The 72,089-nt window shown below is 35.8% G+C and overlaps 1 long non-coding RNA gene across 1 annotated transcript; it reads right to left on the reverse strand.

Moving 5' to 3' along the window:
* Positions 1 to 28,873: 28,873 nt before the first annotated feature.
* On the reverse strand, positions 28,874 to 58,010 carry LOC103163154. The gene is made up of 3 exons (XR_003488378.2): positions 57,961 to 58,010; positions 48,388 to 48,564; positions 28,874 to 29,166 (listed from the first exon to the last, which is right to left on the reverse strand). It is a non-coding gene; the product is annotated as an uncharacterized LOC103163154 (long non-coding RNA).
* Positions 58,011 to 72,089: the final 14,079 nt, after the last annotated feature.

Below are 72,089 nucleotides of genomic sequence, written 5' to 3' on the forward strand. Positions count from 1 at the left end.
TTTAGGTCACTTAAGAATCAAGTTTATAGCCTGCAGCATATTCTGCCTATATGTTTTACCTGCCTTTAAGAGAATATTATAAGAAGCCTTCACACTTGCCTTAGATTTCCCAAGCAATCAGCTTTAAAATCTAAACAGATGCATAACTTGATCTTAAGTTATGTACCCTTTCATTTCTCTGACCCAAGAACCAAAGCATGTGTGTGTTTGTATGCTATGATAATAAATGGTGAAAGCAGCAAATAATTTGAAAGTGCTCTTATAAAACAATTATCAATTATATATGTTAAATACAGGTTGATTTGCCACTTTGAAGTACTATTCCTTATTTCTGTCAGTTCAGTCAGTTGGAGTCAGTATACTTTCATTACTTTAAAAACCTTTTCAAAGATTTCTGTATCATATCACTCGTTCCTTCACAGTTCCATGCTTTTTGACCTGCTCAATATAAACAGAATACAGGCTGTTGTATTTTGAATGTAATTGGCTCCCATAAAGCTCACCACAGAGTGTGGCACTATTAGTAGATGAGGCTTTCTTGGAGTTGGTAAAGCCTTGTTGGAGGAAGCATGTCACTGTGGGAGTGGGCTTTGAGGTCTCATGTATGCTCAAGCCACACCCTGTCTCAGTTCACTTTCTGTTGCCTTTGGATCAATATGTAGCCAGAATCATATCTGCTTGCATGCCACCAAGTCACACCTTGGTGATAATTGACTAAACCTCTGAAACTGTAAGCCACATTTGAATATTTTCCTTTATAAGAGTTTCTGTGTGCCACCAGAACCTGGAAGCAACCTAAATGCCCCTCAATGGAAGAATAGATGGAAAAATGAGGTTCATTGAGTAATACTCAGTGGAAAAAAATGAAATCTTGAATTCACAGAAGTGGAGGAAATCATTCTGAGTTAGGTAACCCAATCACAGAAAGACAATGGTATGTACTCACTCATATCTGGATATTAGATATAGAGCAAATGACTACCATCCAACAATCCATACCAACAGAGAAACTAGGAAAGAAGGAGGACCCCAAGGAAAAACACATGGTCCCCCCAAGAAGGGGAAAGGTACAAGAACCCCTGAGCAAATAGGGAGCATGGTGGGAGACAGAAGGGGAGAAGAGGAGGGGGAGGAGAACAAGAGGGATCAGGAAGGCTGAGACAGAGGAGGAAAAGAGGAGAGTAAGAAAGGAGATACCTTGATAGAGCCAGTATATGTTTAGAGCGAGGGCTGACAATACGGAAATGTTCAGGGATCCATAGGGATGACCCCAACTACAAATCTAGGCAGTAGTGGAGAGGCTGCCTTTGATGCCCTTCCCCTATAATGAGATTGGCTGCCATTCTAGAGCCTTCATGTAGTAGCTGATCAAAGAAGAAGTAGGTACCCACAGCTAAACACTGGGCCATACTACTGGAATTCAGTTGTAGAGAGGGAGGAAGGATGTGCTAACTAGACAAGATCATGCTAGAGAAAACCACAGAAACAGTTGACCTGACCTAGTGAGGGCACAGAGACCCTAGCTGTAAAACTGGGTAACCAGCATTGGACCTAACTAAGCCCTCTGAATGCGGATGCCTGCTAGGAGACCTGATAAGTCTATGGCATCTCTAACAGTGGAGCCAGTGTTTATCCCTAGTGCACAAATAGACTTTGGGGCCCCATTCCCTATGGAGGGATAATATTGCAGCCCAGATACATGAAAAAGCCTACACATTCCACCAAACCACCTTGAAGGCCTCACTATATTAGGGTAGTGGGTGGAGGGTGGGTTGAGGGGATCGGTGAGGGGAATGGGGGAGGGAACTGGAATTGATATGAATAATAAGATTGTTCCTAAAATTTTAAAAAATGGAAAAAAATGAGTTGCTGTGGTCATGGCATTTATTTACAGCAAGTGAAACCCTAACTCCTAAGACACAGGCCTTTTGTTAGGGACACACACACACACACACACACACACACACACACACACACACACACACACACACACACAGCCAGGCATATGCACAAGGCAGTATTCATGTAGAGGACAGTTCAGACAATACAATGGATAGACAAATGATAGAATATACAAGAAGAAATTAGTAGAGTATAAATAAAAATCTGTTCTTGCCCTTGGTAAAATTATTCCAAGAGGAAGTATTTTAATTTCTTTAATGTGATACACCCATTTTTAGTACACTGAGGTTATTACTAATGGGTTCAAACAAATGTATTTGCTCACCATGTTGAAATAAACAATTAAAATGAAGGACTAATTTTTTGTGACTTCACAGGTGTCATCCCATAGTTTCTGGGCTCGATACTTTTGGTTAAGGCATAATGACAGTGAGTATGTTTAGTGTGGAGTTTCTTCACTTCAAGGCTAAAAACAGAGAGTGGGGGATAAACAAAAAGAGATGGGAGCAAGGGAAGAAAAGCAGATCAAAAGAAAATTGCCTGTCAAGGAACCACGTTCTGTGGCCTACTGTATGCAATTAGCTCCTACCTCCTAAAGTGTCCAGAATAGCTCAAATAAATACTATCACTTTAAGACCTGAATCATTAACACATGAACCTTGCTTTTGGGGAAATACTCCAAAAGCATCCCATAGGATTATGTTCCCAAACAATTGCTCAGTAGCAACTCACAATTAACATCTGTTTTGTCAGTATCCAAGAGTCTCCAATGCCTTTGCACTTCCATCAATGTAAATTAAGTACAAGTTTCAAGTATTCTTTGAAGTTCAAGGCAACCCAGAATGGATAAAATGGAAAGAAATTCCTTACAAAAATATGAGAAAAATGACGCCTAGTCCAATTCCCTGGTGGAATCCTTGTGGGAAGTGGTGCCACATGCCTTTAATCTCAGCACTCAGGAGGCAGAGGCAGGTATATCTATGTGAGTTCAAGGCCAGCCTTGTCTACAAAGTGAGTGCCAGTAGAGGCTGCAAAGCTACACAGAGAAACCCTGTCTTGAAACCCCCAAAAAAGGACCTCATGCTCAGGATTATTAACAGGTAATATCTCATTTGTCTGGTAGCAGATGTATTCATTAATTAGCTTTATTGTCACTGTGACTAAAATATATGACACAACTCTGGAAGAAATGGACTATATTCCGTCCACGGTTTTAGAAAATTGAAAACATATTCACTTGGCTTCATTTTCCTGAACCCCTAATGAGGCAAAACATCAATGAAGTAGGATGGGTGTAGAAAGCTGACTATGTCATGGTAGACAGAATACTGAGCAGAATTCTATTCTGGGAGAATTATGAGAGATGCCTCTGTATTTTAAATGTCTACCATTTAGTGATCTAAGATGATACTTGGTAAAATTTTTTCTGTTATAAATTTGACAATCAGAATGCATTGGGGAATAGTTACTTTGCTTTGTAGAATGCTGATTTTCAATTACTTTTCAGCATATCCCTTATTTCACTGCACCTAAAATAGGTAAAACAGAAATACATAAAACTACCTATTAGGACCAACATTTTAGGAGATCTAAGACTTTTCACTGCAAATATTGTTTTAAATAAATGAAAACTTAGTAAACTGAAAATATTTCAATTTTGCCAATTAACCTAACAGATATATTTAAAATATTTCAAGAAATCAGAACATATATACTAATTTAAGTATGTAATGTTTGTTTATGAAAACTAACCACAGACTGAAACATAAATTAACAATAAGTATCAAAATTTCACCATCATATATCCCTACATTCTCTTGGAACAATGCAATTAAGTGAGAAATAAAGAAAAGTGCATGCCAATAAGAAATACATTTCTCAGGAGTTTATTGAATAAGAATAACATACCATAAATGACAAAATATTTACAACTGAAAGAAAATAGAAATATGAACTAGAAATGGGCATGATACAATTTATATTGTACTTAATACTACTTTAACTTCAGTTTAACTTCAAATATAAATATTTACCCCAATATCAATGTGCTAAAAGGAGCATAATCAGAACTCTTTAGAAAGCAATAAGGAAATGAACCTAGAAACTGATGACATAGCTGAAAATTATTGAATAGAAATATATTCAAAATGCCGGAAATATCAAATATCAATTGAGAAACTTTCCCATTATGGATGCAGAATAGAAAAAAAGAGGTAAGACAAATTATTTGGAATGAGAATGAAGAAATAAAAGAGGTACTTCAGAAATTGAAAAGAATATATGAGGAATATATTGCTAGCACATCAAAATGTATTTGGAATGCACTCCAGAGGAAATCTCTTTTTTAAAAGGACAAAATGTGGGGCTGGAGAGATGGATTAATGGTGAGGTTCACTAGCTGAGAGGAATCCGCTTTAATTTCCAGAATCTACAGTGCTGCTCACAACCACCTGTAACTTCAATTTCAAAGTATCTGACACCCTCTTCTGGCCTTCGAAGATAATGGATGCATGTGGTGCACAGACATGTAAGCAGAACAGCCATACTCAATTTTTTTAAAATAAAAATGACATTAAAAATAGACACTAGGAGGTTAGGCTCCTGCCTCGTGGCAAGGAACCAATCAGAAGTTAGCTGGTGGTGCTATGCTTTACGGCTCTGGGTGTACTTTACAGACAAGTGCACAGCAATGACACGCAGATCATAGCAACCACCCTGGGAGGGTCTATGGGCCATAACAACCAGTTGACCAATCATAACAGGGCTAAACCTCCAAGGCTGGAGCCACACCAATCCTGAGCCTGTGCATTGCCCTAGACACTCCCCTTACACTGCCCTATAAGATCTCTATGCAGATGCTTCCTCCTGTCTTTCTATCCATGCATCATGGCAGGTGGATGAAAGGCCCGAGCTAACATGGGGTTATCTCATTAAACCACTATAATAAAGCCTTGTGCAGTTTGCATAAAAAAATAGACAAAGCCTCAGACATACATTATTTAACATTTCATATAATAAATTACTGGGCATAGAAGCTTCAAACAGCAATTTTAAATGTTAAAGAACAACACTCTTGAAAATTTAGGGTGATGTAAGAGGCTAGTGTATCTTTATTATGGGAATAAAATAAATGAAGTAGAAAGTGGGTTTAGTAAGACAAAAAATTAAATCATTGATAAGACTAAATTAGGTAACACTAAAGTATGGTGACATGTACTAAAACTTTCAAAAACCACAAAAGCTGACTATGTAAACAGTCATGATAATATAATTAATCAATTAATATAAAATAAATGTATCATATTATAAAGATGTTCAAAATAAATGCAAAAGTATTTAACTGTGAAAAATATAAAACAAACTGCAGCAAAGACACTATTTTGCTAACCGAATATCAGTAGGAATTAATAATATAACAACTAGTAATAATATTAATACCATTTCTCTTACACTAGTTGGTGTATCCCCCTTTCCTACATAATCTATGGTTAAGCCTTGAAATAACACATGAACATCTCCACCCTCCAAATTAAATTTCATACTTCTTTAATTCACTAAATGCAATTTACCCTCCACCCGAATAACCACATAGTTAATTATCAACGTCCCAAAATTAGCAGTGTTTCCTTTGTTACACAGTCTAACTGTATCTCAGTGTTGTCAGGATGCTTTCTCCTTTACATGACTAACATTTTGTGAAAAAAAGAATACCCTTAGATGAATAAAATTTCTAAGATTAAATGCCATATCCCCAAGGATTCATTCCATGTGCTTAAGGCAACAGCCTTCTGTGATAGATGACATTATATTAAAACCAAGTATTTCAGTTTCAGTAAGTGGTCCTTTCTTTTGAGCTATTATATCATTTGATTTAACAGGTTTTTATTGCTTGAGTGAGAATTAAATCAGTCATGCAAAACACATATTTTTACTCAGCATGCGTGACAAAGCCTATATCATGGTTTTTAAAAGCACATTTTTTTCTTTAGATAGGCTAAATTAGAGTTTCTTCTTGCATTGCTTAAAGGAATACATTATGATAATCGTACAAAATGTAACAAACCATTTAGGGAATTCAGGCTGCGCCAGGAAAGACATATATCATAATTGTGTAATGTTATGTTCTTATTTTTCAAAATTTTAGCATGTACCACGTTTACTTTCAGACTTTAACATTTATATAAAAAGAGATTTTAGTTTTAATTGTGTGTATTTGTGTGTCTGTTCTTTTTATGCACATAAGTGAAGATACTTGTGAAGGCCAGAAAAGATAATCAGTTCTCCTGGACATGGGGTTACAGGTAGTTTCAAGCCTCCCATGGTTCCAGGAATAGCAAATGGATCTTCTGGAAGTAAAGCACATGCTGAAACAGTTTTTTCTTGAACCTCAGACCTCAATTATTTGAACTTTAATTTTTATGTTTTTGAGAGCTTCATATATGCTGTGTTGACATCATTTGTCCTTCATGCCCTCCCTCCAACTCTTCCTATATTTCCTTGACTTCTCAGATTCATAACCTTTTACTCTTTACTTATTGTTATTACACATAAGTTCACATAAATTTATAAATATGACCTGCTAGATTGAGTTCATTTAGTGTTGCTCTTTTGTACGTATGTTTAGGGATGAATGCTTCAAATATGTATTATCAGGGAGAATGCGCCAGGAGAAGACTGTGTCTTCCTCTCTTGGCAAACATTAATTGTCACAAATCTCGATATGTTAAAAAATTTTGAAATACATCACAGAATTAGACCACTATAAAAAGAACATCACTATTAGATCATTTTCCCTCTTCCTGAAGGATTCAAGTCAATTAAAATTCTATTTATGTTCTCTCCATCATCAATAAATTAGCAAAAGCCAGATTATTAAACTTTAAGCCGGGTTCACTCATTACCCTGTATTGTACTACAAAATAATGTGGAATGAAATGTGGGTCTAAAAGTATCCTTTAAATTTTTGAACCTACTTTGAAACAACTGAATTTCCTTACTTACCAAGAGTGTATTTCATAGTAAGTAAAAACTCTAAATTACCATGATAGATCATGTTTAGATTTCCTTTCATTTAGATGCCTATGTTAATTGATTTCTCTTCCCTAATGTTTAAGCCTTAAGATTTACTAGATGAAGGAAAATTAGGAGAAACCTGTCTCCTCCCTTGTATTCCTTACTACTTTATAAACTTGAACTAATATTTTAATATACATACAATATTGACTTGTCTATCAGTACTACTCATGAAAATCACCGTTCAAATTGACAGACCTATCCTTATCATTCAAGGATTGTACACATTACACCAGGCTCTCTTCATAATTTCAAGAAATCAAAAAATATTAAGTGTAAAATTAATCTTTAACTGTGACACAATTACAATATTTCAAATATTAGTGACAAAATTTTTGTCTCCATCTCGACTTATTTGTATTTGAATCACACCTAATGAAGGATATGAATGCGTTTAATTATGTGCAACATAATAAATCTGTGCAGACTCATGTTGTTAGAAGGCTTTGTTTTTAATGCATGAAGAAAATCTCCCAGACACATAATATTTTCTTTGTAGTATTATTCTAGTGACAACCCCAACCCAAACTCCATTAAATATGTTAATCCAAACTCAGAAAAGGCAAAGGACTCTAGAAAATCCAATAATAAAAACTGTAGCTATTATAAGTGGGCTACAAGATGCCACAAGCATGAGTAGGCGCAGTCTGTCATAGCCTGATACCAATCAGCTATTGATAATCTACACAGAAGATCATAAATTGAACTTCCACAGATTTTCAGTCTTGCCAGGTAACTGTGGTCTAACACACAATCAGAACTTAAATCTCTTATTGTATGGTTGATAATGAACAGAATTGAAAATAGGGGCTGGAGAGATGGCTGAGTAGTTAATAGCATTTGTTGTTCTTCAAGAGCCCTGAATTTAGATTCTCAGCATCCATGTTAGGTGGCTCACAACTTCCTGCCATTCCAGCTACAGGATATCGAATACCTCTACCCTATGCAGGCACGTTCACTCACCAACATATACTCACATGCAGACAAATATCTAGACATAATTAAAATTAAGTAAATCTTTCAAAATGAATTGGAGAAAACCAATGTATAAATCAGTGAGTTGTACAGATATAAACTCAACTAAAGTCAAATACTTTTAGGTACTAGGGATGTAGCCCCTTAGTAGAGTATTTGCCTAACACTTGAAATGCTGTGGGTTCAAATCCCCAATACCACAATATAACAATTAGACAAGAAATAAAAATAATGAAGAAATGAAAAACAACAGATTAGTATTTCATTAAGAAGAATTATTTCCCAACTTTAACTACAAATTGCTCATTAGCCACATACAGTTTGAAGGACAGAAGTCCTTTTTTTATGCTTTTAAAGAGATACAGAAAACTGTAAAGACAAATGTAAATGGATTAATACTTTAATGTGGATGCTACCTTTGCAAGATGATAAAAGCATGTATATAATACAGCTTCGTTTACTATCTTATGATTTACCTTCTTTTTATATTGATTGTACTATTATGATTTTTATTAATCTCAATTGTTGTAAAATAAGAATTATATAAGGAAGTATCTTACTCTGGAATTACTTTTGTCTTACTAGATTATATATTTAGCTGGTTCAATTTTTCTTTGATTAGGAGTATTAAAATACAACATTTTGAGCACTACTTATTTGCAGCTTACTCTAGATTTATTCATAACTATGATGTAACTAGCCCGTGCAAAGGAAGCATTCATTGTGTTCCACTACAGCTGATGAGAGTTTGGAGCTCAACGCTGGTGGTCTTGGACAGTGTCTATAAATATGAGGATTTCCTTTGCTAGTTTTTGGTCTCCATTCACATGCACCCTTCACAGATGTTGTGGTAATAATAAATAAAAGTATTAATATAAAGGTCTTGCATATGCAACAACGCTTTTTAAAAACAGAGACCAGCAGTCATGAGTTTGAGAGAAAACAATGTGAGAAAGAACAGTGGATGTTTTGGGTGGCGGAAGGAGAGAGGGGGAAATGAGGTAGTTATATTAATTTTAAATTTTTAAAAATATACAGGTTTTGGACATTTCTCAGACCTTTAGACAAATACCATATTAACACATATATTAAAGGCAAACTAACAAATTACTACTCTAAAGTAAAAATTGGAGTATAATATAAAGAAAATAAAATGTCTGCATAACAAAGAGAAAAATCACCAAATACCCACATTGACTATTAAGTGTGAAAACATTGGTTGAAAGTATTTCTTAGAGAGCTCAATTCTCAAACTTGTATACAATTTCACATTAAAACCTGTCTCATTTTGTGAACTAGGCTAAAAGATATTACATTTTAGAATACTTTGTTTGCTCTGTAGTTCCCTGCTTATGGGATGTACTTGATACATCAACATTGACACAACTTTTATAGTCCCCAAGTGGGAATACTTTCTGAAACACAGTAGCCACCTCTGATTTCACTTTTAGCTCTGCTTCACAAGGTAGCAGATAAGCTGTAGCAGCTATTTTTGTAAATACACATATTTTTCCCTGTACCTTTTAGGATTAGCAAATAAAATCATATGTCTTTGATGTCTTGTGAGATACATGTTAATGAGTAATTTTACTAAGGGCACACTAACATTAGTTTCATGGGCTTTCATGGGGGTATCAATTTGTTGAAATAATCTTGAGTGGTATACGAGACTATATAAATTCCCAACAACCATGTCACCTACACAAAATACTGAGCCTACATTTTATTTGTGTATTACCTCTGCTAAATCAAACTGAACACTGATGCAAAGTATATCTGAGTAGAACTTACCTGTCCAATTATTGAAGTTCAGAATTTACAGCAGAAATTTATCTTAAACTATTGTCCTTGTGAGAGAAACTTTACCAAATATACTTTATTTAAAAAATGAAATGGCATTATATGGTATTAGCACCAAATTAATGGAAAATAAAAAATAACAATTGATCTTCTTCGTTCCCTTTAAGTCATTCTTCAACTTCCAGCTGGGCTTAAAGCACTCTGTGATGTAATTGATTTGAAAATTTTTAAGAGTGTTTGAGTATGAATAGCTGGAGGCTGTAGTGAGAACTCTTATTGTGTTCTGAGTCAATACCCGCATTGCATCAATAAACTCTGAACACACTAGAATTTTAAAATCCATATTCCAAGCAGAGTCTTTAATATATCTGTTCTTTAAATGATAAAAAATAAAGTAGCTCATAATCTTTTTAAGATTGGGAACTAGCTAAAATCATTCAATACTTTCAAAACAAACACTGATGTCATATTCCTATGAAACTTTGTGGTAGCTGACATTTAGTATTTCAAAAAAAAACATACACAAATATCCTAGTTGTGCCTTAAATGTGTTTAAATCAAAATTAGATTTTAGACTACACATTTGTTTTCAGTCAACTCAATGACCAGTATGTGTATTACCAGTTTGTGAGGTGGCTCAGTCTCTGGGAAACACATGGTAGAGGCAAGTACTTACTCCTTCAAATAGTTCTTTGTTCTTCACACACACAGACACACACAATGCTCTCTCTAAATAAATAAATATTAAAAAGTAAAAGATGGAGGATAGGGTGGCATATGCTTTTAGTCTTAGCACTCAAAAAAAAGGAGGCAGATTTCTGTGAGTAAAGAGAAAGCCTGTTCTATATGGTGAATTCAGGGTCAGTGAGAGCAACATAGTGAGACCATATATCAAAATTTAGAAAAAATCATATAATATACTAAATAAGTATACTAAATTTGAAAAGAAAGAAATAGTACACTCTGTCCAGTTAATTTAATAAATTATTATTAGTACTTCCATTTTCCTTATATTTTCTTTTAAAATAAGATATATGGTATAGAAAGTCACCTTATAATTTCAAAATGATAATAAATGGACAGGATATATAATATAAACATAATTAAAGCAATTAATTTAGCTTGTTTTATAAAGTGAACTTTGAGTATTAAAGCTGTATTAAATATTGCATAATTTACATATTTCTTTAAAAAAGATAATATTTAATTAATTTTATTCTTATGATAATTAATATATACAATAAGAATTAAATTCTGGTATTGTGTTCCACAGATTTTCTCTTCATCCTTACCTCATTTTATAACAAAACATGCCAAAACACTTTTTTAGGTAAAAACTAACCAAATGTATTAAAGGAACCAGAATAAAAAAGCTTTAATGTGTGATTTTATAAATGTAGACCCTTGTGGTAGTTTGAATGTAATTGGCCCCCATAATCTTATAGGGAATGGCACTATTAGGAGATATGCCTTTCTTAGAGGGGCTATTGCCTTTTTGGAGGAAGTGTGCCACTGTTAGTTGTAGTCCCCCAGTGAAGTCAAAAGGGACAAGAGTCCCTGAACAAATTGGGAGCATGGAGGGAGGGGGAGGGAAGCAGGATGAAGAGGAGGGGAGAAAAGGAGGGGGAGGAGAACATGAGAGATCAGAAACATTGAGTGGGGAGAGGAATACAGGAGAACAAGAAAGGAGACACATCAATAGAGGGAGGCACTATAGGTTTAAAGAGAAACCTTGCACTAGGGAATTACACGGATATCCAAAAGGACGATCCCAACTAGGAACCTAAGCAGTAGTGGAGAGGGTACGTTAAATGCCTTTCTCCTATAATGAGAATGATGACTACCTTAAATACCATCCTAGAGCCTTCATCCAGTAGCTGATGGAAGCAGAAACAGAGATCCACAGCTATGCACTGAGCCAAACTCCCTCCTGGAATCCAGTTTCAGAGTGGGGGGGTGACCAACAAAGGGGTCAAGACCACGGTAGGAAAACCCACAGAAACAGTTGAACTGAGAAAGTGGGAACTCATTGACCCCAGTCTGACAGCTGGGGAACCAACATCGGACAAAACCTGGCCCCCTGAATGTGGGTGTCAGCTAGGAGCACTGGGCAGTCTATTGGGCATCTGGCAGTGGAACCAGCATCTATCCCTAGTGCACAAATGGATTTCCCATGGTGGGATACTCTAATAGCTTAGATACACAGGTGAGGGCCTAGGTCCTGCCTCAAATGACATGGCATATTTTGATGATCTCTCATGGAAGGCCTCACCATCCCTGGGAGTGGGTGAGGGATGGGATAGGGGTTTGGTGAGGGGTATGGGTGGATGGGAGTGACAGGGAACTGTGATTGATAAGTAAAATAAGATTGTTTCTAAATTAAATAAAATTTATTAAAAATAATGTTGATGATTTGTTTGTGCTTCTCACTCATTTGATATCGCTCTGTTAAGAATTAAGTTTAACAACCTTGTACAATAAAGGAATGTACTGAGGCATCACCATCCCTGAGTTCAAACTTTATTATAGAGACATAGTCCTGAAAACAGCTTGGTATTTGTACAAAAACAGACAGGTAGAGAAATGGAATCAAATTGAAAACGCTGATGTGGACCCACACACATACGAACACCTGATTTTGACAAAGAAGCTAAAGTTATACAATGGAAAAAAGAAAGCATCTTCTACAAATGGTGCTGGCATACTGGATGCTGGTGTATAGAAAATTGCAGATAGATCCATATCTATCACCATCCACAAAACTTAAGTGAAAATGAATCAAAGACCTCAACATAAATCAAGCCACACTGAACCTTTTAGAAGAGAAAGTAGGTGGTACCATAGAATGAGGTGGTATAGGAGACTGCTACATGAACATAACAGCGGGAGCACAGATACTAAGTTCAACAATTAATAAATGAGACCTCCTAAAACTGAGAAGCTTCTGTAAAGCAAAGGACACAGTCAATAAGATGAAAAGGCAGCCTACAGAATGGGAAAACATCTTCGCCAACCCCACATCTGACAGAGAGCTGATTTTCCAAATACAAAAAGAACTCAAGAAGCTAGTCGCCAAAACACCAAATAATCCAATGAAACAGTGGGGTACAGAACTAAAAAGAGAATTCTCCATGGAGGAGTCAAAAATGGCTGAAAGACACATAATAAAGTACTCAACATCCTTAGCTATCAGGGAAATGCAAATCAAAACAACTCTAAGATACCATCTTACTCCTGTAAGAATGATTACAATAAAAAACACCAATGTTTTGATGTTTTATGTTGGTGAGGATGTGGAGAAAGGGGAACACCTGTCCAGTACTGGTGGGAGTGCAAACTTGTACAGCCACTTTGCAAATCAGTATGGTGTTTCCTCAGGAAAATGTGAATCAGTCTACCACAAGATCCAGAAATTCCAAGCTTAGGCATATACTCAAAAGATGCAGATTCATACAACAAGGACATCTGTTCAACCATGTTCATAGCAGCATGATTTGTAATAGCCAGAACCTGGAAGCAACCTAAATGACCCTCAACTGAAGAATGGATGAAGATAATGTGGTACATTTACACAATGGAGTACTACTCAGCAGAAAAATACAATGGAATCTTGAAATTCTCAGGAAAATGGATGGAACTAGAATAACCATCCTGAGTGAGGTAACCCAGTCACAAAAAGACAAACATGGTATGCACTCACTCATACATGGATTTTAGATATAAAGCAAAGGATTACCAGCCTACAATCCACACAACCAGAGAAGCTGGAAAACATGGAGGACTCTGAGAGACATACATAGTCCCCTGGAGAAGGGGAAAGGCACAAGATTTCCTGAGCTAATTGGGAGCATGGGGGAGAGGGAAGAGTGACTTAGGAGTAAAACAAGGTGAGAAGAGGAGGGGAGGGGATGACATTTGATTTCAGGAAGATTTAGAGAAGAATAGAGGAGAAGAATAAAAGAGATAACATAATAGAGGCAACCATTATAGGTTTAAAGAGAAATCTGGCACTAGGGAATTGTCCAGAGATCTACAAGCCTGACCTCACCTAACAGTCTAAGCAATAGTCAAGAGGCTACCTTAAATGCCCTTCTATGATAATGAAATTGATGACTCTCTTATATGCCATCCTAGAGCCTTCATCCAGTAGCTTATGGAAGCACAATCAGACACCCAGAGTTAAACACTGAGCTGAACTCTGGAATTCAGTTGCAGAGAGGGAGGAGTGATGAGCAAAGGTGTCAAGACCAGGCAGCAGAAATCCACTGAAACAGCTGATCTGAACAAGGGAAGCTTATGAATACCAGACAGATAACTGGGATACCAGCATAGGACTGATCCAGTCCCTCTGAACAAGGAAGTCAGTTTGGAGTTGTGGTTAATCTATGGGGCTCCTGGTAGTGGATCAGTATTTATCCCTAGTACAAGGGTGGTCTTTTGGAGCCTACTCCACATAGAGGGATACTCTCTCAGCCTAGACACACAGCTTAGGGTCTAGGCCCTGCTCCAAATGATATGACAGACTTTGAAGATTCCCCTATGGAAGGGCTGACCCTCTTTGGGGAGCAGAAAGGGGATGAGATAGAGGGTGCTGGGGTACAGGGGTAAAGGAGGGGAGTTTGAGGGAACCAGGATTGACAGATAAAACAAGCTTGTTTTTAATGCAAATTTAAAAAGGGGGAAAGAATTATGTTTAGACTTGTACCCCATTTTAAATTGGTTTATTTTGTTTGTTGATGTCTAGTTTCTTGAATTCTTTATCTATTTTTTATATTAGCCATCTGTCATATATAGAATTGGTGAAACTCTTTTCCTATGCTGTAGATTTCCATTTTGACCTATTGATGGTGTCCTTTGCCTTACAGAAGCTTTTAAGTTTCATGAGGTTCTATTCATTAATTGTTGATCTTAGAGCCTGCACAGCTAGTGTTCTATTCATGAAGTTGTCTTCTGCACATGCATTCAAGTTATTCCCCAATTTCTCCTCTATCAGGTTAAGTTTCTCTGGATATGTTTTGAGGTCTTTGAACCACTTTGACTTCACTTTTGTTCAGGGTAATGAACATGGATCTACTTGCATTCTTCTACATGCAGATATCCAATTAGAGAGGCACCATTTATTGAAGATGCTTAATTGTGTCCATTGGATATTGAAAAGCAGATGTGCATAGGTATATGGATTTATGAACTAACCCACTTCCCCGCAGCCAGCTTCAGAACTGCAGACCTGAATGGTACTGAAAGAGACCTCTTCTTCTGAGGAATATGCCTGCATGCAATGGGGTCAATATCCTAAAGCTTCCCCACCCCCACAAAAAGGCATCCAGACAGTCCTGCCTTTCAGATGTCTCCAAGAAGCTGTCCCCGAGGTCAGAGAAAAATATCCTTTATAAAATCACCATAGATTCTCCAATTGGGGGCCAGGTCACTTCTTTTTATACAAAGAAGTGGGAATATGTTGGGAGCCAAATCTCAGGGCTTGGCAGGAGATCCTAGGCCATGCTTGGCAGGCCACATAGTCAACCTTTACATAGCAGTTCCTTAGAACCTCAACTCAAGAAAAGAAACAACCTGACCCAGTCCTCCACCCACAGGCTCAGTCACCTAGGCAAACCTCCCTAGACCTCTTACTCATGAACTCTTTACCCTGCCAAACATCCTCTTTGTGGCTTCCTAATATCCTGCCTACACTAACACATGGCTCACAAACAACCCATTCTACCCCTCCCCATATCCTGCTCTGCCAATTTTAGAAGCTAGCCTGAGAAAAGTAAAGTTTGCCACTTGATCAGATTCCTGTCTTGTGGTCATTCTTTCTCTGTCTCTTGTCCCCATTCTGTATCCCTGACTCTCTTGCCCCAGATTGACATCCTGTAGGTCGCAACAATGTCTGGGTCTTAGATTTGAGTCAATTTGTGTACCTGTCTTCTTTTTTTTTTCTCAATTTTTTAAAAATTCTTTAATTTTTACAAATTATAATTTCACATGTCAATCCCTTCTCCCTTTCCCCCCTCCCCCCCAATCCCCCATCATCCCCTTCTCCCCTCCACTCCCCATAGAGGGTAGAGCCCTCCACGGGGGCTCCCCAAATTCCACAACATCATCCTGGGCCAGGCTTAGGCCCTCCCCCATGTGTCCTGGATATGAGCATCCCTTCATGTGGGATGGGCTGTACCTGTCTTCTTTTATGCCAGTGCCATGTGGTTTTTCTTACTATAGATCTGTAGTGCAGCTTGAACTCAGGGATGGTGATACCTTGCAAAGTTCTTTTATTACACAAGAATTTTTAGCTATCTCTTTTTTTTTGTTTTGTTTTGTTTTTCCATGTGATGTTGGGTGTCATTATTTCAAGGTATGCCAAGAATTATGTTGTAATTTTGATGGCAATTGTGCTGAATTTGTAGATTGTTTTTCATACGGTGGCATTTTACTATGCTAATCATACTGATACATGAGAGTTAGAGGTCTTTCCATTTTCTGAAATATTCTTCAATTTTCCTTTTCAAAGACTTGAAGTTATTGTCCTATAAGACTTTTATTGTTTGATTATAGTTGTCTCAAATTATTTTATACTATTTGTTATTATTTTGAAGTGTGTTATGTCCTTGATTTTTTTCTCAATCTATTTGTAATTTTTATATTTGAGTGCTACAATTTATTTTGAGTTAATCTTGCATTCAGCCACTTCAGTGAATGTGTTTATCAAGTGTAATATTTACCTGGTAGAACTTTTGGCATCATTTATGCATTCTATTATATCATCTGGCAATATGAATACTTTGACTTTTTTCCTTTCCGATTTGTATCCTCTTAATCTTCTTTCATTATCTTACAGATCTAGCTAGAACTTTGGGTACTATATTAAATAGATAGGGACAGTGAATAGCCTTGTGTTTTTCCTGATTTTAGTAGAATTGTTTTGAGTTTCTCACCTTTCAATTTATTTTTGGCTATATGCTTGCTGTTAATTGTCTTTATTATGTTTAGGTATTACTTACCTGTCTAAAAATTGTCATCATGAAATTTTTATGCAAATGGATGGAACTAGAAAAGATCATTCAAAATAAGGTAAGCATGACACAGGAAGACAAACTAGCTATGTACTTACTTACAAATGGATAGTAGTTGCAAAGTAAAGTGTAATCATGTTATAATTCACAGTCCCAGAGAGGATAAGTAACAAGGAGGGCTCAAGGGGGGATATATGGTTTTCCATGTATAGGAGAAATAGAAATTTGGCAGCATTTCAGGGGCAAGATAGAAACCTAGTGCAATGGAAACTCCATGGAATCTGTAAGGGTAATTCTATAGAAGACTTCTAATAACAGGGGAAAATGAGCCCAATTAGGCCATCTTTGTAACCAGGAAAGCCTTCCAATGGGGGGACTAGGACACCAACCTAGCCACAAAATATTTGAACTACAGTTCATTCTGCCTGCAAGATGTGCTGGATAAAGGTGGTACAGAACGTCTGGGAATGGACAACCAATGACTAGTTCAATTTGAGACCCATACTATGGAAGGGATTCCACACAAGACACCAGAGGGCCAGGAACTAGAATCTGTATAGTTCTGAGAACTAGGATAGAATCAAACACAAACAGAAAAAAAATGTGACATGATTCCTAATGATATTCTGCTATACTCTAGACTTGAACCTTCCACAATCTAGCAAGTGACATGAGCAGATTCAAAGACCCACAGACAAGATTGACTATCAGGGAAATTTTATAGGTCTGATCTGGGTCTCTACATATATGTTATGGCTGTGCATCTTTGTGTTCTTGTTGGAATAGTAACAGTGGGGACCAGGACTCTTTCTGACTAGTTTGTCTCTTTTCTTCTTACTAGGTTGCTTTATACAGCTTCAAAATGAGGGTATCTACCTACTCTTATTGTAACTTGATGTCATGGTTGGGTGATATACCTAGGAGACCTTCTGTTTTCTATAGGGAAGCAGAGGGGGAGTGGATCTGGAGTGTAGGGAAATTGGGGAGTGGGGATGATACAAAGGTGGGAGAGGAAAACTGTAGCCAGAATAATGTAGGAAAGAAAAAATATATAAATTAATTAGTAAAAAGGGAAACTGACTCTACTGTCCCTAACAGACAGAAACTGTAAATAGCTTCTCATTCTCAAATTATGGACTGTTGTATTCCACTACATTCATGGTAGAATGTCGACAGGTTTGGTCTTGTGCAAGTCTTCAGCAGGCAACCTAAGCTGTCATGAGTTCCTAAATATAATAGTCTTTTGACTTCTCAAAGACATCACTTTGCTCCAGTCCTCCAAAACATCTTGCTCTTGTAGTCTTTCCCTCTCCTCTCACACAAGTTACCTTGACCCTTCAGGAAGAAAGTATCATAGAGATGGTCTATTTATGGCTTAGAACTCCATAGATATTTTATCTCTCCACTTGGACCACTTATGATTCTCTGTGTTAACCATCTCCACTCAACAAAGGTGCTTCTCTCATAAGGACTGAGAGTTGCAGGAATCTATGGGTGTAGTGATATGTATTTACATTGCAAATTGCAACTATTTCATTATGCAAAATAATGTTAGGTTCACTTCTAGAACACATGACTTCATAGCCATGAGCTCTTGGCCATATTTACAGTGTACCAACCATGAGTTTTATTCAAAGTGCTCTTCAGATTTCCAATTCCTTTTTAGGTTTGCTGACCGAAACATGCCTCTTTATCTTGGGCTACTATTTCCACTCCCTGCTAACCTCTGTCCTCAGCAGGTGTCACACGACTCTGACATCTCCAACTTCTTGGGGTCTCCAAGGCAACCCAGGCTTTACCTTCACAGCTTTACACAATTGCCTCTCTGTGCCTCCATGCATAGACACCATTGACACATGCCTGGCTAGCCTAAATGGTTTTCTTTAGTCACAGAGGGAGATCCGATAACCCCTTTTTTTATCCTTGATTCTACAGCCAGAAGCATGTGGCCAAAGTTGACAAATGCTGCTGCTTGCTGCTGCTGGAACATTGCCCCCTCATTCAATTACATCTTCATCATTTTTTTTGTTTTCCTTGGTTTCCTTCAATGCCTAAGCTTGGCTATCTTGCTCTGTAGACCAGCCTTGATCTCAGAGATCCACTGCCAGTGCCTCTGGAGTGCTGGGGTTGAAAGCATCTACTACAATACATGGGTCAGAAAAATTTTCTTTAATTCCTTTGTACAAGTTGGAAGTTTATCTGGGTGGGATCTTGCACTGAGGTCACCACTCCATTTATTTAACTTCAGATCATGCATTTCTTTAATCTGTTTATTTCCTTGAACACAGGATCTACCTTCATTTCACTTCCTAGTACCTTCTTTCTCCTTGAAATGTTTATTTTGTGTTTTTCCTTGCTCATCTTGCTCCTTTCATTATAGATCTTCATGATAACACTAAAAACCACATGGCAGAATCAATACTAGTCTGTTTTGAAATTCCCTCTGCCAAGTTTCCTCAGCCAAAAAACAAATCTGGCAGAGTTTTTTGAGCAAGGATAAAAAGCAGCCACAAAATTCACTAAAATGTCACAAGAACAGACTATAAACCACATATTAACATTTTTCTTCTCTGAAACCTCTTGAGAAATAGTCTTGGTTTATAATTGATAGGAGAGGTATGAGGGGTTCTGGTGCACTTTGGAAATGCCCTGTATAGGTAGGTTGGCTTAGACTGCATACCAAAGCTGGCTGAGCATGAGCCAGAGAGTAAATCAGTAAGTATAAAGATTTCTTTCAAGATTTCTGCATAAGTTCCTGCCCAGATTTTTTCTCATTGATGGACTTTGAACCTAAAGTATACAGTGAAATAAACTCTGTTTTCCTGCCTCTAAATTGTTTCTGGACATGTGTTTTAACATAGCAAGTGAAAATCAAACAGAAACAGCTGGTAATGTAGCTCAGTGAGTAAAGTTAATTTCTCCTAAGCCAGATGACCTTGTTGAGTTGAATTCCAAGGATCCATGTGGAAGAAGAAAAAAAAAACATTTTCAAGACATACAGATGTGTGCTTACCTAGATATGTTTACTGTGGTATGTGTGGGCCTGACTATGTACATTCTCCTCCCCACCCCACAAAATATATTTTTGAAATAATTTTTCCAGATACAGGAAATTCTATGATCACTGGACAGATTTAATTCAACCAAGTCTATGCCAGTACGTCGTTTTTTGTGTCTTTATTGTCTTTTTGTAACTCTTGTGTATCTTCATGAGATTATATTAGTTCTCTCCTTCCACAATCATAATAGGCAACTGATGGGGAAGTACTTCTGTATATGTTTATCCTGTTGATTGTTTAATAAAGTTCTGCTTGGCTGGCCAATGAAACGGCAAGTTAGGCAGGACTAGGAGTCAAAGAGGATTCTGAGAAATGTAGTAGAGAAGTGATGATCCAGACAGGAAGTGACATAGCAAGGAGACTCATATTTAAAGAAGGAGAAACAGGAAGCATCCCTTATTTTCCCCTCTGCTCTTGCTCCAGCAGCACAATGTGATCCACTGGCAAGGAGGGATGCCAATAAGGCATCTGATGAGATAAGTCTTATAAAATATATAGGTTTGTGATAGTTAAGACTGAGCTAACAGATGAAAATCCTAGTCATTGGCCAAGCAGCTTTGAACCTAATACAAGTTTCTGTGTATTCATTTGGGCCCTAACTCAGGTGGGTGGCTGGCATAAAGCTCACACATGGCCGTGGGGCTCAGGCAGCTTTTGGCGGAAAGATTTATCATAACAGGCAACTTTAGTTTCATTTTCTTCACATGAGAGAAAACATCTGATACATCTCTTTACAACACCGCCTTTTCTCTCTCAACATCAGAATCTTCTATTCCATCCATTTCTCTACAAAGTCTTAACTTGAGTCTCACTTATCCATTTATTACCTGATGGGTTGATTCTGTAGGTTGACTGTCATAAGTAGTATGAAAATATATACAAATGCAAGCTATCTCTAAGTACACTGACTAATCCTTTAGGAGTATACACCCAGAATTGGTATAACTTCTGTATAGATTTACTGGTATTTGTATCATACACAAATGTAATTAAAATATGCAACACATTTAATTTCAATTATAAAACTACATAATGCTCTTTATTTATTTTTTATTTTTATTTTTAATTTAATTTTTACAACATTATAATTTCACATGTCAATCCCTTCTCCCTCTCCTTTCCCTCCCCCGAAAACCCGGCCAGCCCCCACTCCCTCCACCTTCATGGGGGGCTCCCCAAATTACACAACATCATCCTGGCCAGGACCTAGGCCCTCCCACATGTGTCCAGGCTGAGAGAACATCCCTTCTCATGCGATGGGCTCTCAAAGTCCCTTCTTACCCCAGGAAAAAATACTGATCCACTACCAGAGGCATATAAGACTTGATAAATGACATTTGTCTGGACAAAAATGTAGTTTAAAATTCTTACTATTATATTGTAAAATTTCTCTTAGTATTGAACCAAAAACAAAGAGTCATGCTAGAATAAATAGAAACTGACTCCCACAAAAACTGGAATTATCTGATTCTTTCTGATCCCATTATGACATTCAATAAGGTATCCTGGGGTAAATGCCCTGATTTAGTTTCATTTTTTTATTGATGCCACCTCCTAAAAACTCAGTAAAAATATATTTACTTTTGAAGATCACTTTTGGCACTTAAACTTTTTTTGAGGCAAGGTCCATCTGGCCTGGTACTTACTATGTAGTCCAAGCTGACCTCAAACTCATGACAACCCTCACGCTTCAGCCTCTGAAGTAGTTTAATTACTGATAGGAAAACTGATTCCTGACTGAAACTTAATTTCTGGTTAAAAAATATTTTTGTGCTAAATTTTTCGGCTTAATTTTATGAAAATCTCTGGAACTTAATACATACCTTTATCTCACCAATTTCATTTTCCTAACACCAGGCTATTTTTCTATATTTCTTCAAATATGTAGTTACTGAGATGCTAATATAAATCAAAGAATGAGTACTTCAAACACAGCATCAAACAAAAGAGAACAAGGTTGTACACACAAAAATCTTACATTCTAGTTGTGATAGATGTTAGACAAATATTAAACATCACATGACTTCACAGCATATCAAGATAAAAAGTAATAAATGGCATAATTAGATGGTCCTTGGTTAAGTTAAAGAACATATTTCAATTTTGAATTAATCAGAATAATGGTCCCCATTGCACAGGCCAGTTGCAGAGACCAAAACTCCATGAGCAAAAATTAATGACAGCACAAATGTCTTATGCTTAAGTTTACAAGGGGCATGTATTTCTGAATTGGGCGTGAGAGGGTGCAGGATGAGAAAAGACTTAGGGTTGCTATTGTTGTAATAAACCACCACAATCCAAAGAAACTTGTGAGGAAGAGGGTTTATTTGCTTTACACATCCATGGCACTGTTCATTGCTGAAGAAAGCGAGGAGAGGAACTCAAACCTGGAAGCAGGAGCTGATACAGAGTTCATGGAGGGGTGCTGCTTACTTGGTTTGCTTTCCTGAATTGCTCAATCTGTATTCTGACAGAACTGAATACCACCCCTGATGGGTGGCTCCACATACATAATGGACTGGGAAATCCCCAGTCAATCACTAATTAAGAAAATGCCCTACAGGCTTGCCTCCAGCCCAGTTTTATAGAAGAATTTTGTCAACTGGTGTTTCTTCCTCTCTGATGACCCTAGCCTACATAAAACTAGCCAGCACAGGAAATGATGTTCTATACTAGGGATGTATTCTATTACTACACTCCATCACTAGTCCATATACAGTCTCCTTTAAAGCTGTCACATTTTAATCTGAGTAGAATGAAATGAGGTTTGCAGTTTTCTGAATAGGAGCAACATGATCTTTTGCATTAGTAAGGCAGCTCGGCTCTATTAAGTCAGAATAAAATGATTCTAGAAATAGTATTTAAACACATACAAATCCAACCTTGAGTAGAACAAGAGTATTAAGGACTCTAATTTTTATCTGTCTTTGTTTAACTCTGAATTTAAGCAATATCTTTCATCTTTTTCTGAGTATTAATATCTTCGTTTGAAATAATAGATCATTTAAAACAAATAATAAGCCTTTGCCCCAGTTGATATCTGGAATATTTAAGTCAAACAAGTGAGAACTTTGGGAAAAACACTCAATCATATTTAATAACATGAACTTGAGTTTTTATGAGTGAAAAGTACTGAATTACATTAATTTAAATAATTGAGAAACAAATTGATAGTAGAATTAAGTTCTATTTCTGACTTTTCATTTTGACTTACTATCTCATCTTTGTTAAATAAATTTATCTGTCTGAGCTGAGCCTCAATATTAACATTTGTTAAAGTAAATGATTAGATAAATTAAATTATGAATTAAATTTTCAACATTTCTTATAAGTCTAAGTTTGTTCTTCTGTGCCATAAATTAAAGATACTGAAAATCTCTTCATGCTTTAAGAATTCCATTTGATATTTCTTGTTTTCTATTAGGAACCTTTTAAACATTGCTCTTAACCTTTTTACACTACCTAATGCATTTAATGATCTGAATATATTCTTCAGAGTATAATAATTCTCATGTAACTTTGGGAAAGACTACTTCCCAACAGTGAAGGACCAAGAGCTAAAATAAAATTGTTGTTCACCACTTAGAACTCTAAATTATCATTCTGCCTTATCTCATTACTTTTGTGTTCTGAACTTTAAGATTTTGCCTTCTAGTACTTTTCCCTACTCATTCTTTCTATTACCTGCCAAACATTATGAGTGTCCCACCTACATGAAACATGTTATCTATAGATCATTAACTAACTGGATACTTCTATTATTATTTCTCAAGAATGTGAGAAGCATATGTCTCTCTTAGGGTTCTTGTTTCCTAATTTCTCTGGGGTAGTGGATTGTAGGCTGGTTATCATTTGCTGTATGTTTAATATCCACTTATGAGTGAATAAAGACCAAGTTTGTCTTTCTGTGTCTGGTTTACTTCATTCAGGATGGTTTCTTCTAGTTCTAACCATTTGCCTGTGAATTTCAAGATGTCACTGTTTTGTACTGCTGAGTAGTACTCCACTGTGTAAATGTACCATATTTTCTTTATCCATTCTGCAGTTGAGGGGCATCTAGGCTGCCTCCAGGTTCTGGCTATTACAAATAATGCTGATATGAACATAGTTGAAGTGATGGCCTTGTTGTATGAATGTGCATCCTTTGGTTATATGCCCAAGAGTGGAATTGTTGGATCTTGAGGTAGATTCATTCCCATTTTCCTGAAAAATCACCATACTGATTTTCAAAGTGGCTGTACAAGTTTGAATTCCCACTAGCAATGGGGGAGTGTTCCCCTTTCTACACATCCTCTCCAGCAAACTCCTGAGTAAATTGAGGGTATGTGGGGCAGAGGTGGGATGTAGGAGAGAGAGAAAAGGAGAAGGATGTGGGGAGGAGAATATGAGGGATTAGGAAGGTCCAGTTGGAGGAAAGACAGAAGAAGAGCAAGGTTTTTTGTCTTTGTTTTTTAAATGGAGTGTGCTGGATGTCTCTACAATTTTGTTCAAATGACTGCAGAACCTGGAAAAGCTGTTGCTGCTATTGATGCATAACATATTGCCATTATTGCTCTCTCTCCATACATACATATATATATATATATATATATATATATATATATATGCTAATGCAAACTCAAATATATGATGAATCCAAGGTGTTTCAGTGAGTGCTCACTTGTGCATGCAAATTTGATTTCATCTTTAGTAAGTAGTAGAGTTATATGCTTGCCAAAAAAAATAAGTGACACACTGAAAGACAAATGTCACACAATTTCAATTTTATGTGTAACCTAGAAATGATGAACTTATGGGAACAGAGAGCAGAATTGTGGCTATTAGGCTTCAATGTGGGTCTTTTATCAATGGGGAAAAGGTTGGTTTAAAGATATAAAACTGCAGTTGGACAAGAGGCATGGACTCTGTGAAGTCTTGAGGCCTATGGAGAGCATGATAACAATATGCTACATTTTAAAAGTTGTGAGATAGTATACTTTAAGTGTTCTCAAAACAAAAATGATGAATATATGTGATATAACATGTTAACTGGTTTAATTTAACCATGCCATTGTGAACATACTGTATTGTGTATCATAATTGTGCATGACTTTATTTATGAGCTAAATAAATGAATGGAAATAAAAGAAGAGCAAGGAAAGAGATACCTAGATAGAGGGAGCCATTATGGGCTTAATGAAAAACTTGGCACCAGGAAAATCTCCAGGAATCCACAAGGAGGCACTAATGAAGAATCTAAGCAATCCTGGAGAGGCTACCTTAAATTCCATTCCCCTATAATGCAAATGATGACTACCTTAAATGCCATCAGATGGCCTTCATCCAGTAGCGATGATTCATGCAAAAGCAGAGATTCATAGCTAAACACTGAGCCAAACTCCTGAAATCCAGTTGTAGAGAGGGAGGAGTGATGAGCATAAAGGTCAAGACCATGCTGGGGAAACCCAGAGAAACAGCTGACGTGAGCAAGTGGGAGCTCATGGACTCTGGACTAATAGCTAGGGAACCTGCATAAGACTGAACTAGGCCCCTGAATGTGGCAGTCAGTTGTGGGGCTTAGACAGTTGATGGGGCCACTGACAGTGGAACCTGTATTTATCCCTAGTACATGAGCTGGCTTTTGGATCCCATTTCCTGGGGGGATGTAGTCTCTCAGCCTAGATACAGGGAGCAGGGCCTAGGTCCTGTGCCAAATAATGTACAGACTTTGGTGATCCCCCATGGGAGGCCTCACACTCTCTGAGGAGTGGAAGGGGGTGGGATGGGGAGATGTTGGGGGAAGTGGGAGGATGGTAGGAAAAGGGAATGGGGATTGGTATGTAAAATAAGATTGGTTTTAATTTAAATAAGAATGTAAGTCACCAAAAAAGTCAGATAGAATAAAATAACTGATTGACTTTTCCTCTGAAACTCAGTTGAATGTTCCTATTTTTAATAAAATTAATGATAACTTGATCATTTTTAGGCATAAGCTCTTATTTTTCTTCTAAATTTGTACATGAACATTACATTTTTTGCACAAGATTCCTTAAATCTCAGAGTTCTTTACTGACACTAAATATGCATTTTGCCCTCTATCTATTCTTAGCAATCTCAAACTCCGTACACACTATTTTAATTTTTCCAATTTTGTTACACAGTACATAAAAGAAAACAAGAGCAAGGAAGCAATAATAACCTTAACATCATGGATAAAAGTGGACTGTTTAAGACAAAAAAATACTCATGATTCTGTGTCCTCGGTATTTTCATTAGGTTTTGGTAGTGAAAAGTGAGAATCATGAAGAGAGTGGGGTAAAGTATATGAGAGCTTTACTTGAAAGAGCTTGAGTGTTGTAGGTTATCTGTATTTGGTGAAGAATAATCATTCTCAGATTCTTTAGCAGCCAATTCTCAGTTTGTCTCAGCCATCCCATGTGAGACAATTTTGTAGCCTATTACTCTGTGTTTTTGTTTTGTTTCACTGATACAATTAATGTATTTCTATTGTTATTTTTGTAAGTGTTCACTATTTGCACTCATCATTTTAGACCTAGGGTGAAGTCAATGTTTAAAAAAGTAAATTTCCTCCAAGTGAATAAGTTGACAGACAAGGATAATATTAAATGTAATGTCTAGAAAAACAGCAATGGATTCAAACAGATATTTATTTGGGACTAGGCAGCTATAGCAACAAAGAACAAGGTAACTGAAGAGTGAATAATGTCATACAATACCTTTACAATGGTGCCAAAGGAAAGAGCTACATTCATACACATAGCTATAACAACAAAAGCATTGAATCCCAAATGTATTGAGATTTTTCAGAACATGGACAATTTGCAGCAAAATAAACTCATAGAAAAAATGGAAATCATTTCATGCCAGAAGATATAGTCAATGAATTCAAGTGTCTCACAATTATCTTACAATGATACGTATGCTTTGAATAGTCTTAATTCCTGTAGTATCTCTACCAATTCACCTTATATCCTGATAAAAAAATTAGTATTCTTAGAGCAAATGGATTACCTGGTTGGATGTCAATTATCAATGAACTATTGTTATCTTTTCTATCCTATAATTCATAGCCTTCATAACAATATTATGTTTTGAATAAACTTATAGTTATTGTATGCATACATACACATATATATTTCTAAATATAAGCTGTTCATCTTGTATAGTATTAATTGTGTGTATGGATTTTGGACTGACTTTTTGACATGACACAACCAACTGATATTCATAGATAGTCTTCCTCATCTTAATTATGTAGGAACGCTCATAACTATGGGTATTCCTGTTTCCTGATCAAGTCATCATGGGTTATTTGAGAATGTTTGTTAAATATGAGTCTGTGGTCATACCAGGGGTATTTAAAATCAAGTTTCCTTTATGACTTTAAGTTCTTGCCTTGCATTCCTACCCTGGTTTCCTCAACTGTGAACTGTGATCTGAAAGCATAAGATGAAATAAGCAATTTTCCCTGCCATAAGTTGCTTATGGTGAAAATGTTTTAACAGAGTAACAGAATTGAATTAGAACAATAATATAAGCTATTTGCCTATATGCATGTTTACACACACACACACACACACACACACACACACACACGTGCATTCAAACAAATCAAAATATAGTATTTCCTCACATGAAGATAAAACATTTCCCAGAATATACATTATTTTTTTCTTTTTTCCAGATTTTTAAATTTGAATTAGAAACAAGATTGTTTAACATGACAACCCCAGTTAACTTCTCCCTCCTGTCTTCCCCTACCACCCCACCCAACAAAAACCCTACCTATCACATATCCTTTCTGTTCAACCTGTATAGTGAGGCCTTCCATAGGGTGTCAGCAGAGTCTATTGTATCCTTTTGGATAGGGCCTGGGCCCACCCCCATGTGTCTTGGCTCAGGGAGTATTCCTCTACGTGGAATGGGCTCCCAAAGTCCATACCTATGCTAGACTAAGTACTGAACTACTACAGGAAGTCCCGAAGATTTTGGAGGTTTCCTCACTGAAACCCATGTTCCTGGGGTCTGGATCAGTCCCATGCTGGTATTCCAGCTATCAGTCTGGGAAAATAAAGTTCCCTGATGTTCAAGTCAGCTGTTTATGTAGGTTTCACCAGCCTGGTCTGGACCCTTTTGCTCTTCACTCGTCTGTATCTGGATTCCAGTTCAGTTCGTTGAATAGTTGTGGGTGTCTGCTTCTACTTCCACCAGCTGCTGGATGAGGGCTATGGAGTGGTATATAATCAGTCATCAATCTCATTATGTGGGGAGGGCATTTAAGGTAGCCTCTCCTCTGTTGCTTAGCTTGTTAGCTGGTGTCATCTTTGTAGATCTCCAGAAATTTCCCTACTGCCTAATTTCTCTGTAAACCTAAAATGTCTCCCTCTATTATGGTATCTCCATTCTTGTTATCATCTATTCTTCTCCTGACTCAACCTTTCTGCTCCCTCATGTCCTCTGCATCTCTCCTCTTCTCCCCTTCTCATTCTCCTAGCTCCCTTCCCCCTCTTCCCATGCTCACAATTTGTTCAGGGGATCTTGACCCTTTCATCTTCTCCAGGGGACCATGTATGTCTTTCTTAGGGTTCAACTTGATTACTAGCTTCTCTGGCAGTGTGGATTGTAGGCTATCCTTTACTCTATATCATTATTATATACAGTAGGCTCCCAAAAAAGCGGGAAAGAAAAACTTTTCCATGTAAGATTAGAAAGTACTTGAAGATAAAACAAACTGAATATGAATAACAACTAAAAACAATAGAAGGAGAAATTTATGATGTTTACCTTTTAGAAAAGAATGTAGATATGTTTGCATAAATCTATTATTTTGAGGCTATGACAAGAATGTGGTAGCTCAAGGCCAACATAATCTACACTGTAAGACTTTATCTCAAAACCTCTATTCCCACTCACATGGTGCCTAGAAATGAATTTACTATTCATCATTTAAGCAAAAATTTCAGGTTGTGACATCATTAACAAAAGCAGATATTATAGTCAGTGAATTCAACTAGGCACACAAAAAAACAAATATTATAAAATCTCAATCAGTTGTGCAAGCTACAAAAAACAAATTTATTGAAGTAGTTCACAGAATGATGGGTTACTAAAGGCTAAATATCCGAAGAAAGAGATACATTTGTTAAAGAATACAAATTTTCAGTCAGCAGGATAAGTAATTCTTGGAGGTTTTTGCTCAGCAAGGGACTATTTCACAATGTAGTAATATATGCTTCAATTGCTCTTCAAAATTAGATTATAAATATTTTCATCATGAAGAAATGATAAGTGGCTCTTGAAGAGATCGGAGCAAGATGATGAAATAAGACTCTCCAGTGAAAATTTCCCTGCAGAAACATTAATTTGAAAAAGTGTTCGTTTAATAAAATTTGCTCACCATCTACAGAATGTGAGACAATCTAGACCAGCAATTTATATGCAGTATATATAGTACAGAATTATCTCAAAGTAGCACAAATGTTCAATAAACAAATAAAAATATTCAGTGTATTAATCCATGAAAAATGTGTAAATCAAATTTATCCTCATTTTACCCCAGATACCACCAGGACAATGAACACAAGCCAGGCATGGTTGCAAGTACATTTAATCCCAGGATTTAAGAAGCAGTGGTAGGAAGATCTCTTGAGTAGGCCAGACTGATCTGCAGAGTGAGTTCAAAGAACAGCCCAAGATACACCATGTCTTAATAAACCCAAAACCAAATAATCAATCAAACAAACAAACAGGAGACAAATGTTGAGGATTCGGTAAAAGAGGAAATCAACACTCTTGGAGACACTGTAGATTAGTACAGCCACTGTGAATTTTAGTTTCCGGATATTGCATTTGTAAATTTTTAGTTTAATTTACTGAGCAATTAGTGTCCAATTTATACAATCCCGAGTTGTGCCTATATAATGTAGTGTACTCCCTATCATGTCTGCTAGCAGTTTCAGTTCCGTATTTTATACTGATTTCTTATTTCCATTTGGCACTGTTTTTTTTTTTTTTTTGTACTAGATCTGAGATTCTTTAAATGTCATTCTTCTACAGTGCAGATATTCTTTAATGCATCTGTTGAGATTATTATGTGATATTTGTTATTTAGTCCATTTCATGAGTTATTTTATTTACCATTTTTCATGTATTAGAGCATCCCTGTATTGCCAATGCCAAATTGAACATGGTAAATTATTTTTGAGGTGTGTCAGACATGTTTGCAAGAAAGTATTTTTTTCTATATTAATAATGAATATCGGTCTATAGTTCTCTTTCATACACTTTCTCCCCCACCACTGCTATTTCACTATGCTTTCATCTGATAATGATAAACCTTGGTGTCACTCAACATACATCAAAGAAGTCTGTTCTTTCAGTAAACACTTTTTAAACTGGATAGCATCTTGTAAACTTAAACTTGGACCCTGTGCTTACATCCTTTCATTTGATGAGGGAAATAATTGTGTCTGTGCTCTTGCCCTCCCTGTTTGTTTGTTTTGCATTGTAGGTTTTCTCACGTTCCCCCATGCATCAGTCCAGTTTCCCATTCAGCTAAAGTATAGGTGGATGTACATCTTATTCTTGTTTCCAGTTAAATTTCATTTCACTGTGACACTTTCCTGAACTGGATCAACAACTTAAAACCAGTGGTCATCAAATTTCTCCATGATTGTTTCCCATTGAATTTGCAGTTTTACAGACAATAACAATTGTAGGGGTTTTTATGTCATATCCAAAATCAGGTTTGTACTTATTGTCAGGATACTTACATCTTTCCCAGCTATCACTGTCTTAGTAAACTTTGATCCCTGCAGCTTAGTCTTATAAAGCCTCTTGTTTTAGTATTTGTCTTTAATATGGGCATTTAATTTTTAACTATATTTTAGACTTGTTTTACAATTACAGATTAACAAATCTTTCAATTTGCTTCATTCCCAATTTCTACTTACTGTGTATGAGGTCATACAATTTTACTTTCAATTCTTAAATTTGTTATATTTAGTTATTTAGTACATATGTGTATTCATTGAGCCATCTTGCTGACCTTGATTTTCAAATTCTTTAAGTGTTTCAGTTATCTACAATTTTAATCAAAGTTTAAATATTAGTAATTTTTCAAATCAATCTAATAGCCTGAAAATTTACATATAAACTGACTACACATTAAACTCTAGCAATAAAGTGAAACTCATTCCTTTTATAAGTTTCTGTAATATAATGTTTTACTTCTGTAATGTTTACCTACTCAGCATACTAATTTGTATTTGAAGATAAATCTCCAAGTTTTTCATTCTTAACATGTTATTAGGTGCTTTCTGGAAAAACAGAATAAGGCTAAATTTTCTTAAGCTAAATTTCTGGCTATAAATTATAGTCCTAGTTTGGTTTCCTACTGGCAGTGATAAATACTATGACCAAAAGCAAGTTGGAGAGCAAAGGGCTTATTTGGCTTACACATCATGAGTTAAGGTGATCTTTGATGTAAGTCAGGGCAGCAACTCAGACAAGAACAGAGTTAGAAACCATGGGGGTAAGGAACTCACTGCTTGCCCTCCATGGCATCTTCAGCTTGCTTTCTTATACAGCCCAGAACCACCAGGTTCACAGGTGCCACCACCCACTTTGGGATGGGCCCTCCCATATAAGCCATCAATTCATAAAATGTTCCAAAGATGTGGCATTATCCAAACTGATGGAGGCAGTTCCTCAACTGAGGTTCTCTTTTCCCCAACTGACTTTAGCCTCTGTTCCATTGAGCAAAACTAACCAGTACAATGAGTGTCAGTGATAACTGACAGAAACATGCTTATTAGTTTAAGCTAAAGTGACTTTCAAAAGTTAAACAATTGTAAGCAAAGTCTTCCAGTTGTACAGATAGCAACACTACACTTGGGTTGTTTGCTATGTTCTTTTTTTCGCTGTTTTTCTTTTACTGGAAGTAGTTATTTTCATACAAAATATTCTGTTTACAGTTTCCCTCCCTCAAATCCTCTGAGATCTTCCTCACCTCCCAAGCCACCTGAATCCACATGATATCTCTCTATTTTTAGAATACAAATAGTCATCTGAAAAATGGTAACATAATAAAATAAATAATAAAAAAAAACAGACGAGCCAAAACTCAGTTTTTGTCTGTAGGTTGATAGGTGAGTACATCTTTAATTGCAAAAACTTTTTAATGACATTGCAATGAAAGTAGACTTACAATTCCACTTAATTTCAATTCAAGAATGTTGGACCTCAGAGGATTTGTGTACCATGATGATGGGTGAGGTCCTTCTGTGTATATGATTGTCATATTGTTTGATAAATAAAGTACTGTTGGGTAATAGGAAAACAAGATAGGTGGGACTAGGAGTGAAGGAGGATTCTGGGAAAGGTAGGAGAAAGTGCAGAGTCACCATGTGAGCCCAGGAAGACAGGACACTTCTGCTGGTTAATGATAAGTCTTATAAAATATATAGATTTATAATAATTATAATAATGAGAAATCCTAGTCATTGGACAAGTAGAATTTGTAGCTAATATAGGTCTCTGTGATACTTGGGACCATAACGTGGTGGAGGGCAGAATTTGGGTAGCCTGGCAGAAAGTGCCCCTGTGGCAGCAGGGCTCAGGCAGTTGGAATAAAGTCTTATTGTTACAGAATGGTGTCAGGAGTACACCATTAGTTAGTACAGTGTAAACAACTTATGATATTCTAATTGTATTGAATTTTTTAATTATTAGATTTGCATTGTGGCATAATATATTAAGTGCATATCAATTTTCATGCCTCCTTTACCAGCAGATAATATTCAGTATTACTGTATGTGATTGTTAGTATTATTTTAAAAATTTGTAAGGGAGTCATATAAGTATGGTAAATCACTTTCTTACTAAAATGATGTAGTTTATTTTTATTTTTTAAATATCATTTTTATGTTTAAACCATGACATCTTGCTATTGTGCTTTTCTATTATATGGTCCTTCTCTAGAGGCTTCAGAAATAGTGATAGAAGACCATTTATAAATTATCACTTAGATATTGACTAACTCAAAGGAAAGATTTACCCCCTGTAATCCATGTACACATTTAAGGAAAAAGTACCAGTGTCAAAGATTGATGTAGCATTGTAGCATGACACATTTCACTTAGATCAATAATGTTACTTGCTGCAAGAGATTTCTTACTGAATTGAGTGCTAAATATATTACTATATCATAGAGCTCACTGACAATTTGGGGGTGGATTCTTGTTGAATTGTGGTAAAAAAAAAAAAAAAAAAAAACTCAAGTTCCTAAGGATTCCGAGTATACAAAACTAGAAATATACATATCATTGGTATAATCAGATTTCTCTTTCCTGCCCTGTCCTATAGCCACTTCCAACTGATCACTCAGAGGCTTCTATTAGTTGGTAATGTTCAATTAATAGCTCAAGCTTATTACTAGCTAACTCTTTTATTCAAAATCAACCCATATTTCTATTTATGTTTTGCCATGTTGTTCATGGCTTGTTACCTCATTTTCTACACATCTTGTTTGCTTGGCGGTTGGCTGACATCTCTGGAGACTTCACTTCTCCTCATCGGAGTTTTCAGTTTTATTGTTCCTCCTAATTTTGTCCTTCCTGGCTATTGGTCAAACAACTTTTAATATTAACCAATGAAAGGAATACATATTCACAACGTAAACAAAGATCATCCCACAGCAAATAGTTACTTATCAGAAAAATAGCAAGCAACTCAGCCTTCAAAGATAGACATTGTTCAAGAAAATTAAGCAAAAAACATTGTTAGTGAAATTATGCTTTTTAACCCCAACCATTAAAAATGAATATTAATAACTCAAATACTTATTATAACATGAATGTATAACTGTCTTATTAGAAAATTTTAATAGAATGGCATTGAATTTTTACTACATGATGAATGTTTATGCATATTCAGGATTTTAGTTATTTAATATCTTGATTGCTGTTTATATAATTCTTTATAAAATTTGTTCAATAGAAAACAACTATTTTGCTAAGCTTATCTAAGCATAGCTTAAGTAAAATCTGGAACACAAAGATGCTAAATAATGAATTGGAGTAATCAGATTGGCCCTCTTATTATGACATATATGAATTTCTTTAAATTTCTTTTCTTTACTAAAAGAATAAGTCTGGCGTAACTCTAAAAAGTAAGACTGATTTAGGCCTAAGACAGATGCATTGTTAAAAATGGCCAAGTGATAAGGCTGATAAGAAGATACATCCCTGGCTCTGATTCCATAACTACATGAAGATTTGCTATAAATATGAAATGGCAATGGCACAGACATAACATAGCAAACAAGAAAACAAAGCCTTGAAGAAAATGCTGCATTATGGTAAGTGAAGTATGTAATGATAACTCTTTCCAGCTAGCCTGGCCCCACAACCTCATCATCCCCAAATGAACACTCAGTGACTTATATTACTTATGAAACTGATGGCCAATGAATGACTAAAGCTTCTTATTGGCTAGCTCTGTCTTAATTACTAACCCATTTCTATTAATCTGATTATTTCCACATGGCCTATCTTACCGAAGAAAGGTCCGTGGAACTGTTACTCCTCTGGCATTCTACATGGCGACTGCCCTCTGCATATACCTCCCAGAATCCAGCTCATCTCCTTGACATGCCTATCTTGCCACCCTATTGGCCACAGTGTTTTATTCATCAACCAATATGATAAACATATTTACAGAATAACATCTCCCATCAGAAGTGGATATAAACACACACACACACACACACACACACACACACACACACATCCACACACACATCCGAATTTAATGTAAAACTCAATAACCAACAGTGAAATTCCTCAGCTGTTAGCCCATTCATGTTCTTCCATAGCAGTAACAATAAAACCGTCCCACTAAGGCATGGCCATTATTTACCAACCAGCTATAACTCTGATACATACCTTTGCAGAGGAGCTCATTGTTGTATTAGTAGATATCATTAGGATTGCATTGCCATCTCATGACCCTACCATTCTGATTTTGCTTGCTCAATTTTCTTCCAGAACTTTCCCCCTCAAATGTTTTGCACTTTAAATCATCTCTATAACCCTAGAAAGCCCATATTATACTTTTGTCTTATGACAAGATGACAGTGTCAGTGCAAGAGGTAGTATATTACTGCAGATGCAGTATTATACCTAAGAAGTGATGTTGCCAGCTAACTCCATGGTCCCAGTAAATGTTGTGTTTGCTCCTGATCTCACTTGGCAATGTCAAACAGTGAATAACACAAGGGTAAGTATTGACTTCTAAATTTATGAGACCATGAGAAGGAGCCCATTGGAAATCATAGCAATTAATGTGCTTTACATTGCACACTTTTGCAGATATCCTTGATTTTGACGTATTTTCTTTTTTAAATAAAAGAATCTAATCAAAATATTTTTGATTTGGAAATTTGTAGTTGCACAAATGATGGAATATATTAATATGATCCAGTTCATCAATAAAATATCAAACTGAGTAACACTGGCTTTACTTACACTCATTTAAGTATATATACACATATACTTACTTTTTGATGGGAACATTTGAAATTTAATCACTAGGAAACGTTGAAATGAGATATAATATTGCAAAATATAATATTACAAAATATACTTACCATGGTATATAAAAGATTTCATATAAAACTTTATTCAATGTCCTAACTACCATCATTTCTCCACTAGCACCTGTAAGTACCATTTATTCTAACTTTCTATGTGAATCATTACATAGTGTATAAAAACTGAAATGTCATTTGTCTTTCTTTGCCTAATATGCCTTTAGCATAATGCTCTTGATTGCATGTATATTATCATAAGATAAATGTTTTCCTTCTTTGAAGGTGCAGAAATTTTACAGTATGTACATAATATGGGGCATTTCCTCCATTTTTGGTAAACCTTTAGGTATACTGAATATGCGGACTACTTTGAATATGTGTACACTCTACATAGAAATGTGGTTACACCTTTGACATGCTGACTTTAAATTTTTTAGAAAAAGACTTATGGTTATATGGTCATTGTGAAAGATCCCTGCCCCTTAGCTCTTAAGTTTGCCTCCTCCTCCGGTCGGCAGCTGATGGGGTGCTCGGCGGATGCCTCCCTCCTGCGCCTCCCCGATCTCCACCCCCGCCGGCCTCCACCCTCCACTTCCCCCACCGCCGCACGTCCGGCTGCTGGTTCCCTCCAAAGCTGGTCCACCCCGGCGGGGCCCCCGCGCCCCCTGCCCGCCCGCCTGGCACCCGCCCTGGGGCTGGGGCCAGGCAAGGAGCCCTCGAGGAGGCCTGAGAGCGAGCACCAGGTGGGCCGGCCCGGGGCCCCGCCCCCGCGCCCCCGCCCGATGGGGAACACTCCATCCCAAGGTCTCCGCCCCTAAGGTCAGCCATCTGGACGCGGAGGGGGCAATTGAGTCTGTTGTACCAGACACCAGACCTTGAGAATATGCTGGTCTGGAATGGCTCCGTGCCTCATTTGAACCATCCAATAGAAATGACTCTGTATTTCACCTCATTTGAATGACTCTGTATTTCACCTCATTTGAATGACTCTATACTTCGCCTCATTTGAATAACCCTGAGTAGCGCCTCATTTACATTGACCAATGGGAATAGCTCTGTACTGCGCCTCATTTGAATTATCCAATAGAATCCCTGCTTCTCGCTTGTGCTTTTTGCTATATAAGGACCCCTCTCCCTTGGCTCGGCGCACTTGGCCTCACAGAAGCTAAGTCTCCCTGGGTACCCGTGTCTCCAATAAAGCCTCTTGCAGTTTGCATCCAAGTTCGTGGTCTCGCTGATTCCTGGGTATGGGTCTCCTTCTATGAAAGTACCTCTTTGGGGGTCTTTCAATTGCATTTTCAGTTTGTGGGAAATCTTCTTAATATTTTTACTTACAACCTTACAAATTTACATTCTTCCTAAAATTTTATGAGCTTCTTCCATTTTTTGCTTTCTTTTTTCTTTAATTTAGTACATTTTTAATTTAATGTATTTTGATCATATTCTTTCCCATCCCCAAAGTTTCCTAGGTCTTCTCTAGCTCCCTACCCATGCAATTTCATGTTCTTTTTTCTCTCAAAATTAATTAATTAATAAAACACAAGAGAAAAAAATCACCAAACCACCACAAACATAAAAGTCATGAAAATAACATGGAGTACAGTTTGTGTTCATCAACTGCTCTTTAGAATGAAGCCTGCTGCAGAGTGAGTTTGATAAACATAATGCCACTCCACAGGAGAAAACTGATTTTCCCTCTCAGTTGAAAATAAACTTCTTGATTAGGGGTGGAATTTTGTGTCCACTTTTCTTTCTCTCTGCTTGGATTTGGTCTGGCTAGAACTTGTGCAGGTCGTGGGCATCCTGTCACAGTCCTTCTGAGTTCATATGTGCAGCAGCCATGTGGTGCCTTGAAAACATTTTTCTTGAGTTGTCTACCACCTCTGATTGCAATAATCTTTCTACTTCCTTAGCTTTGAGGTGAAGTATTTGATTAAGACTCCCCATTTTCCTAAGGAACCTCAAAACTGGTTTCCAAAGTGCATGTGCAAGTTTGCACTCCCACTAGGAGTGGAGGAGTGCTCCCCATTCTCCAAATATTTTCCAACATAATTTGTCATTGGTGTTTTTGATTTTAGCCATTCTGACAGGGGCAAGATAATATCTCAGAGTTGTTTTGGTTTGTATTTTCCCTGATGGCTAAGGATGTTGAGCCCTTTCTTGAGAGTCTCTCAACCAGTTTAGATTCTTCTATTGAGAATTTAGCTATTTAGCTCTGTTTTTAATTGGATTATTTGGTGTTTTGGTGACTAGCTTCTTCTGCTCTTTGTATATTTGGAAAATCAGCCCTCTGTCAAATGTGGGGTTAGTGAATAACTTTTTCCATTCTGTTTGGTCTTGTTGACTGTGTGCTTTGCCTTACAGAAGCTTCTCAGTTTCAGGAGGTCCCATTCATCAATTGTTGAGTTCATCTCTTTTGATTTTAAAGATTAAACTCACATTACCACCCACTTCAAAAAACATCTCTAGGTTCTGTAGATGCCATCACTTGCCTGGTATAAGTATAGAGTCTGTCTTTATGCTGCCTTGATTTTCTTTCTATGATTATTTGGCTTAGTGGCTTCCAGCAACAAATGTTCCTTTGAAATGTTTCACTTTCTATACTCATCTTTGTTTGGTCAATCAACAACCAGGAATATATGATTTATGGATCACATTGTAACTGATATAGGCAAGTTTTGATACAATGACATACTGAACTCTTGTTGTTTTCTTCCCTTTAATTTATTACTGTTATGTCTCTTAGCATCTAATTTTGTGCACCAGGTTTGTCCTGCACCGTCTTCCCTCTGCAGTCTCCCACATTTTTGAGACATGTTTTCCCATATGGTACAAGTTAGACAGGGGCAGAAGAGACAATGTGCTTTGGCTCTCTGAGTGCTAGGATTGATTTAGGTTTTGTGATTGTTTTTACTTCTTTCTCTTTTCATTTTACCCTTAGCTTGTGCTGTCTTCTATTTTTACATTGTCTTTGTTGTTCTCCTTCTAGGTAAAAACTCCTCTTCTATTTTTGCTCTGTCTTTCTGACAAAAACCTATAGTCTTAGTCTGCTTATTTTCTTTCACAACCATTAAAGTTCAGGTGATAATAAAAGACCACTCACCCAACTGGAAGACGGAGAGTGAATTTTTATTTTGGTCAATCTCAAGATTTTGTAGAAATTTCCTTTACTGATAATAAGTTCAGTTGATCCATAAAAAGTACCCCAATTCCTGCTAGTAATGGTGTCTTAAATTACCCAAGAACCTAACAATAGTGCCTATATCTAAAAGTGCTGCCATATCTCACATCTCCAATACTTATAATCAAATCTTGATGGTATGATAATTTTAATAACAAGCCATTTCCAATCCATTTTGCTTCATTCCTGAACTCAAAATTTATAATTATCTCATATTTAAGGGATATAATTCTCCAATAGTACAATAAAGTGTTAATGGGCTTTATTCACTTAAAAGCCCAAGTCCAAAGAATTCATATGAGATTCAAACAATGAGTTTTCAGATTTGAGACAAATAATGTACTTCCAATATTTATTACTACTCCAAAAGGAAGGAAAATTGTGTTATTATAACAAAGACAGATCTGAAGCCACCAAGGTAGATATTAGGTACTGTATCCCCTGTCTGGCAATGTTTTCTTGTTTTTATTAAAAAATTAAAACAATATTATTTTACGTACCAATCCCAGTTCCCTCTACCTCCTATCTTCCCTCTCCCCCCACTATTTCTCACCCACCCCCATCCACTCCTCAGAGTGAATGTAAGTCTATTACATCATTTAAGGCAAGACCAAGGCCCACCTCCCTGTATCTAGGCTGAGTAAGCTATCCCTCCATAGGAAAAAGGCTCCAAAATACCAGTTCTTGCACTGGGGATAAATACTGGTTCTATTGCCAAAGGCCCCATAGACTGCCCCAGTCCCCAACTGACACCTACATTCATAGGGGCATGGTTGGGTCTTATGTAGGTTCTTCAGTTGTCAGTTAAGATAGAGTTGTGAGCTCCCACTTGCTTGGGTCAGCTTTTTCTGCAGATTTACCTAACATGGTCTTGAAACATTTGTTCATATTCCTCCTTCTACAAATGGACTCCAGGTGTTTGGCCTAGTGCTTAGCTCTAAATCTCTGCATCTACTTCCATCAGTTACTGGATGAAGGCTCTATGTTTGCAATTAATGTATTCATCAATATTATTATAGGGGAAGGGAAGTTAAGGTATCCTCTCTACTATTGCTTACATTCTTCATTGCGTTATTCTTTGTGGATTCCTTAGAATTTCCCTAGTGCTATGCTTCTTGTTAACCCCACAATGGCTCCCTCTGTCAAGGTATCTCTTTCTTTGCTCTCCCTTTATGTCCTTCCCCAACTCAATCTGATCCCATACCTCATGTTTTTCCCACTCCCCTTCTGCCCTCCCCATTCTCATATTACCCTCCACTTCCCTCCAAGGTCTTGGTTCTTAAAGCCAATGGGTTGTGACTTTGTTGGCTGTTGGACAAAGATGCAAGTGCCCAAACTTATGGTAGATTAAAAAAGCAGGGGTCTTCAGATAAACAAAATTAAGGATAGATATAGTATTGCAATTGATAGCAGAGAAAAACCAATGGTCTCTGATGAATATAGATTAATAAGTTTAAAAAGTAACACGAAACTGAATAGAATAGCCTATGAAAAACATTTCTACAAAATGCTTAGGTTCTGATGGAATTCTTCCAGAGTTATAAGCATGAGTTAATGTGGGACAACTAAGCCCTAATGACCAGCCTACATAGATGGACCCTAAGACCATGCATAGTAAATACTTTATATAAGTCAACCCAGGTCTGTCTGAGGGACTTGAACAACAGCAGCCAATCCATGGTGAGAGATGACATGGACAAAGGAGAAGCAGCTATGTCACATGAGCAGATGCCAGCACAATAAATCCTCTTTGCAGGAAGGGTAGTGGTATGTAAAGAATTGCCCCTTTCTTAGTAAACCGTGCTTCTGCTTTGACCTGCTTCTGGCCCCTCTGAGTCATTGGTGCTGCATCTACTTGGCCCCTTGCCCAAGGGAGACACAATGGACCCTGTAGCATCTCAACATGTAAAAGTCACTAAAAAAAATAGCAAGAGTATTAAAAAACAAAATATATGATCATTTCATGATCATTTCAATGTACATAGGAAAAACTTTTTTTTTTTTTTTTTTTTTTTTTTTTTTTTTTTTTTTTTTTTTTTTTTGACAGGGTTTCTCTGTGGCTTTTGAGGCTGTCCTGGAACTAGCTCTTGTAGACCAGTCTGATCTCGAACTCACAGAGTTCCACCTGCCTCTGCCTTCCAAGTGCTGGGATTAAAGGCGTGTGCCACCAATGCCTGGCAGGAAAAAAAAATTTTTAAAGCCATTCTTAACAACAAATCACACTGTCAACTGACAAGCTATAGAAAAAATATACTTAAACACATGAAAGCAATATATGGTTGTATCAACAAATCTAATATAATACTGAGTGGAGTAAAATTGAAGTTACTTCTCACAAACTCTCCAAGCCAGATATCTACTCTCATCTGTCTGTCTCTCAGGCAGGACTATGACACTAGGCTTAGATTGAGCATAAGACCTCAAAGCCCACCTCAAAAGTGACAATCTTCTACACCATATTCTGTGGACTGGACTCACCCACATCAACCATTAATTAAGAAAATGATTCACAGGCTTGCCTACAGCCTGATTTTTATGAAGGGATTTTCTCAGTGGAGCTTTCCTTCTCTCAGAAGGCTATAGTTTGTGTCAAGTAGACATAAAACTAGCCAGGACATGGACACAATGCAAATTCCAATCCTTGATACTCATGCTCTTACCATCCTTATGTCCCATCTTACCTAATGATTCCTGAGGCTTAGGTCCCAGTCTTGTTCAGTACATGTATTTTATATATTCATATTCTCTTTTGCTATTGAAAAGTAAGTAGATCTACTACAAACACAGAGAATGTAGTGGTCATTAAATCTGCAAAGTACAGATAGTAGAGTACAAAGAAAGGTTAGATAGCAGGTACCAAGTACAGTTGGAGACAAAGAATTGGTTCCAGTGTTGTATAGCAATAAAAAAACTGCGCCTTTTACAAAAATTGTAAGGAATATATATATATATATATATATATATATATATTATATATATATATAATTGTGTGTGTGTGTGTGTGTGTGTGTGTGTGTGTGTTTGTGTGTGTATACATATATATGAAAACAAATAAATATGAAAATGAATTAAACCAGTGCAGAGAAATATTAAATATTTGAAGAGATGTAAAAATGGCTAACACGTTTAGACTATGAAGCCTTTCTTTCATAGATTTACCTAATTATGATATTGTACCTAAAATATGTACAAACACTGCATATCTGTTTTAAAATAGTGTTAATGGAAATTAGTATAGAGATATTTCTTCTTAGATATTTTTAAAAATGACAAATATTAGCATAGATTATTCATTAAATATTTATTAGAATTCAGCAGGGGAGCCAGCAATCTTTTTTGATTTGATATTCTAAAATACTGCTTCACTCTCCTTCTTGTTTTACTTGAGTTTCTTAATCTTTCCTGAGTTGGTATGTTACACTGTGTGTTTCTTAAAACATTTCCATTTTTCTAAGTTATCAGTTTTGGAGAATATAATTGCTCATACTTGTCTTGTGTGATTCCATTTCTTTCTATAAAATCTGCTGTCATGTCTGGCTTTCATTTTTCTCTTGAGTTGTACTTTTCTTAGAACAATACTTTCAGTTTGTACACCTAGCAAAATTCCTCTGTAAATATACTTTATTAATAATTCAATATGAAGCATCTGTCTTTCACTTATTTCAAAAGACTAATCATTTCATTTCTTCTGCATTGAAATAGCTAGTTACTTCACCTGTCTTCAGAGCATGAGCCATGATTCATTTTTGACTTGTCACAATAAAAACCAAGTAGGAAGAAATGTTCCTGCACTGAGCCACTGCATACATTTAATGTAAGAAAGGTTGTGAGTCTTCAATATGCAAGGTTTTCCACTGAATGCTAACAAGTAGTAATAGAGGGCACCCATGACCATCATGTAATTTTTCTCTAAGGAAGACACTGTGCATTTCTTGAGAGATCATGAGACTTATTTTCTCTTTGCTTTTATCATCTATGAAAGCAACTGTTATACTGTTCTTCAGTCAAGGTAATTAAAGCTAAAGTACCTTGTGCTTTCTTCTAGTAACTACCAAGTAGCTAAAGGTTGTAGACTGTTCAAGAATTTATTTCAAGTTATAGTTCACATTTTGTGCAACTTTTATATAATACTTATAAAAGAAGATATTCCACGTAAAACTACCTTTTGAGTTGCTATGATAGGACATGTGATTTCTAAAGTCTGGATTTCAAGTAGAACAACCTATGATTGTTGATAGTCACTGAGTTTCTAACACTGACATATTTCCTAAATGAAGTAGACTTTTTTGAAATGGACTTTAAATAAAATTTCCATATGTTAGCATCACAAAAGCACACATAGGATGGGCAAAGAGTTGTATGTAATTCTAAAGTCTTATTGTCTACAATTGCACTGAAAGAAAATAAAAAGTTTGAAATCCACTTTGAAGTTGAGACTGTCAAGCTGTTCTAAGACCCCATAATGCAAAAACATAATACTGAACTTGGGTGTTTTCTACTCTTGACATAGTTTCCCTTAATCTCGCATCATATAGTATAATAATATCCATAATATTTAGTCCCATATGGAATAATATATAAGGTCAAACTAAGTCCAATTCTACCAACTCAGTATTAGTCATTCTCTGTGGTTCCCTTTAAGAAAAGTTCCAAGGATGTAAATTCTTTGAAGATACTATATCATACATTAAAATGTAGTGTCATTAACTATAATGTAAAACATTTCTGGCTAGTCTGATAACCGACAACCAACATTTTATCACTGACTGGAGAAATAACAAAATATGAATAGCCAGTAATATTTCATCAACCCATTGGTTCTTATGGGCAGTAATGTCTGAATAAAATTCCATCTTCATGAAACACTGGTGGTGCCCCAAATTGGCAAGCTCCGTGGAGAAAAATTCTTACTTTCCTAATAAGTACTATAATTATTACTAAAGGTCATTTAGAAAAAAAGAACTTCAGCTTTGTTTTCATGATTTCTTTTATACATGACATTCACAGAGCAGCATGACTAAATAACTGACCTTTTAACTTTAGAATCACAAATTTTTATTATGATTTAAATATCCTTAAGTTTAGGCATATTCTTGTGTTCTTTTTCTGTAGAAAAATCTATTTCTTTAGAAATTAGCTTCAATTTCTGCTACTTAGAGAACTTTAAAGAGTTTTTGAATGTTCCTAATTTACCAGGAAAATATTTTGTTGATTAATTTTATTATTTGACAATTTAATACACATGTATAATATATTCTGATATCTTTAACTCTTCTCTGGCCCTTACCACACTCCCCTTTATCTATAGTTCGGAACACACTTCGAAGGTTCTTGATTTTCTGTTTTGTTTTGTGAGCCATTTATTTTAACAAGAATCATCAGGGTTGCCAGTGAATAAGAGTCAGGTGGGGTTATCAGTAGGTAAGAACCTGAAGGCAATGATTTACCTATTCCCGGAATCTTTAAGTAGTTCAGCAGTGAGAGGAAGGGGATTCTTCCTTCCTTCCATTTCAGAGCCATGGTATGCCTATCCTTAAAAATACCCAACCTTTTTAATGGCACCTTTGTGGAAAGTATTCAGTTTAAAACATGTGATTCCTGAGATATACAACTTAATACAGATCTCATTCCAGAGCCCCTCTTTTGTTCCTACAGAATAAAATATGTGGGATTCTATATTTTCTCTAAGATCATTATCAGAATATATGTATGGTTATTTATTTGAGATAAACAGGACTATATAGTTCCAAATCATATGCAAAAAAAATGTTGTTTACACTGAGTCTAATTATCACCAGATTTTCCTATTCTTCAATGACTTGCCTTTGGTTGAATCCCCATGTTTCCATCTGCTTCGTTTATAACATTCTGTCTTTTATATACATTCTTAGTTAAAACAAAGTATCAAATAATGGCTGAAACTCATCAGCCTGAAACCTTCAGGGTCCACAGATTATTTTAAGGTCTGAGACCTTATTACTAACTCTTCAGGCTTTGGCCCATCAGCTTGTTTCTGAAACAAAGAACTGTGGACACTATTAGATCAGGGATGGATTGAGACAATGTGGGAAAGAAACTAGAACACAACTCAGAATTCAAGAGAAGCAGATTGCCCTTAGAATAATTACAGGCAACAACATATTTACAGGAATGGAGGTTGTGCATCATGACACATGGGGGCTGGAAGCTTTATAAGATTTGAAGGGGGAAGTGCCTTTCATGATGAGGGTCCAATGGAAATTTTATTGGCCTTAGTGTACCCTCTACAGTTCCAGTTAGAGACCATTTCTAATTGTAGATATCCATGAGCAGGCAGGCTTCCTTTCAGATAGCATCCATCTGTTCTAGAAAATATCCTTGAGCATTATAAACTTTGGATAGTGATATCTTACTAGCATTATGTTTCATAGTGTTATGTTATCACACATTTTATTTCTGTAAATTCAGGTTCTGATGCTATAATGCCTGGGCACTCCCAGTAGTTTTGTAATATGTTGCTAGGGAAATCAGGGTCTCATCTTGGGATATTAGTCTCATTATTAAAAGAATTAGAGAGCATTCTTAAAAGGAAGCTCAAGGAGAATTTTAATCAAAGTTTAAAAGGAAAACCCCAAGGTAGCAAAAATGAATCCCATTAGCTGCCTGAAGAAGAGGAAGAAAAAAAAAAGGCTATATGAATTAAACCAGGACAGAAGTTAGTCACATGGCCAAGAAGCAGCCACACCATGGGGGATAGGGAGGAGAGTTTTAGAGAGAGTCAAGTCTGAAGTGTGAGGAAGAAAATACAATATAACCCTTTTCTGAGTAATTCAGAAAAACAGGCAGACTCAATGAAGCATCATGGCAGCTGTCCAGTAAGAGACTGCACAGAAGGCAGGAATTCAGTGAATCCACTTTCCTGATGGTTCTCCTTAGCCAGTTGATTGACTGGCTTAACTGGGTTAACCACGAAAAGATAAGCTAAAAAACAAGGAGGATCCTAAGAGAGACATACATGGACCCTGGAGAAGGGGAAAGGGTCAAGACCCGCTGAGCAAATTGGGAGCACCGGGGAGTGAGAAGGAGGTAGGAAACAGAAATCTGGAGAAAAGGAGGGGGAGGAGAACATGAGGGATCAGGAAGACTGAGTTGGGGTAAGAATAGAGGCGAGCACGAATAGAGATACTTTAATAGAGGGAACCATTATATGTTTAAAGAGAAATCTGGCACTAGGGAAATGTCCAGAAATCCATAAGGATGACCCCAACTAGAGAATATAAGCAATAGTGGAGAGGCTACCTTAAATGCCCTTCCCCTATAATGATTGATGGCTATTTTATATGCCATCCTAGAGCCTTGATCCAGCAGCTGATGGAAGTACAAGCAGACACACAGCTAACCAGTGAGCCAATCTCCTGAAATCCAGTTGTAGAGAGGCAGGAGAGATGAGCAAAGGGGTCAAGACCATGTTAGAGAAATCCAAAGTGTTATGATAAATCTTTCTGACATAAGCTGCCTGAGCCCCACTGCCACGTGTGAGCTTTATGCCAGCCACCCACCCGAGTTAGGCCCAAATGAATACACAGAAACTTGTATTAGGTTCAAAGCTGAAGCTTGGCCAATGACTAGGATTCTCATCTGTTAGCTCAGTCTTAATTATCATAAATCTATACATTTTATAAGACTTATCAGATGCCTTGTTGGCATCCTTCCTGGCCGGTGGATCACATCGTGCTGCTGGAGCAGGAGCAGAGGGGAAAAGAGGGCCCTTCTTGTTTCTCCTTCGCTTAAATATGAGTCTTCTTGCTATGTCACTTCCTGCCTGGATCAGCACTTCTCTACTACATTTCCCAGAATCCTCTTTGACTCCTAGTCCTGCCTAACTTGCTGTGTCATTGGTCAAACAGTATTTTATTTAACAATCAATAAGATAAACATACACAGAAGTACTTCCTCCATCACCCCAGAAACAGCTGACCTGACCAAGTGAGAGTACAGGGACCCCAGTTGTAAAGCTGGGGAACCAGCTTTGGACCAAAACAGGACCCCTGAATATGGCTGCCAGATAGAAGGCCTGGGAAATCTATGGGACCTCTGGCAGTGGAACCAGTATTTATCCCTAGTGCACAAATGGACTTTGGGAGTCCATTATCCATGGAAGGATACTCTCTCAGTCCAGATACATGGAGGAGGGCTTAGGCTCTCCCCCAAATGATGTGTCAGGCATTGATGAACCCCCATGGAAGGCCTCAACATCCCCTGGAGAGTGGATGGTGCATGGGATGGGGGGTTGTTGGTGGGCATGGGAGGAAGAGAGGGAGAGGGTACTGGGATTGATATGTAAAATAAGATTGTTTCTAAATTAAATAAAAAATCAAATTAAATTTAAAAAGGAGAAAATTTCATGTCTCCACCCAGAGGTGGATTATCTTCTGTTGGCTAGGAAGCCTCTATTAATGGGCCTTCAATGTCTCTGTAACATTTATTCTTCTGATGTGGCTATGCCAAAATTGTTTAGAAAATGAAATTGGATAATAGATGTAACCCATTTCTGCCATGAAAATCTAGAGCTCTAGTTCCAAATATATTCATAAGAAGAGATTAATGTAATTGGAAACTCAGTACAGCCTTGAGGCACAATGGCTCATTCAATAGGGAATAAGAAATCAGAACTCTACCCTGCCATTCTTAGCCAGAGAACCAAGGAATTTTATGGAACTGTCACTTTCAAGGGTCCTGTTTTGAGATGCCTGTGCTATTTCTATTTTCTGTTTTCATCAATCCCACTTAATTTGTTCAGTTCTACAGATAAAATTCATTATAGCTGAAAACTAGGTAGCAGCAATGATCTAAAAGGTTGACAATATATATTTTTACTGAGTATTAAGCTATTCACATATAACTTTGTATTTTTGTTTTGAAGTTTTTGATACATTTCTTCCTGATTTACTGAGAAACTCTGCTTAAAAGAAATCGACATATTTCTACAAGAGAGTTAGCAACACGCACCAGGCATCACAAAGAAATCTTCCATGACTTTATATACTGTGTAAAATCATCATTAATATTAACATGCAAAGAAAATTTATTGTATAAAACCTGGTTTTCAACATTAGCATTCAACATTAAAGAAATTGTTTTTTGTGATATTACAGTTTGCTTTGAGCCAACAGGAGCATTAAAATATTGTGAACTCTCATTCCCATTCATGAGTTTTTAAAGTTTCTTTTGTTTTCCCAGGGATTATCTTACTACATTTCTATCTGCCTTTCTATCCACAAGAACTAAGCCAAAAGTGAAAGCTTAAATAAAAGGGCAGGGAAAATAAAAGTTTGTTCACAGTGCATGAGTAACTGGATTATCTGTCTTTAATGTGATCTATTAGCTTGATATATAGTTGTTTATACATTTTAAGCATCTCAAAAATCCAAAAAAGTATGAGGGCCCTCTTAATCCCTCAGACCGTCTTTTAGGTAAGAATGAATCATGAATAATGTCTTGGTTGAAAGACTTGTACTGAGTGAGGGTTAACCCATTTTCACATATTGTTTTCCTTTGAAAGTGAAAGTATCCAAAAAGTAGTGTATAAAAAATTAGAAGTTGCTAATTAAACATACCAATGCAAAAGAGATTGAATGTATATCTTTCAGATAAATAATAAATCAGTGCAAAATTCAAATTATTTATTAGTGCAGCATGAAAGGCACAGTGGCAGATATATATATATATATATATATATATATATATATATAGAGAGAGAGAGAGAGAGAGAGAAGGCCTATACACATATAAAGAGAATTTATTAGAATGACTTACAGGTTGCTCGCTGAGTAGGCAAGGAATGACTCTCACACTGGAAAAGCTAAGAATTTGACAGTGCTTCAGTCCATGAGATTGTGGGTCTCAGCAGTCCCAGTTTAGTGTTGAAGGCCTGATGGATTCCTGGAGAATGGTTTGTCTTTAGTCTATGTTGGAATTATGAAGAAGTTGCTCCTAATAATATTGGAGAGGGAATTCCACATGAACAGGGTAGATGAACTTGCCAGGGAGAGTAAGGGGAACAAGAAAAAGGAGAAGTTTTCCTTTTCTATGTTCTCTTATCTGAGCAGCCACCAAATGTCCTATTTTAGGGTGGGTATTTTGTTTCAAATAAATTTGATAAAGACAATTCATCACAGGAGTGCCTAGCAGCTTAGGTTATAGCTGATTCCAGATGCAGCCAATTTTAAATATAAATTTTGCCATCATACTAGGTGTTTTCACAGCACTTTTTCTAAAGGTGGTAAACTTCATGGCTATTCAGACTTCTAGCAATCTATGGATAAGATAAAAACTTTGATTACTTTTTGTAATTTAGCTGCAGAATTCAGCAACATCATTTCTGCCTGTTTCTATTACTAATTCTCAATATATATATATATATATATATATATATATATATATATATATATATATTCAGCAAAAGGGAATGAGATAAGCTATCCATCATTGAAATCAGTGGGCATGTCAAAAACACAGTTGAAGCTCATGGAAAATGGGGGATAGTGTATTTATATTTAGAAAATATAACCTGCTAAGTCTAACATTCCCATCTTTAGTATTAATAGTCATGACCATGCAGTTCTTCTCTGAATAATATCTGTACATGTGTCAAGTGGTATGTGTCATTGTATATGTAGGATTTCCTCTGCTTGGTCTTAACTCCTTTTCTCACTGAATACCTAATCTGAAGTATAATGTCTTGAATGAGACTGGCCCTCATAGGCCCAGATATTTGAAACATTTGGTCCTTAGAGTCACTACTAGAAGAGGTTGAAGTGGGATGGTCTTGCTGGGAGGACTATGAAATTGGAGGTGGGTCTGAGAATTTAAAATACTCCTGCCTCTTCCAGTTTCACCATTTCTATTTTGTGCTTGCAGTTCAAGATATGAGCTGTCTGCCACCTGTTCCTGCTTCCCTGCCTGCTGCTTGCTGCTAAGTTGTCCTACAATTATGGACTTTTGTCCCTCTGGAATCATAAGTCAAAATAAATTTCTTTCATGAATAACTTTGTTCAAGGGAAATTGATGTGCAGTTAGTAATGCCATCCTAGCCTGCAAGGAGGAATGAAAGAGGAATAGAAATATGGTCAAATGACATCATGGATAATGGGTCATTAATACATACATATTTAGAGGCTCCACAAGATTACTGATGAAGGCTTTCACATGTGCTTCATAGTGAAACCATAGTGAAAAAATGAGAGATTAGCAAAAATCTTCATATGAAGTGGCAGTTAGATGGTACACATTTGAAGCTATTTCAATTCTCAATAGAAACAATCATCCAGTAGTGGCTTAAAAGGATTTTAGGTCCAGAGATTTTTTGTATTTGTTTTTTATTTACTTTTTATAAAATTATAATTTCACATGCCAACCCCTTCTCCCTCTCCCCACAAACCCCCAACCACCCCCTACCTCCTCCCCCTCTGCTCCCCATGGAGGGTAGGGCTTAACACGGGGGTTCCCCAAATTCCACAAAATCATTCTGGCCTTGGCCTAGGCCCTCCCCCATGAGTCCAGGCCTAGAGTGCATCCCTTCACGTGGGATGGGCCCCCAAAGTCCCTTCTTACACCAGGGAAAATCACTGATCCACTACCAGAGGCCCCATAGGGTGCCGAGGCCTCCTCGTTGACATCCACTTTCAGGGGTCTGGATCAGTCCCATTATGGTCTCCCAGACAGCCATCTGATGTCCATGTGCTCCCCATTGTTCAGGTCAGCTGTTTCTGTGGGATTCACCAGCCTGGTCCTGACCCCCTTGATCTTCATTTCTCCCTCTCTGCAACTGGGTTCCAGAGTTCATTTCAGTGTATAGCTGTGGGTATTTGCCTCTGCTTCCATCAACCACTGGATGAGGGCTCTAGGATGGCATATAAAGTAGTCATCAGTCTCATTATAGAGGAAGGGCATTTAGGGCATCCTCTCCACCATTGCCTAGATTGTCAGTTGGTGTCATCCTTGTAGATCTCTGCAAATCTCCCTAGTGCCATATCTCTCTTGGGACCTATAATGGCTCCCTCTGTTATGATAACTCTCATCCTTCTCTCCCCTATTTTTTCCCCAACTCAACCTTTCTGTTCCTCCTTTTCCTCCTCTCCCCTCCTCTTCTCCTCCTCACATTCTGCCAGCTCCCTCTCCCCTACCTTCATGGTCCCAATTAGCTTAGGAGATCCTGGCCCTTCCCATTTTCCAGGGACCATGCATTTTTTCTCTTAGAATCCTTCTTGTTTCCTAGTTCCTTTGGTGAAGAGGATTGTAGGCTAGCAATCCTTTGTTCTATATTTTAAGTGGTATGAAAAATGTTGTAAAATAAATTTTCTTTCCTGTTCTCTGACTCTAGCCATTCTGACAGGTGTAAGATGGTATCTTAGAGTTGTTTTGATTTGCACTTCCCTGATGGCTAAGGATGTTAAACAATTTAAATGCCTTTCGGCCATTTGAGATTCCTCTGTTGAGAAGAGATACCTTAATAAAGGGAGCCATTATGGGGTTAACCCTAAACCTGGCAGTAGGGAAATGTTCAGAGTTCCACAAAGATGACTCCAACTAAGAATCTAAGGAATAGTGGGGAGGATACCCTAAATGCTCTTCCCCTATAATGAGATTGAAGACTACGTTAAATGCCATCATAGAGCCTTCACCCAGCAGCTGATGGAAGCAGAAGCAGAGATTCACAGATAAAGCACTGTGCCAAACTCCTGGAATCCAGTTGTAGAGAGGAAAAAGTGATGAACAAAGGGGTCAAGAAAATGCTGGGGAACCCAGAGAAACAGCTGACTTGAGTAAGTGAGAGCTTTTGGACCCCAGACTGACAGCTGAGGAACCAGCATAAGACCAAACCAGGACCCATGAACCTGGGTGTCAGTTGGGGGTCTTGGGCAGTTAATGGGGCCTCTGGCAGTGGAACCAGTGTTTATCCCTAGTGCAGGAATGGACTTTGGGAGCCAAACTCTGTCAGACGAGGTATAGGGGGGAGGGCCTAGATACTGTCCAAATTGATGTGACAGATTTGATGATGGCTCCCAGAGTGGTGGATGGGAGGTGGGATTGGGGGATAGTGGTGAGGAGGGGGGCGGGGAAGGAGAGGAAACTGGGATTGGTATGTAAAATAATATTGTTTTTCATTTAAATACAAATTAACTAAAAACAATTTGATAGCAATACTTTCATTATCTTCAAATAAAAATCACGCCAAACACACTATTGATTTCTTAATAGTCTCCCCATACTCCTTAGAACACACTCATCTAGTCTAATTTTTCTTTTTGTAGTTGCTATTTGATTTTTTTGTTGTTGTTGTTCTCCATGTATTTTTTGTATACTATACAGTTTATATAAATGAAATCATATGGCGTCTGGTCTTTAGTGTATAGTTATTTTGTTTTCAATCAATATGTGATATTTAAATGTTTATACTATAGTTAATAAAAGTTTTCATTGCTTTTTAGTGTTATGCTCTTTATTGTATAATGTGAATATTATCACATAGTACTTGGTCATCCATGAATACATATACATTTATTTTTTTTACGAATTTTATTCCCATTCTGTAAAATGTTTCTATGATCCTTCATCTGTGTTTATTTTCTTACATATGTTCTTATTTATATTGAGAGTGTGTATCTGTGTATGTATGGCATGTTTCTTCTAACAACGTTTTTAGGTGTTTCTTTTGACATAGTTTAAATTGGTTTTTCATAATGGATGTACCATTTTATAATGCTGCAAGTAATGTACAAGGATTCCAGCCTCCCTGTATGCTCACCAGCAAATTTTATTTGTTATACATATGTACACAAAATTAGCATTTGGACATATGTCTATATGCATATGTGTATCTATAGATTTATTAAGTAGAGAAATATGTATTAAATTATTTTCCTTATTTGTGTAGGTTTTTCTTCATTGTAATTCAAAGTGTTAGTTCACTTAAGACTTATACTGGCTTATAAATATATATGAAGCAATTAGGCCACTTTATTTTTGTGATGTATTTATAAACATTCAGTACTTGGAAATACATATAAATATATATATATATATATATAGCATAATTTCAAAAATAGTGTCCTTTATGTCTTTATGTATGTAAAATTAGCTAATTCAAATTCCAAAATGAAAAATTTGATTACTGTTTTCTATTTTAATGAATCCTATTATAACAAAGGATATAGATATAACAATGAAAAGTATTTATGAAAGGCAAATCACTGTTAATTTACATTTTTTAGCTATGATAGATATTCATTTATAGCATAATATATGGAAATGGAAATATAAATGATAAGGTATTTCCTCTTTTTAATGTGACTTATGTTGGTTAAATAAAACAATAGAAGGGATATGGAAATTCTAATAGGGATGCGCATAGAAGGATAATAACAAAAAATGAGGAAAATTTCAATGAGATTGTCTATTCCACTAACTAAATAATGGCTGCATGATGGGGAACTAAGCAAATTCGATTGCTTTGAGTCAAGCCAGGAAGCTCAAACACTGTTTTATCATCCAAGCCTTTGGTCAATTGTCACTTTGATTTGTCAAAGATTTAAATCTCTTCATATTGACTTAACATTTCCCTGCAATTTCAGCTATAAATATGACTCTGTGGGAAGTGTCTTGAAGTGTTTGTGTCATCAGGCATTGCTTTTGTGTGTGTGAGAATGTACATGCAGCCTGGCCAATGGATTTCTATAAATCAATGAGGATTAACTTTCATAGGATAGCTGCAAACTTTTTTCTTTAAAGCCGTGTTTAATTGTATGTTTTCTCTAAACAAAATATAAACTGCTAATATGACTGAATAATTGAATATGTTGAGTGCATATGAAGTTATATTTTTAATAATTTTTAAATTTCTTACTAGAATTTTTGGAAAATTACCACAGTGTGATGATGAGAAAATTCTCAAACTGATTTAGCATATAATTTGTATAGAATCACTGAGCTTATGTACCGCTTTAATACAGTTGTTCTATTAACGTTGTATTTTCTATATTTCATATCCACCTACAAGACTATTTATACTTAACTAACCGTAGAGCAAAGTACAGTTTTGCAATGGTGGCATGATGCTCTTCTAAACTCATAAATATACATAATTGTTGGGAAATGCAAAATTATCTTTTAGTATATTTTGGAATTTTCCAAATGACACAAAAATACTTAGTCAATAAAGTCTATTAAGTTTTAGTAAAAAGGGCAAGATTTTGGCATTTAATCCGTGATACATGCTCTAACATCCTTTTCCAAAATACAACACCATGGAAGCTCCACTCTAAATAAATGTATTCAAAAATTAGATGACACTATTACCTAATAGTATTAGTGTATTATGGTCTGATGCTGTTCAGGAGGCTAACCTACCATGCTTTGTGATCCTTATAAACTACATCTCGCAGAAGCTAAATTTTCAGAAAATTAAGGACGCCTTCTCCTTTTAAAATCCCACTGTGGGGCCACAGGATGGAGTACTTATTCCAGAAAAAAACAGGTCAAGAATTTCAGTGTTCTGACTATTTTGGAGCAGCTAGCTCACTTGCGAGGTGGATGCTCTTTCGATACCTGAAGAAACTGAGAAGCAAGTCTTCTTACTACTGCAGAGTAAGTGCACTCTCCATAAAACAAAATCTAATTATGAGAAAAGAGGACCATCAGTGAATCTCACAGAAGTTCTACAACAGTAGTTGAGGAACTGTGCCCAGAGAGAAACATACAAGTAAAAATCATACCAAAATTTTATTTGAAAAAGAGAGGGATATCAATTTAACTGAACCTAAATCTGAACAGACATTGCCAATTTTACATGCCACTTTTTTGGAGGTCATGCAGCTGAGCTGTGTATTATTAATGTCCCAATAGCTTTTCTATAGCAGGGATATCTGACAGACCCTGCTTAAGAAATTAAGAAGCTGTTCTACAGGAAAATTGATGCTTTCACTTTCTTTAATGTTGTAGCATAATCTGTAAGTCTACCTATTCTTAGAAAGAGAAGCTTTAATCTTATATTGTATTTATGTGTATAAGTATTTTGTCTGTCTGTCTGTATGTATGTATGTATGTATGTGTTCCATGTGCATATCTACTTTTTGTATAGGACAAAGAGGGCAGCAGTTGCCCTGGAAGTGGAGTTACAGACTGTTTAGAATCGCTATATTTGTGCTGGGAATCTGAACCTCTATCCTCTACAAGGGCAACAAGTACTCTTAACCTCTGAAACATCTTACCAGCCCAGGAGTTTTCTAGTAGTAGTGTGTCCTTAAATGTAAAGAACTTGTGATACCTGGTTAACTCAAGATAACAGCAACACATGCATCAGCGAAACAGTTTACCATGCAATTATTAACTACCCAGATGCCTGCTCATCTGAAATGTCTCTTCTAAGATCCCTGTATAAACTCTGTGCCTGTGACATCTACTTTTTGGAGAAAGATATTAGGATTTAATATAGCCCAGACTGGTTTAAGTTTTAATATGTAACCATGGATGACCTTGAATTCCTAATATTCCTGGTACCACTTTCAAAATGGTGGTATTGCAGTTATGTGACAAAGGATTTGTGATGGTGATTGAATCATACAGAAACAAGGAAACAATTCCATCCAAATATGAACCAGTAAGGTTAATTCGAGAGCTAAACATGGAAGAAGAAAACTCTCAACAATATTTAAGTGTCTATATGTTATCCTTCAAGATGGATAGAACCTTGTGAGTTCTTCCCCCTATACCATTAATGTTAACAAACATTAACTATAAATACTTGGGGGATAGTGTAGGCTTCTTGGGGGCTTTATCTCACCTACTGACACTAAGTTATTAGGCCTAATCTTGTGTAGGTCTCTTGCAGATAATCAGTATTACTGATAGTTCAAGGCAAGTAGCTATAACATGTTCTAACGACAGTGATTCACAATAATAATTACTTCTAAACCTATTGTATTCCCTGGATGAATGCACATGCTTATTAGTGTAGCGCCTTCTGAGGCGAATCATCAAAACCATCACACTTAATTGGGAAAGGTTGACATCAGTAACATAACCCAGGCAATCCAAAACACAAAAAAAAAACATGCAAAAAGTCCTAAATATGGAATAATGTACATTTTATTGGTAAGTTATCATGTTGCCTGTGCTCATTGAAAAGCCCCTTGTTAGATAGCATTACCTTTCTGTTAGAGTTGGTTAATATTTGGAAACCTCATCAGCCTAGAGCACTCTACTTTGTCCAGGGACTTTCTCTGTTTGCATCTACAGCTTACTGCCTTCTCCTGTCATTGTAATGGGATGTTTTGTGGACCTGATTTGATGACGTTTTGCTAGCCATATTTTTACTTTACCAGTTATACTTTTAACTTTGGTTTGTTGTATACTTCAAAGTAGCTTCCATAAATTAGTTAAAAGACAGGAAAATTAAATAAATGAAGAAAATTGAAAGTATGAAGTTCTTGTATTGTCAAGTACAAAGTATCTACAAAGCAATAGAAATAAAAGAGAATTGACTGTAATGAAATAATGGAAGGAAACTGCAAATTTCATGAAAAGCACTCTAGAGATCTTAGATGGCAAATGAGTTCAATGTAGTCCAAACACAAAGAGAAATGTGTCAATACCTATAACAATAAAATAATTTAAGCTCAAGAAAAAAATCAAATAATGACACCAATTTTGCGGACTGGAGAAATGGCTCAAGAGTTAATTGGTTAGTCCCTAGCACCCATGTGAGAGAGCCTAACAACTGCATGTCACAATGGAATGAGCTCTTTTGACCTCCATGGTTCACATGCACTAACATGCACATATCCACACACACACACATAAATAAAAATAAATCTTAAAATAGCATACTGAATACTCATGTAAAGTTCTTTGATTTTTATTTACTCACCTCTTTTAGAAAGGATTAAATTATAGGTGATGATGAAAATAACACTTTATGTTTATGAAGTATATAAGTAAAATATATAAAGAGAATAGCAAATGCAACATTATAAATTATAGAGCAAGGAATAGTATTTGCATATATGTCTGAAATTAGAAACTTACTGCAAATTATAAGTATATGCTGATAAAGAGACTTAAATTTTAGAGTGATAATCAAGGAAATAATTGAGAGTCTAGCAAAATCATTTAAAATAGATCAATTTAATTTAAATTTTAAAAATTAGTGCCTCAAAACACACTACTAAGAATAAAGAAATACAAATAGAAAATATAAACTATTCACATCTTGATAATGATATATAAGAAACTTAAATATCAACAATAAAATAATTAAATAGCCCCAGTAAAAATAGATGAATGAATTTATGTGCTTTTCTGCAAAATATATTCATTTAACACTACATTTATCTTTTCTACCATTTGGTATTGTGAGAAAAAGAAATTATCTTCACAATGACATTTCACATTTGTGATCATAAAAATAATAGAAAATAATACAGTCAGGCAGTGGTGGTGCAAGCCTTTAATCCCACCACTAGGGAGGCAGAGACAGGTGGATCTCTGTGAGCTGGAGACCAGCCTGGTCTACATAGTGAGTTTTAGGATAACGAGAGCTGTATCACAGAGAAACCCATCTTAAAAATAAACATAGTAAAGAAAAAAATAATGTTGGCTGTGATTGTTAATCTCAATTGCACCTTCGTGAGATCCAGATAATTTGGAAAACGATGCTCTAGGCCCGTTATTTTGATTAGGTTAATTGAGGTGGGATGATCCAACCATAGTTGGTTACATCATTCCCAGTGCTGAGATTCTGGACTCTTTTAAAAGGATTGAAAATAATCTGAGTACAGGCATTTATTCCACACTCTTGAATATTATTCAACTGGGTAAAGGATGGAACAAATGAATCATATATGAAAGCGGATAAACTCTTTTCCTGACTGAATGAAATCTGTTGAATAAAGACCACGTATTTTATTGTTCTACTTATATAAAATTTGTAGAAGTCCACAGACACTGAAAATAGATCTGTACTTTCCTTGTTCTGGATGATAATAGGTTTGGAGTCAAGTGGAAGGCTTACTAACTATTATTGTACTGTGTTTCTTTTGGAGTAAATAGTTATGTTCTAACATTAGTTATAGTGAATTGTACACAACTGTGAACATACTAAAATATTCTAATTGTAGAACTAAATGTTTATTTGTTTACATGATAGTTCCAAAAGAAGCAGGTAAATTACCATGAACTTTCCTGAAGCTGCAGAGACAGTTTAGCAGTTAAGGTTACCTACTTCTTTTGTGGAGGAGCTGAATTCTGTTCCCATCTCCCTATAGTGGGAAATTACCAATATGGAGTCAGGTAAAAATATAAGGGTATTTAATAGGGAAAAGCCTTACTTACAGAGCGACCTAGCCAGCCGGCATGGCAGCAGTCTGTACAGCAAGTACCAAAGTGAAACCGAAAGAGCAAACGCCCTCACAAGCGTGGTCAGGCACACCTGTAGCCAGCCCCTAAGTAGGCGTGGCTACAGCTTCCCCTACAATTTCCCTTTTACTCTAAAAGAGGATTAAAACTTAACAGTTTAAAGTATCCAAAAGTAACAATCATAAAGGTAAAATATAAGAAGATACAACAATCTGCTTATGTCACATGATAACTATCTATTTTAACTAAACCCTAAAGTCATCTGAAAGAGGTGTCCAAGCCTGAACACCTCCTTCCAATCCAAACCATAAACAATAGGAAACTATCCCTACCTAGGCACCTCCCATGTGGTATCTGAGAACTATTTGTAAATAAAGTTTCAAAGGGATCTGACACCCTCTTCTGGCATCTGCAGACACTACCCATCCATGTGGCACACAGGGATACATAGAGGCAAAACACACATACATAAACTTAGAAATAATAATTAAAAGAATGAACTTTCCTACCCGTAGGTTTTAGAGATAACATGGCTTATGGATACTTAGATTTCAAGATAAAATTGTGGAATCTTTTCCTCCTCTTTGGAATACACTGTTGTAGCAATGGTAGGAAATAAACATACTTGCAAATTTGAAGAGGTTCAGGCATAGATTGGTGAATTACCTAATATTTAGGCCATATGACAATAATAATTTTTTTATGTTGGGCAGTGCTTCTTCATTACTAATTGAAACTTTTCAGAACTTAATTTTGTCACAATATAAAAATTATTTCCAAGTGTTTATAGTAATTGTCCACCATGTGAATTATATCCTTTAAAGATCTGAAGATGTAAAGAAGACACTCTAGTTCCAAAACAATAAAGCTATAACATATATTTATGTTAAATGACTAATAGAATAGACATGCTCATAATACATGTGAATGATAAAGGATTATTCATTTAAGGACCTATATTTAAGAACCAGAAAGAACCACAATACTATCAAGATTGGGGAAAGTATCTGACATAATAAAATAGACTTAAAAATACAATTGCTATTGTTTAAACAATACAAATTGTGAAGCCAATTTATCTTGACAATGAAAATAAATCAGTATGGATTCGTGTTTAAGTAGGAGAGTTATAGCTCTTCTAATGTTGGAACAAAATTGTTTATCAAAAGATATTCCTGCAAAATTAACTACCACCTGCTTCAGGGTGGGATGATTAGGAAATTATAGAATCATTGACCGTTTTAACCACTACTTGTAAGAAAACCTTGTATTGATTTTTGTTTCAGTAGAATCTTTCTCTTGTTTTAAAAAAGCAAATGTGGTCATAAAGAGGATGGTTTGGTGAAAAACATATTGAGTTAGTAAGAATTTATCTTATAGTCTACACAAGAAGCCACATATTTCAAATAGTTAGAAAGCAGTGCCACATTATAATAAAACTATGTTGAAGTTATTTAATTTGGGATCATTTCAAAGTCAAATGAAAAACATTGAAAGTCTTACCACAGATGTGAGGATTCTGTTTCTGTGTAAAAAGGTACAGAAAACTTGACAAGACTTCTATTAGTAGATGCTTTCTTTATATAAATCCATTGCTTAATTTGAGAGATTATATACATCAAGTGGTTTGAACCAAGAGAAAACATTTGGATGGGTTTTCATTTCTTTAAAACTGCAGTTTGAGACCTGTTGTGCCAGAACAAAGTGTACTTTTATCTGTTTCTGGAGCATGAAACTGTTTGCAGCAATCTCTAAAAGCCAAAGAAGCATTCATGAAAAGTGGCTGACAAATGAGAAGCTCAAGTTGTTTACTACATGAATATAATGGTTAGAAAATGTTGTTTTTCAGATTTCTCTGTGACATCTTGTTCCTAACCCATTATTTTCCAGATAATCATAGTATTGTCTGAATCAGAAGACAAATCTTGAAAAAAATTGTGTACATTTGTATTTTGGGTTGTGCTAGACAACAGTCCTACTGTTTAAAATTACTATATATATAAAATAGTAAGTTTTAATATGTGTACATTTACATACATATGTGTATATAGGATATATTTGATATATATCTATTCAAATTTCTATATTTGTATGGCCAAAATTAACACTTTCTTATAACAGGTGAGAGATTTTATCTGACTTTGGGGTTTTATAATTAATTGGACTTAAAGTTTTCTTTCATTACCTATATAGGTTAAACATTGAAACTCTCTTAAATATGTAGTTACAACACAATATGATAGTAGTTGATTTTCAATACATCACAAATTCACCTAAACATGTATGTAGCTAACAAAGCATTTATATGTGGAATTCTTGTTCATTAAATATATTTAATATTCTTTCCATTTAATTTTATTTTCAGACTGCAAATATTTCTTATGTTTAAAGCTGTATGTTTAATATTAACTATAAACAGAAACTACTTTGTGCAATATTTGCAATTTTCATTAGTCAGAAAAAGATATTTGGGGTTGTGTATGCAATTCAGTTGAAAGAAAGCTTGTTTAGCTAGTGTAACACTTGGATTACAATTCTTGCACCACACAAAACATGAGCAGTGACACATGCCTTCAATCCCATCATTCTAACGACAAACAGGAATTTCAGAAGTTCAAACAAATTTTAAGCTACATAGTGAGTTCCAGGCCAGTCTTGCATATGGAAGAACATGTATCAAAGCAATCAATCCAGCAAACAAACAGACAAACAAAAACTAAGTAAATGTACTAAAATTTATTTTCAGTTGTGGATAATTGTATCAGAGTAATAATTTGGTGATGATTTCTATACTGTTAAAATTACTTGTCAAAACTTGGTCATTCTTAAAACATAAATGTTGTTCATATATTGTACAAATTATTGTGACCTTTAAATGATATGTCTATCATCAAATAAACATTCATAATAATGAAAGGAATCCACATAAATATCCTTTTGATTATATTCTTGTCATACTTTTATTATAGTTTAAAATAAATAATTCTAAATATTCAGTGTTGATTTGTTATTTTCAATATTACTTAGAAAGAAAACCTCCACCTTAAATGAATTTATGAAAAGGAAATTTTAAATATATAGCACTGTAACTTTGTAAATCATCTTTAAGGATTTATATAGGAAAAAAACATGTTCAAAGATGCTAATAAATGGCAAGAAAATAGTATCTTGTTCAACAAAGGGAACATTTTCACTTTTTATTTAATAACTTCATTAACAAAGACCTGGGTTACAATATATCAACTTAAAAAGAAGAAAGACATATTCATTTATATGAGGATTCAGTACATGGCTACCTGGCCTTACTGCTTTGTTCATTTGTTATTTCAGTATATCTTAGTATAAATATAAGGAAAAGGAGGCATTTGAACTGAATGAATTCAAGAAATAGTAAGGGGGAAGGAATCCATCTGCCCTCTACGGGCATGATCCTCAAGACCTGAATTCTTTCAAGTCATTCTGTGTTCTAAAGCTTTTCCAGTCTCCCCAAAGTGTCACAGAGTGAGAACCAAAACATTATAATATGGACTACCATGTGACACCTAAAATTCTGAATAGCCACAATGTTATATTTTCTTCATTACAGTTGGAGGGAAACACAGCTAAGCTAATATTTCTATCATTATACTGATAATATTAAATGCAAATGTATATTAAAGATTAAATAGCAATATACTTGGATAATGCCTACTATTACTTATTAGTCATTATTTCATATCAATAAAGTTTTTTTTGAAAAAAAAAGCCTTTGCAAATTTTATAGCCACATCATAATTTGGGTGTTTTGAACTTCTAGATTAAATCATCATGTCCTTAAAACAAGAGAGATATCATATCTCAAGTTTATAAATTATTATAGCTTGTATCAGTAGTCAAATATTTTCCCTTGGCCCATTGTTCTGATTTGTGATATTAAGACTGAATTCCATAAGCAAACGAAATATTAGAAATGAATGTCTTTTAGTTTCTGGATATTTCTAGCACTCTGGAGTATTTGCTACTGGAGAGATTGTTCTGATCTCTATTTCTGACAGCAAATGGAGTTTGCATATCTCTGTGCCCAAATTCTTCTTTTAAAACCAAGCAGCCAGCAAGAGTGTTGGTGCATGACTGTAATCTGAGCACTGACAGAGGAAGGCAGAGCCAGGCAGATCTCTGAGTTCAATGCCAGCCTAGCCTACACAGTGAGTTCCAGGACAGCCAGGGCTACACAGAGAAATTTTGTGTTGAAAAAACAAAAAAAAATTAAACAAAATTAGCACCTTCTGAGTTTGAGACCTTCCCCAGTCTCTTTTTGGTGAATATAATTCAGCTTGCAATATTATTTCTGCTCATTATCATGAAATATGACATGTTATATACAAAATGCACTTGCTCATTGTGAATCTCCCAAATGCTAAAAACAAACTAAAATGTCTAGACAAGGAGGCAAGAGGACCCTGAATGAGAGGATCCCCTTCCCTCAAATGCCTGAGTATTAGGGTTAGAGACATGCAAGATCAAGTACAGAACATATCTCCCAAATCTTTAACCTATTTCAGGCTTAAGTCTAGTGTGATATAAATAAAGCAGCCCAACTAGCCTCACAGCTCAGTTCCCAAATTATATTAGCTAAGTAAGATGTTTAGAATGGTATATTCAGGAACAAAATGTATTGGTTTATAGAAAGACTTGTCAAACTCAGAAATAAATCATTTGCCTCTAAAATGCAATGGCGGAATATACATAAAGCAGACATTCCAATTCCAAAATGAAGATAGAAAGGAAACAGGAGGAAATGGAAGGGAGAGGGGGATGGGAGGATAGGGGAGGGATTGGAGAAGAAGGGAGGGAGGGAAGGGGTGGGGAAAGGAGTGTTCCTGTATTTTCTTTAGTCCATTTTGGTGGTATTTCTTCTTAACTAGTAGAGTGAATTCATGCTTCATCTTTAGAATAAGTTTGTCCAGCCACTCCCTTGGTCCTCTGCCCTTTGTATACTTTGTAATACAAAGGCAATGACAATTTTCCAAATGGTGGTTTTCATTTACATTTATTTCCTTTCATAGTTTACTATAAGTGGTAAGGATAATTAGGCTGTTTTTTCAACTATTCTGTTACCAAATATTTGGTTAAATACCCACAGTCACCACCTAATGTTAGGACAGGATTCCTTTGATTTTTCTGCAACTTTATAACAAGGATCACCTTTGCACCAATGCTCTGCAGCCTGTTTCTCATTTCTTTCTGAGACTTGACCAAAAGCCCGACAGGTTAACAACTACTTGTTCTCCATACTATGTGAATTATACAAGGCAGTATAAGGTTTTTCCCCACTCCAATCTTCTCATGTTCTTTATGGACCTTCTACAGAACAGCTTTTATCAAACATTTACAGAAGACATGAAGAAAATCTAGGGGTTCCAGTAATGTACTTTAAAAGGCACCTCTGCTTATTACCCAATTCAAGAACTACTTCTGCATTTCTGGTTATTTGTTAATGCAGTAATCCATTTCCATCATCAAATACTTTTATTTTTTAATATTTACATAAAAATTACTAAAAACAATGCAGATCAGATAACAAAAGTCATTCTAGCTATCACTAGATGAAATCAAGTTACATGGTTTCTTCTGAGCATTCTGAAAGATACCCTTATTTTTGCTTTTATTTTTGTTCTTATATTCTAGTAGATCCTTTGTGTTTTGGTCCTGATGCTGTATAACTTCAGGTCTGCCTCCATCATCACTTAGGTTTCTTCCTTATTCTTCTGTTGATTCCCTTATCTCCTAATAATGTTTTTAGAGTCCTCTATTAATGAAAGACAACTTCATATTCAATATCCAGATATGATGAAATTCAATGTCAAATCCTCATGGCAAATTTGCCTGTGTTGAGGGCTGATACAGGCAAAACTCAAAAATTGACTGGATTGGGAAATTCCATTATGAAAAATGTACATGAGCTGATAACATTAATGGAACAAACTGGGGGAAAATATAGAGTGGAAAGGAGTGTTATATTCCTCTGTAATTTGTTGTTTCTTATTCTTTACTCTTTGGAGAGCTCTCCCCCAGCTCCCAAATTCACACATGGTGACTAATTCTTTCTTATGCATGCCAGGCCTTAATTTGGATGGTTTCTATCCAGTTTTTCCTAACTTAAATTATCCTGTCTACCTGTTGCCTCTGAGCTTTTAACTTGCTCACTTCTATCTACTTTCTTTACTTCTTACTCCATGGCTTGCTGTGTAGGTGGATGACGAGCCCTTTGAATCCTCCTCTTTTCCTTTTTCATTCATGCATCCCTTCCCAGATTTCTCCTTTTATTTACTCTCTGCCTTCCAGCCCTGCCTATCCTTTCTCCTGCCTAACTAATGGCCATCCAGCTCTTTATTAGACAAGTCATATGTTTTACACAGTTAATATAACACAGCTTCACAGAGTGAAACAAATGCAAAAAAAAGAGTGTAATGCATCTGTGCAACTTTAAACAAATATGCCATAGCATAGACAAATGTAACACACCTTAAAATAATATTCCCCAACATTCTCCTTTTATGTTTTCTGCCCAATGTGAACTGAAACGTCATGGTATACTTGTTCTACCATAATTCATTAGTTCTTTTCAATCCATGAGCCAAAATAAATCCTTACTCCTCTAGATTATTTCTTTCAGAAATTTTTACACAGTAAGAAAAATATTACAGATCCACCTAACGTTAGGATTTACATGTATTTTTTGAGGGGACAGTATTCTCAAAAAACTGTCTATGTTACTTTTCTGTTGCTACAATAAAACACTGAGGCCTAGACAATTCAAACAAAGCATTTAATTGGGGGCTTGCTTACAGTTTCAGGGGATGAGTGTATGGTCATGACCTGAAGCAGAGCAGCAGATCAGATGGCTTGGTTCTGGATTAGTTGCAATCAATTCACTAGCATGAGGCAGAGGGGAATGGAGAGGGAGACAGACAGCATAGATTACTAGGAATGGAATGAGATTTTAAAATCTCAATGCCCACCTCCAGCAACATAGTTCTCCCCTAAAGCTACAATACCTAATCCTTTTCACAACAGTTCCATCAGCTAAGAAAACAGCATTAAAATATCTGAGCCTATGACAGATATTCTCATTCAAAAGACCACAAAGGTTTAATTAGAATAGTTGCTACTGAGTAAAAATATTTTTTGTCTAATTCTTGAAGTAGGTCTGTTGATCTACACCATTTTGAAACTTTAGTATTCAATTGTTATCTTAACCAGGGTACTATATTTATTTGTTTCCATCTCATATTTTATAGGTAATGTAGGTTGTGGGACCTAGATTTTAGAAGCTGAATATAAGGGAAAAGAAGATGAGTGACTACAGTAGTTTGAGTGAGTCTGTTCCCCATAGGCTGAGATATTTGAATACTTGGTTCCAAGTTATTAGTGCCATTTAAATAGGTTTAGTTGGTGAGGTAATGCTTGCACAAGTATGCCACTGGGGGAAGACCTTGAGAGTTAAAAAGCCATACTTCCTTTCAACTGAGCAAGCTTTGTGCTTGTGGCTGAGAAATCAAGCTCTCAGGATCCTGCCTCAGCTGCAGACAAGCTTTTCTGATGCCATGCTCCTCTTATGATTGGCTGTTATTCCTCTGAAACTGTAAGCGCCCAAAGTGCAATTTTATAAGTTGCTTTGGTCATGGTATTTTTTTTATAGCAACAGAGAGGACAATTTTAACACCTAGAACACTTTAAAGTTCTAATAATTGAATATGTACATTAATAAATATATGTTATAATTAGCTAATTTTAGGTATTAAGTGAGTTTATACCTACAAAGAGAAATTTCTTGCTTTTGCTACAAACAGCAAGAATTATTTTACAATTTTATTATTGAGCTTATAATGCAATTACAGATTTTCTCCCTTCCATTTCCTCCCTCAAAATCCTCCCATATATCCCTCCCAATCTCTTACAAATCCATGGCCTCTTCTTTCCCTAATTGTTATTGCATGTATGTGTATGTGTGTGTGTATAAACTTTAAATTCCTAAATATAACCTGCTTAACCCATATAAGTTTTCAGGACTGACAATTTAAATAAGCTTTCTATTCAATCTTATCAAAATTCTCCACATAATATGTAGTCTGGAAGAAGAATTTTTGAATCATTAAATGCTGAATTCCATTTACAAAGTGTTTCACCTAAAATACCTGTGTTTGTCTTTACAAAACGGAGTGACATAAAGATAATCAGTTTCCTACTCTCATGTGCTCTGTGTGCTCCTCAGATCAAGGAAATCCTTCAGCTTCTTTGTTAGTGAGATCAATTATTTATAGCAGAAAACCCACTTATCTTCTTGCTTTTAGTGCAGATATGACATTTAGAGATATAAACACATCAGTTCAAAAGAAAGGTGATAAGAACATCCTGTTGCTTTCAAATTATTTTATGATTAAAAAAATAATAGAATGACCCTATTGCTAGGAAAATAAAGAGGATTTAATGCAAAGATAATGAGAAATCAGAAGATATTTTTAAAGAGCTCTCTATAAACAGACTTCAAAGAAAATTTCCGATAAAAAAATATGGTTACCCTCAATGTGTTGTAGTAATCAGTGGTTCCTTCCAGAAGGGTTAGTAACAGAGTTTGCGGTAAACAATTTCGAATCATTGGTATATTAATTTTAACTGAACGGTCTGAGGATTTCTGAAAATCTGTTTGTCCTACTCTATTACCTCAATTCAGTTTACACAATTCTTTTCTAAAAGCAACAGTTGGATTTTCTGATTGGACAACATTGTCTTATCTGAAAAGCATGAGACTACACAAAATTAAAGGATATGATTTATCTACTTCCATATGTACATGAATGAATGGATAAACAACAAACTTATTCATTTCTTCTGTGTCTCTGTCAGTACTCCACTCATTTATGTCAAATTTTATATTTTGAAAGCCCTAGCAAATTATTATATAATTCATGGTGAAATTAAAAGTGACACAAATATTATTATAAACATCCTACAATGTAAATCATGCTATGCTATTAATGGTCCCCTTGTTGCTTCTTTGTGAATGTTTGTTGTACATTGTACTCCTGCCTGGTTCCACTCAGCTACTATGTAATAGTAAATCATTGTCAGTGGCCGGAATCCCACAGAACAGTTCCTTCCTTTCTTAGCTCTTCACATTCAAGACTGAATTTATATGAGGAGAATCTTGCATGAAAAAATACACAATGAGTGGCTATAACCATTATCATCCTGTATTTTTATTTCTTTTCTTTTTTATTTGAGTTTTATTGCTTTAGGCCATTAACTAGACACAATTTAGAACTGTGGTTTTCATAATGGAAGGTGTGTACACAAAATTAATAAAGTCAGTAGACAGTCTTTGTATTCAGGGGAGGCTAGAATAGCTCTGCTTACAAAAACGCATTATTATGTGTCTAACTTAAAAATAATAGTATGGTAATGGATTTTGACTCAGAACTTCAGCAGAATCCTCACTGAAAACTCATATGTTATAAAAATATATAAACCTGCCACATATATTATTGTTCACTATCCTAGTATAACCTGGAGACATGAGCTTTGTATTAATAACTATTGGAAAGCAATTTAGCACTGGAGAATTGACTGAATTGACTGCAATTTCCTTTGATCACTAAAACCTTCCCTAAGTTAGTGCTGTTATTTGTCTCCTCAGAGTCCAGCCACTGGAGTTTCCATATATGCTCCCTCTACCTATTGAAGTGAATCGTTTGAAGTAGAGAGAATAAGGCGATTGAATTCATGGCAGTAAAAAGAGTGACAATCCAATTCAATAGCTCAAAGGAGGCTCACATTTTATATGTGCTAAATATGCCTCGCCACTCTTATCATGCCACTTCACAGCTCATGCCACTTCACAGTTCCTTTAAAGCTCGCCATGGTTATTTTCAGAGTGAAAACATTCTCTACAAACATTTCTCAAACTGTATTGGCGCATTTATGAGGATACGGAAACTTTCATTACTACTTTCTTTAAAGCTTTGAAATACTCAGAGGAAGCAAACACTTTGAGGAAAGTTTGCCAGCCTGCTTCTCACTTTTCTTTGGATGAAGAGAACATATTGTCATTAGGATTTTGTTTATCTTTTCCGTTAAATCAAACTTGTGCCACAATGTTATCAAAATAGCAAAGTAGAAACTTGAGGAGATTTAGGTTTGATAATTGGCTTCTGATTGACCTGATACACCTTTCTGTCTAATTGGACAGGACATGAAGCAAACTGTTTACAACATTTTATTAAGCAATGTGACCTAAAGGTTCCATTGTGAAGACATGGTTTTTTGTTCGTAATGAGGATCTTTATCCATAGCAAAGAATGCAGATGCTAGTTATGAAAGAAACTGTTCAGGAATAAATCATTAAAGGGTGAGTGAGGGTCAGGATGGATACTAATCTTGGGAAGCCAGATATTCATATCTGAACCGCTTGAAGCATAAGCTGTACTTGAAGGCAGGCTAGCTTTGTGAATGTGAACCTATTCACAAGATTGGTACTCCAATTTCAAAGGGTTTTGCCTCATTTTTATTTTGCTGCGGGCTTGCAAATCATATAGCCATACTAGGCTCAAAACATTTTCATTCGTATCGCTGTTTTCAGTATTGGTTTGGATTTTCTAGTTACAGGAAAATTTAACGAAGATTTTTTTTTCTCCTACTATCATCAGACTTTAGTTGGAAATGGTTATATATTAGAGCAAGGAAACCTACCTGTACTTGCATAGGGGGCAGTAGGCTGTGCAACTAAAGGCAAGCCTTAGTGTTTCCTTGAGCAGAAAACCTGGCAGAAGCCGAAGAGATAGCCTGTGGATCTAGATAGAGGATAAATAATATTAGCTACATACTGTTATCACTTTCGGTTATATCCTTAAGTATTTTATTTGCTCTCAGAAGTATGTGGGGGGATGGGTGTGTTTGATAACAGTGGCTGCTAAACCAACAGATAAGTGAATACTAGATCTAACTGCATATTTATAAATATTCATTTATTCATTAAAATTCATCTTCTATCTCACTATATTTATTCCATTGATTCTACAATAAATGGCTTATTTATACCATATTTTCTCCAATTCACTTGTTCAGCAGATATTATTAAACTTGCTCAGGTACTATTCAAGTCAAATCTTGTGACACTTACATCATATGTTGCAATAGTAGGGTATAGACACCAATAATAAAATTATATCTAAAATTATATATATTGTACATTTTGCATGTAAAATCTTCACTTTGAATATATGATTTCATTTTTTTTGCTTTCGGGTTTTCTTATAGGACTCTTGTTGTATGTAGCAGGCTTTCTTTTGGGGCACCAACCAGATCCAAAATCATAACATAAAGACTTATTATTAGTTATGAACGCTCAGCCTTATCTTATGCTTGTCCTGCTAGCTCTTAAAGTTTAATTTAACCTGATTCTCTTCATCTATGATTTACCTCTGGGATTTTTACTTTCTTTCATTCTGTATGTCCTACTCTGTATCTGTCCCTCTGGCAGCTGCCTGGCTGGCTACAGGCATCTTCCCCCTTTTCTACCTCGTTCTCTTCTCTCTCTCTCTCTCTCTCTCTTTCTTCCTCTCCCTCTCACTGTCTATATCTCTACTCTCTGTCTGTCTCTCGCCTAGATTTCTCCTACTTATTTTCTCTGTCTGTGAGCCTTACCTATCCCTCTACTTCCTGGTTATGACAATTTGACATTTTATTAGACCAATCAGGTGCCTTAGGCAGGAAAGTGAAACAAATATAACAAATCTTTACATAGTTAGAAAAATGCAACATAAACAAATATAACACATTTTTAAATTGTTAAAAAAATGCAACATAAAAATATAACTCATCTTTACATAGCTAAACCACAACAATTATACATAGCATATTTATCTAGAAATTATTAGATTATTTCTTTTACTGGAATATACTTTTAATCAGTTACAACTTACTAAATTATTTCTACAATATGATAAGTAAGAATATGATCTTTACCTGCAAAGGTGTTCATGCTATTAATTTTTCTCCAATCCCTGAAGTATTTTGTACTATTACCTATGTTCAAAGTCATAGCTCAAGATTACAATATGCCTCCATAGACCCAGGCTGCCCTTTCTCTCATTCCCTACCTCCACTTTACCTGATATTCTCTAAGAAGAATTCAAGATGCCTTAAATATTCCAAGTCCTAATCTCTGTTTCCTTGTTTCTGAAGGACTCCTAGTATGTAGTATAATTCCTCTTTTTTGTGAGTGCCATGCAGACTGTTTCTTAGCAAAAGCTAGGTCACATGTAGGGCTAGGATCATTTGTAATTTCCTACTTTTCATGATTGCAACCATTGTTACCCGATAGTTGAATAGCACAGGTTGTTTTTATTATATTTGGCTTTTCATTTGATTCTTGTATGATAGTGACTCCCATAACAGTCAAGTCTTATGAGTTGAAGAAGAATTAATGAAGGTAAGGCATAAAAAATTATGTGGTTTATTCAAAGAGCAAGGTGAAGAAAAAACTAAATAGCAAGATTTTGTTTTAGCAATAATGTAAATCTACATTTTTAGCATTCAAGAAAGTATGGAAAATTCAGATCAACTTTCAAATCTTAGCTACTTTAAATTATGGATTCTTATTAACTCTAAAATACTATCTTTTTCACTAAAAAATCTAACTCATGCAAATGTATTATCATTTAAGACATTACTTAAGTTTGCTGAATTATTATTACAATTTTAATTGAACAAAGTATTGTCTGTAGTGCTAATTGATATTTTTCTCAATGGAGCAAAAAGAGAAATTTACCTAAAATGGGTATTTTATGTATATTGCATCTTGTCATCTTTTAAAATTGGATCATGTTAGGCCTCCTTACAAACAAGTATTTTATGGATGGAACAAGCACATTTACCATCAATATATTATCTTTTTATTTGCTGATTCTTTAAATAAATTGCAATGCAACTGTATTGGGTGTCTAAAATAGCATGACAGAACAGTAAAGGAAAAATTATAGACATATTTTTCTTGATAAATGTATGCTAAACTTTATGTAAGTCAATTAAGTAGTATCCCAACATAGAAATTTAATTTTTAAGAAAAGTAATTTGTTTTTTCTAGAAAACTCTTATGTGACTGAAAACTATGATAAACCAGAAGTTTAACTCATACCTCTTTCAGGACTGATAAAAAAGTATGCTTCTTTGTATTGTCTGCCATTTTTAATAGTTTTACGTTTCCCGATATGAAACATATTAATAAAAATTTCTTTTGGTATATTTTTACCTTCTCTTTTTCAAAGGTTCTGATAGCTGGTATAGGAATTAGTTTAATTCAGGATAATATCTGTAGCCATGTCTTTGGTGCACAGGCCTTTAATTCCAGCACTCAGGAGGCAGATGCAGGTATTCTATGAGTTCCAAGCCTGTCTTATGTACAGGCTAAGTTTCAAGATGGTCAGGATTTCACAGACAAACTCTGTCTTAAAACACAAAAAGGGCAAAAAAGAAAGAGGGAGAGAATAAGGAGAAAAAGGAAAACAAAGTAATTATTTTTCATAAGATAATGTTAATTTGCATGTGATGATAATTTAAAGAATTAAGTAAAATATGTTATATAATTATAGAAAATTATATGGCATGCTGGGAGAAGAAATCTGTAGATTCAGTTTAAGGTGATATTCAGCATAAAGCTAATATTCTTATGGACTTCCTTTTGGTTTTGTTTCTTACACACATGTGATAAATTAACAAACCAACCTCATTAACCCATTGGCCAAAACATTCAGCAATCCAAAAAATAAAAATCGTGTACCATGTACTGTTGCTACAGCTAAAAAAGATGCTGAATCCCACATTCAGATTTAATTAGGAACTGGTTTGATCAAATCTACAAATAACAGGATATGCATTTACTTAAATAAATAGCATATTTCAAAAATATTTTCTTAACTTTCTGACAGTAACATTTTAGTACTAAATCCTACTGTTTCTGGAACATTATGGATAGCTTTGTTGTTTTCATTACATAAATTTCAATGAAAATCATGTTGCCTACTTTATATTTACCTATTCCCCTTTGTGAAGGTTTGTGTTTTCTGTCA

The sequence above is a fragment of the Cricetulus griseus genome, chromosome X (genome assembly GCF_003668045.3).
Source record: "Cricetulus griseus strain 17A/GY chromosome X, alternate assembly CriGri-PICRH-1.0, whole genome shotgun sequence".
Classification (NCBI taxonomy): Eukaryota; Metazoa; Chordata; class Mammalia; order Rodentia; family Cricetidae; genus Cricetulus; species Cricetulus griseus.